Source organism: Arachis stenosperma, unplaced genomic scaffold (assembly GCF_014773155.1).
Source record: "Arachis stenosperma cultivar V10309 unplaced genomic scaffold, arast.V10309.gnm1.PFL2 arast.V10309.gnm1.Scaffold_100025, whole genome shotgun sequence".
NCBI lineage: Eukaryota > Viridiplantae > Streptophyta > Magnoliopsida > Fabales > Fabaceae > Arachis > Arachis stenosperma.
In genome coordinates, this window is record NW_026651369.1 from 1,200,280 (window position 1) to 1,252,813 (window position 52,534).

Consider the following 52,534-nt stretch of genomic DNA (forward strand, 5'->3'; position numbering starts at 1 on the left):
AAGTATGGAAAATAAAAACAAGAATTATAAGGCTATAGTATTCAAGTTTGACAAGAGTAAGACAATTTACATAGAAATAGTTCTAATAGATGATAAGATTAGTTGATTCATTTACTAAATTTTTTCAATTAATGCTAAATTCAATTTATAAATAGAGTTTAATTTTGATGCACTAATAGTATAAAGTATTTTACACCGTCGAGCAATCACATCCATTCTTTTGGATGACCATTTACGTGGTCAATGTGAAAGGTATTTATTTTTATTGATGTGTCATTACGGATGCACGTAGAACTATTTACACTGTCAATGCATCAAAATTAAATTCTTATAAATATTTGTAGTTCATATTTTAAGTTAATTTTATAAGTACACCATTTCACAAGTCAAAGACAATTCTTTTTAATAGTTTTGTAAATGCTAATAGCTTTTACATTTAATTTATTTTGCAATACGATAAAAGTCATTGTTCAATCAAGAATTATTTGACAAAAATATTTGAGAATGAATTGGTAGAAAGGAAGGTTTATGTCTTCTCAAATTTTGAGATTCAGAAATCAAGCGGAATATATATTCTGGTTATACACACGTGCAAAATATCTTTTAAGATGGAGTTACGTATAGTACATACGGTTGATGATCGTAAAATTCTGGATAATCATTTTAATTTGCTTGCCCATGCTGATATATTGAAACAAACAAATGAACGATTCTACTTATTTGGTATGTAATTAATTTATATTAACCCACACAAAATTATTTTTCTTTTGATTTTAAGTTTTGCCAAAAGATTGTATAATAGCATCATTTTATCGAAAACAAAAATTTTAACAGTTTATTTATGAAAATATTTGAAATCGTATTGTGACTTTTTTTTAAAGGTATATCCTTTTATTAATATACTATTGTTAGTTTTATCGTTTAACATAAAATAAATCAGTAAATTCTCTTTATTTTATACACGTACGAAGTTATAATTTCTTATATTATTCACTCATTTGTCCTTAATTTGGTACTTTTAATTTAATTTTTTTTGTTCAATTAGATGTTATTTGATTCTTGACAAGAATAAAAAAACTTATATTATGGTCAAAAATAGAGAGAAGTGAGCAGTACATTGTGATTGATCTTCATGATTTGCAGTATGTAAAATTTTAATATGAATATTTCTTTTGGTAATAATTATGTGTTGTGGTGCAATTTTTTTTCTTTATGTATTACTTCTTACTCTCTGAATTCCTGCTTTCATTCAAAAATGAGAAAAAAAATAAGATGTGCACTATAAGATCAATTTATACAATCCAATTACTTGATTATCTATGTCATCACCAAACAACCGAATACATAATTTATTCTTTAATTTATAAAATTTAACAAAGACATTGGTAAATATATTGGTTTCGCATTTATTTATATATTTTATTGATTCATGTTATATTTGTAATTATATTATATCTATTTTTATCAATATATTTTTTAAAAAATACCGTTAGTGTTAGCACATGGTGTATTAAATAATTAAACGATAGAAACACGTAACTATTTTCTTTTTCAGTCAAGATTCAGTAAAATACTGTAATTTAGACTTGCAATATCAATATATTAATAGTAAAGTGGAGAAAAAATATAATATTATATCAAACGGATTTTTTTAAATTGAAATTATAATTGTAATTTATGATTGAAATTATAATTTAAATATTTTAAAGTGGATACTTTTATTTAGAGAACTCATAATTCAAACATAATTTTTAAACATTTAATAGCTACATTTGAGTTGATACATTTAATATTATATATAAAAAACACGAACAATGTACATTATATTATTTATTTATTTATTAAATTATTATAATTTAAATTAATTTTAATAGAATAATTTAAAATTATAATTTTAATTTTATCACGTGCATGGCACGGGTTATTACACTTGTTTATTTTATTTATATAACTTAATAACATTTTAATTTTTTATCTCACTCTCCTATTAATCCACTTATCATATTTTTATCAGTTTCACTTAATAATAATATTAATTATAATATCATATCCCTAACTATTAGGCATTCTTGTAATCACTACTTAATATTTTCTTTTATAATTTGAATGGTATATTTAAGAATACAATAAGGACTAATAGTAAAAAATGATATAATAATAAAAATACCCATTAAATAATTTTAATTGTAATTAATTTTTATTTTCTTTAATTCGTTTATTATCATTGCAGGAATTGGCAAATGTGAAAGTTTTGTTTATTAGGTTTTTCATTGTTAGAAGGATCATGAAGGCTGTTTACTCCCTCAGGCCAAAAATCACAATTCTAGTTCAATCACAAACACAATTGGGATTGACCAAGGAAATTTATAAGAAGTCACTGTTATCATTGCAAATAGTATGTGACGAACTGATTTCTTCCGGTAAAGAATTTTCACAAATAAATTCTCGTTGTAAGTATAGTTTCTAAACCAACAAAAATCCTTTCGTACAAAAGTTTTGTTTGTCACTTAAGCAAACCCAATAAAAATAAATAACCGAAGTATTCAAACCTCGGGTCGTCTTCTCAAGAAATTGCAGGGATGTGTGTTTTATTATTGGTTATGGAAAACAGTGTTTTTGGGTTTTTGAAAGGTTTGAACAAGAGAAATAAATTGCAGGAGTTAATAAATCAATAGCTAAGAAAACTCTTGGCAAGGTATGAGAATTGGAAGTCCTATCCTAGTTATCCTTATCAATTGTGATGAGAATTGGCTTTTGCTCCAACTTAGTCAACCTCTAACTACGAAGGTAAGTCAGGTGGATAAATCAATATGAATCCTCAAGTCTTAGTCTTTCCCTTGGAAAGGTGGTGCACGAAATTGTGATACACAATGGCGCCAACAACTTGGTACGCACAATTGTAATCTCAACTCTTTTTCACAACTTCGCACAACTAACCAGCAAGTGCACTGGGTCGTCCAAGTAATAAACCTTACGTGAGTAAGGGTCGATCCCACGGAGATTGTCGGCTTGAAGCAAGCTATGGTCACCTTCTAAATCTCAGTCAGGCAGATTAAAATGGTTATGGAGTTTTGATAATTAAAAGATAAATAAACATAAAATAAAGATAGAGATATTTATATAATTCATTGGTGGAAATTTCAGATAAGTGTATGGAGATGCCTCATTCCTTTTGAATCTCTGCTTTCCTACTGCCTTCATCGAATCCTTCAGACTCCTTTCCAGGGTAAGCTGTTTGTAGGGGAATCACCGTTGTCAATGGCTACCATCTATCCTCTCAGTGAAAATGGTCCAGTTACGGGTTACATAGGGCTAATCATCTGTCGGTTCTCGATCGTGTAGGAATAGGATTTACTATCCTTTTGCGTCTGTCACCACGTCCTACAGTCACGAGTTTGAAGCTCGTCACAGTCATCCCATCCCAGATCCTACTCGAAATACCACAGACAAGGTTTAGACTTTTCGGATCTCAAGAATGCTGCTAATTGATTCTAGCTTATACCACGAAGGTTCCAATCTCAGATTCAGATGCCCCATTGTCAGAGGGGAGTCAATGTGAATCGTTGATTAGAAACCCAAGAGATATACATTTAAGCTTGTTTTCATGTAGAACGGAAGTGGTTATCAATCACGCGTTCATGAGTGAGAATGGTGATGAGTATCACATAATCATCACATTCATCATGTTGAACGGAACTGGTTATCAATCACGCGTTCATGAGTGAGAATGGTGATGAGTGTCACATAATCATCACATTCATCATGTTCTTGTGTGCGAATGAATATCTTAAAATAAGAATAAACATGAATTAAATAGAAGAACAATAGTACTTTACTTTAATACTCGAGGAACAGCAGAGCTCCACACCTTAATCTATGATGTGTAGAAACTCCACCGTTGAAAATACATAAGTGATAATAAGGTAGGCATGGCCGTGAGGCCAGCCCCCAAAATGTGATTGATAAACCACTATTTTATGGTTTATCTTGTGCTTAATTGAGTGGATTTTATCGATTTTTCATACACTTATTCATACTAAATGCATGGGTTTACATTCTCCTTCATGATTTTTTGCTATGATTGAAAATATGCTTCTTTGGCTTTATATTTGCTAATATTAATCCTCTCTTATTACCATTAGATGCCTTGATATGTGTGTTAAGTGATTTCAGGAATTACAGGGCAGGAATGGCTTAGAGGATGGAAAGGAAGCATGCAAAAGTGGAAGGAATACTCTAGTTGAAGGAACTGCAAAGCTGTCAGCCTGACCCTCTCGCACTAAAACGACCATAACTTGAGTTACAGAGGTCCAAATGATGCGGTTCCAGTTGCGTTGGAAAGCTAACGTCCGGGGCTTCGATTTGATATATAATTTGGATGCGTTGCATCTGCGAATCTCATTCCATGCAAACGCGTGGATGACGCCTCCACGTCACTTTGCCGCGACCTGTACGGACCAGATTTCACAATTAGTGACTTCTTGACTGTTTTTGACCCAGTTCTCGGCCCAGAAAATACAGATTAGAGGCTGGGAGTGGAGCAGAATCAGATCATTCAATCATTACTCAATTTTAGGTTTTAGAATCAGATCATTCAATCATTACTCAATTTTAGGTTTTAGATGTAGTTTTTAGAGAGAGGCTCTCTCCTCTCTCTTAGGATTTAGGATTAGGATTCCTCTTAAAGGATTTAGGATTTATTATTATTTCAACTTACAATTTTTCTGAGCTCCAGGTTTAATATTCCTTTATTTTGACTTCTCTTATTTTTAATTATATATGTTTAATATAATTTAAGGTATTTCAGACTTATGATTGTTTTCTCTAATAATTTATGTTATTGATGCTTGGGCTCTATCCAAATTATTTCATTCAAGTAGATTTTATTCCCTTTTGGCTTTGGTTGATTAATTGGTAACTCTTGAGTTGTCAAACTCAGCAGTGGTTGAAATTGGCAGATTCTAATTGATCTAGATCGCTCTAAAGCTAGTCTTCCCACAGGGATTGACTAGAACATGAGGATCAAACTAATTAGTCCACTTGACTTTTTTTTTAATAATTTTCTTTCTCGAATTCAATTATTTTTTACCAATAGTATTTAATCAATAAAAAAAGAATGTATAATTTAATATCATTATATATTTTTTATATTAAAAATATTAATAATCACTAATTAATTATTATAAATTACAAAATATATTAACCCCTTAGCAATGCTGGTTGTGTAATTCGAATCACTCATTTCATTTGCTATACATAAAAGTTACTAATTTGATTGTGTTGTGTTGTGTTTCCTTTTCCGTTATTGCCTCCCTTCATTTCTCTCTACATTATCGTTTCAGAATTCACACCATTTTGATCTCTCCACAATATTCGGATTCGGTTCTCTTTCTCTTTCTCTTTCTCTCCCTTTTTGGTTCATTCGTCCCTTTCCACTTTCAATAAATCATCCATTATTAAACCTAACCCATCACAACCTCTTTCATCAGTTACCTTATATTATTTATCATATATCTATTTACTTCGTTTGTTAACAAGAACAAACCTCTCCATTCTCATTATATCTTTCACTTTTACTTTTCCAAGTGGGAGGCCGAGGCAGTGGCGGTGGCCTCGGCGGCTATTATTGTAGCCCCCACATTAAACAAATATTTTTTTATCATCGCTAAAACAGAGATGCCGGCCTTGGCGTGTTGTGTTGATGCGGCACCTCTACCATGTCCCGCCTTTGCATTCACCGGGGGCCTCTCTTTTCCAGCACCGATCACCTTTCCAGCTGCCGCACCTCCCTTCACAACCGGCGAGATCAATTCCCATTGGTCTCCATCCATGTCGGCGGAGCTCTATAACATCAACGGGTGGGGTGCTCCGTATTTTACGGTGAACTCCTCCGGGAACGTGGCGGTGTGCCCCCACGGCTCCGCAACGCTGGGTCACCAGGAGATTGATCTGCTCAAGATCGTGAAGAAAGCCACCGACTCCATCTCATGTGGCGGTCTCGGCCTACAGCTGCCTCTCATGGTTCGCTTCCCTGATATCCTCAAGCACCGCCTCGAATCCCTTCAATCGGCCTTCGACTACGCGATCCAGTCTGGCGGATACGGCTCTCACTATCAGGGGGTCTACCCGGTGAAGTGCAATCAGGACCGGTTCATCGTGGAGGACATCGTGAAATTCGGTTCATCGTTCCGGTTCGGTTTGGAGGCTGGGTCGAAGCCAGAGCTGCTGTTGGCTATGAGCTGTTTGTGCAAAGGCAGCGCAGAAGGTCTTCTTGTTTGCAACGGATTCAAAGACGCAGAGTACATTTCCCTTGCGTTGGTTGCAAGGAAGCTTGCCTTGAACACCGTGATTGTTCTGGAGCAAGAGGAAGAGCTTGACATGATCATCGATCTCAGCAAAAAGCTATGCATCAGACCAGTGATTGGCTTCCGGGCCAAGCTGAGGACCAAGCATTCGGGGCACTTTGGGTCCACTTCGGGAGAGAAGGGCAAGTTTGGGTTAACCACCGCTCAGATTGTGAGGGTTGTGAAGAAGCTTCAAATCTTGGGCATGCTTGATTGCCTGCAGTTGTTGCACTTTCACATTGGCTCTATGATCCCATCCACTTCACTCCTTGCCGATGGAGTTTCGGAGGCTGCACAGATATACTGTGAGCTGGTTCGTATGGGAGCTAACATGAGAGTCATAGACATCGGAGGAGGCCTTGGCATTGATTATAATGGCTCCAAATCCAGCGACTCAGACGTGTCTGTTGGGTACGGCCTTGAAGAGTACGCCGCAGCGGTTGTTGAAGCAGTTCAGCGTGTGTGCGACAAAAGGTCCGTTAAGCACCCTGTAATCTGCAGCGAGAGTGGGAGGGCCATTGTGTCCCATCAATCCGTATTGGTTTTTGAAGCATTTGGTTGCAACAGCAGCAATGCAGCAACCACCAATGCGCTGTCTTCCCTGCTCGGACTACAGTACTTGCTGGAGGGTCTATCAGAGGGCGTTCATGCCGATTACCGCAACCTCTGCGCTACCGCCATTAGAGGCGAGCATGACGCTTGCCTGCTCTACATTGAAGAAATGAAGAAGCGATGCCTGGATGAGTTCAAGGAAGGCTCATTGGGTATGGAGGAACTAGCGGGCATTGACGGGTTATATGATGTGGTGAGGAAGGCCGTAGCGACGGCGGAGGAATCGGAATCAGTGAGAACATACCACGTGAACATGTCGGTGTTTACTTCCATTCCCGACTTCTGGGGTATCCAACAGGTGTTCCCCATACTACCCATCCACCGGCTCGACGAGAAGCCCGCCGTGAAGGGGGTGCTCTCGGACTTGACATGCGACAGCGACGGCAAGGTTGACAGGTTTATCAACGGCGAGTCGAGCCTGCCGCTGCATGAAATCGGTGATGGACATAAGTACTACCTGGGAATGTTCTTGGGAGGGGCTTACCAGGAGGCGCTAGGAGGACTCCACAACTTGTTTGGTGGGCCCAGCGTTGTTAGGGTCTCACAGAGCGACGGTCCCCAGGGCTTTGCTGTCACCAGTGCCGAGTCGGGGCCATCGTGCAGAGACGTCCTCCGAGCCATGCAGCACCAGCCCGAGCTCATGTTCGAGACTCTCAAGCACCGGGCCTTCGAGCACTTGCGGGAAGATAGCTTCTTGACCGCTGAGGCGGTTACCAGTGGCCTCGCCCACTCCTTCAACAACACGCCTTATTTGGTGGTAGCGTCGTCTCAGTCATAGTGTGCCTTAACCAGAACAATAATGGCTTATGTTACTGTTACTGTAGCAGTGATGGTGGAGAATCGTCTCAGCACTTCTGTGCTTAGAAGAGGTTGTCTCTTTCTCTTAGTTTGCTATTTTTAGTTTAGCACAAGAAGGACATGGACAAGATTCAAGGTCCTCTATCTGGATTTTGACGGAAGCCGTTCTCTCTTGATATCTAACATACGACATTCAAGTTTCTCGCTTAGTTGCTTGCCTTGATTTTAATATTTAGAATAAAAAGCGAGAAATACCTTGTAATAAGATCTGTATGTAGTGTACAGACATCATATAAACATTACGTAGGATGAATGTAGTTTACATGTGAGTGTAAATGCATGAAAATTAATGATGAATAGTTGTTTTATTTTTTCGTTCGATCGTTCGTTTATATTACTATGGTATGACTTTATCACATTTTAATTTGATATTTTACTCCAAATTAATTTATGTTGAGGAATCAATTCATTAATTTGTTTAAGCAAAAAATCAGATACCAAGTAGATTAATTCAGATTAAGAATATTATAAAAAATTCATTATTTTGTTCCGTTCCCTGCTAATTATTAGAATATGATATACGAAGCAAGGTATTTTAATTTGGTGGAATGAAGTTGCTTCTGGATAGTTGACATGTGTTATTGTATGGTTTAAAAAAAATTAATTTATTTTATACAAATAGTTTATTTAAAAAAATCGGTTTGAATAGATCAAATAACTACTTTTAAAATAATTTAAATTCTTTTTGCGTGTTATTCCTAAATTCCTAACAGATGAATTTGATATGTTCTTTTTCTTCATTTATATTGACCAATTTTTTTTTTAAATTTATCTGAAACTTTTTTTTATTTAATTTTTGTCAAATATATGTATACAAATTGTTTGAAAAAGTAAAATTTAGTATTCTGAAAAAAAAAAAACAAAATTTACGGTTTTTTATAGGAATGGCATAAATGATATCATCTGTCCTTTTTTTATCTCTATTTTATTTTTTTGATGAGTTTTGTTTTGTTTCCCATAACTTACATTTTCAGTTGCTTTTAAATTAAGTTGTAAACAGATTTTAAATTAAGCTGTAAAAATATGTTCAATTGCAAATTTATCGTTAAATTAAATTTTATGGTAATCAATCAATTAACTTTTATTTTACTAATAAACTATTTTCATGCAAATTATTGTTAATTTTCAATATTATTCTATAAATAAATTATTTTTTAAGATAATAAGACTATATTTTTTGTCTAGAAATTATAATTTCACTGTCATGCACGTTTTTGTGTTTTTACTTATCAACTAGAATTTATTTTTTAATGAAATTAGAATTTATTTTCAATAAAACAAAAGTATCTAATCAAAATATTAATTTGGTCTCCTTAAATAATTGAACATAATATTATTAATTTTGTCTACAACAAAAATTTTTAATAAATTTTTTTAAAATAAAATTGATTCAAAAATAGAGAAAAAAAATAACTAATGAAAATATTTATTTTGGCATTGCCATCAAGAATAGGATAGCCATAGAAAAAATTTAACCAAATAAAAAGGACCTAACTCATACAATTAAACTACCATCATATCATTACAATAAACTATAACATCACCAACTAAAGAGACATATAACAAATATGAAAAAGGTCATGCCAAAATTTTAACAATGTTCATGCTATCAACTAGTCTGCGTTATACCATAATTACATTTTTGTCTTCTATCACATAAAATTGCCATGAATTATCTTGGCATTTATGATATCTATCTTAGACTTGTAAAGAATCTCTATTTTTATTTTTTTTTTTTATCTTCATATTAACCAACTATGTTAAACACCATTCCCACAAAATCATTGACACCAAATTTCAAAGCTAATATTTTCTACGTATTCCATTTGCTAGTACAATTATTTCTTTAAAAAAAAATAAATACATTCTACACATATCTTTTAGACTTTTATTTAAATAAAATAAAAAAGAATTAATTTTATTTGATTCTCTTAGATTAAATTCAAAAATGTGAATCTTCTAAATCTATTAACACATTAATCGTGCTAGAATAATGTGTATTAAATATTATATTAAACACCACAATCTAAGATAATTTATGCATCAAACTCCTTCAAAAAATGCTCATAAATCGTTACACGGCATCAAACATCCTAAATTATATATATAATTTATCCTAAGATAGTTTTTTTTCCCACCTAAACCACTATGGGATAGCACGATTCACGTGCAACGAGCTATCCCACACTCTCTAGCACGATTAACGTGCAATAACCTATCCCACACTATCCTAACACGATTAAAAGAACATGCCTACATTTATTTAAATACATTTATATTATTTTTAAATTAAAAAATATATTTATTTAAAATAATAAAAATATATTTATTTAAAATTCTAAAATTTTGTATCAATCTACTGGCATTAATTTTAAAATGATTTAAAATACTATGGGTACGTTTATTTAAATTTTATTTAAAATAATACGAATATGTTTATTTAAATAAAATATTAAAATAATAAAAATATATTTATTTAATAAATTTTAATTTAAAAATAATACAAGTGTATTTATTTTTTAGTTAAGAATTAATGATTTCAAATCGTTATTTTTTTAAATTAAAAAATACAATTAATTATATGAGTACAATAATACAAATACATATAATTTTATAAATTTAAATTTAATTATTAATTTAAATTATATCTATTTAAATTTTAAATAATAAAAATTTTATAATTTAAAATTCAAATTATTTAAATAAAATTAAATTAATTGAAAATAAAAATATACTAATACAATTTAAATTTTAATAAATTGTATTAAAATGTAAGTAAGTTTGCTGAATTTATAAAAAAAAAATTTATCCCTCAATATACCCCTATCTTCTAGGTCTAAATCCATATCTCTCTGATAGAGGTTTAATGCATGAGTTTCTTATCTTCTTTTCTAGAAGAATCAGGACTCCAAAATTTTCTACTGCATTCATTCAAACAAATAGAGATTAATATAAGTTATTTATTATTGGAAAAAAAAATTAGGAAACAACCTATAAATGTCGTTGTAAAAAATGTATGAGTGGTTATGTTGTATTATCCCAACATTATAAGAAATTATTAATTTTTTGTTTTTCATTTTTTGATAGGTTAAGTATGTTTTCTTATAAAGATATACGCTTTTCATTAATTTAAATAATTTTTATCTTGATGTCAATGTTATGTATGAACTAATATATTTGTACATTTTTTTTATCAATGAAATAGTATATTTTTCATTATTAAGGACAATAAGCAAAAAATTTTGAAAATAGTCCTCGCCTTAACTAAAGTTTAATAAAAACTTATTTGTATACATTTCTCTCAAAGGTCATAGTTATCTTTCTTATTATACTATATTTAACTTCTTCTTTATTGTTAAGTGTGTAATCACTTAATTTTCATGAGTAGTTCTATTCTTATACTCTAATTTTGTACTCTAGTTATGTACTTTTAATTGCAAAATATAATATTTTTGTTTAATATCATCTTTGTCAATATTGATATATTTTCACTTTCGTTTATTCTAGAGTAATACTATAATTATGAATAAAGAAGATAAAGGTAAGCAAAAGGTAAAAATCTAAAATTAAGTACTTCAAGAAGTTCAAAAGTAAATATTAAGAAGAGTTAATAAATAATAAAAAATTACCTATACTATAAGTATTAAAAAATTATTTTGACAGCTATCTTATAATAATCATAATTTAGAAGAATAAATTAAAGAGTGTTATGTATCTATCTAAACTTACCCTTATTATTATTATTATTATTATTATTATTATTATTATTATTATTATTATTATTATTTGTTTTCATTCATCGTATAGTTATGTTAAATAAAAAAAAGTATTTTAGGAGCTTGAGTATAGATAATTTTCCATTTGAGTATAGATTATTTTCTATTTAATATAAACTATTTTACATTAAAATATACTTTCAAAGATCTAACTCTAATAATCAGCAACATATACGATCATAAATTATATATTTAACATATATCAAATTACATAAAGATTAATAAATTTTAAATGAAATAAAATAACAATTAAAAAAGACGAATAATATGAGCAAAAATAACAAAGAAAGAACATCATACTAATAGTAGACAAATAAATAATTGGAGATCTAATACTAATGCATCCTACTTTTTAACTAAAGTCCTATACTTGGCATTAATTTCCTTATAATTTTTTTCGGCAGCTTTGATGACAACATCCCTTTTCACATTGCACTGATACAATATGAGATCCAAAGCAAGTCTCATCCGAATTTCATCGTGAACCTGTGAAAAGAGACAAAAGATATTCATGCAATTTGAAATAAATACTTAATTTTTTATGTTATGCTATAACTACTTACATCAATAGAAGAATATTGATCGCACCAACCACATTCTCTCATCCATTGAGCCACCCAAACACCTCCATCATTTCTATAAAGTAAGTTACAGTCAATAAAAATGTTCAGTTGGATTGTAATATAATTTTTTGAGTAAACTATAAATAAAACAAATACTTTTCACATCTTCCGATTTCATGTGACATGACGACAACTTTTGGCATTACAGTACATTTGGAGTCATAAAATGTGGGATCCTGTAACATAACTTCTGTATACAAAGCCTGCATCCATTTTAACTATTTAACATTATTTACAAATATAATAGGAATTAGACAATTAAAATTATCAAACAAATACAATTACCAGTCTTTTAATGGTTAAATCCTTTGAGTCCTCTTTAGATAGATTAGGTGTTGGATCTAATAAAATAACTTCTTGCTTTCGAAAATCAAACACCACTAAGTACCAGTGATTATTGTCTTCCTTAACACTAACAAACATCTAATAATTTTTAACTGTGAGTAAACAGAAAATGAATAATACACAATTAAATAAATTTTTATAAAAATTAAATTGTAAATAATTCAATTACCTTTCTAAGGTAATCTACCTTTCCCATAAAATCTTCTTGATATTCTCTTCGCATATTTTTTGACGAGACCTCCTCATCTAGTATGTATTGCTGTAGAGGACAAGTAAAATAATAATTTAAGAATGAACTATATTTAAAAATTATTTTTTAAAAATATTTTTATATACTCACTGCGAAGGTTGATGGCATGTACTAATTCATATGCAATTCTGACATTGATCTTTCATCATATGTCAACATTGAAGCTAACACATTAAGTACTTGTTTAGTAAATTATAAATTTTAGTTTTTACTTAATATGGTAGAGTGCAAACATGGTTTATAAATGATAAGAGACCTTACATTTTCATCTATACAATTTTCTGGACACAGAGTCTTAAATGACGATATTTTGGCACTAAATTGGCTTGATTTTGCTAATATTTCATCTCTGCTCAAATAAATGTTAACACCAATTTAAACAAAAATTTGAAGTGTGAAAAATAGAGATAAATTTATACAAACCTATGAGTTTTTGTATCATTGGCTATGCCGTAAACATATGTTGCAACTAGTGTTTCTGTATGTGTTAATGTCATCCATGGAGGGGTCTAAACAAAATGGGTAGCCACTGCATTTATAAGAAGTTAAAATAAAAAATTGTGACTAAATGTTTAATAATACAATCTTGACCGAAATAACAACATATAATTCATTTGTATATATTGCCAAATGTCTAAGGCACTCACCAGGGGAATGTAGATGTCGGTCTCTGTTCCTTTGGCAAGGATGTCAATTGATACAGACAAATACTTTTCTATATTTTTTGTTGTATGAACTTTTTTCTCACAACCAGATTTCATACGTAATGCCTTCGACAAGAGCATCTCCGTCGACGATTTTATCTCTTTTTTGGAGCTGGTAGTGGTCATGACAAAAGTACTCCAATAACAAATAAAAGTACCTGTTATATTAAAGTATAAGAATGCATTGTGACTTATATAGCTCGTCATCAAGAAAATTATATTTGATTGGATTAAAAAAACCAGCAGAATTTGCATGAACATGATTGATCATGGAGTAGTGGAAGAACGGTTGACATATTTTAGTATTAGCCATAAAATTGGTGAGAGAAAAATGCCTTCTTTTACTTATTCGCTAAATTTTTTTAAAAGTGGTTGACATAAATTTTGTTTATCTTTTTTATATTTTAAAAAATAATATATATTTAATTATTCTTCATTTAAACATTAAAAGAATAACTAATATCCAAGATCATAATAACTTTTATGACTCCAATCTAAATAAAATAATTTTATCCCAAAAAAGAATAATCTCTTCGTATTCGTTTTTTTTTACAATACGTTGGCATATAAATTATAACATTTAAAAATTTAGTTTTAGACCATGAGAATGTAAAATTATAGTTTAGTTTTTAGTGTCCAAGTTTTTAAAATATATTTCTTTCAAGAAATTCGAATCATAAAAAAATATATCATAAAAATATTTTTTTTAAATAAATTCATTAACCCATTAATTAAAATAAAATGAATTTGTTATTGTCATATAAGGAATGGTCATTTAATTATGGGATGTTTCTATTTTTTTTAATTAAAAGTTAAACTTTCGAATGAGTACACATTTATTATTATAAAATAATTGTGAGAAGATAAAAATAAATAAAAAAGATATGATAATAAGGTTGTAATTAATTGTTATACAATCCTTTAAAAAGAGATTTAAGATATCATAACGTAATGTTTACTATATCTTTATTTTTAAATTTATTTTTTTTCTAATTAATATGTTTTTTTCCTCTTTTATAGTTTTCTTATTACAATTTTGTATGAATTAAAAGATAATATAAATTATTAACAAAAATACATTGTGTATACAAAAAGTTCTCACCAATTCACTAACAATGTACTTTATATGAATATATGTTTGTTTAACTTATTTTTTTAATGTGTATTTTATACTTCAATATATAATATTATAACTATAAATTTTTTGTGTTCAACATATAATATTCCACAAAATCATCAAATCTTATTCATAACAAACATTAAACAAAAATATTATGTATGTTACACATAGTTTTGTGAGGGCCAATATATATATATATAATTATATAATTATATAATTATATTTTATCTGAAAGTGATAGTTATAGTTTTATTTTTATAAAATATTTCGAGGACCATAATGAATTGTTTATCATATTGTAACAGACATTTTTGAATTACAAATATATTTTGACTCATAGTCATGATTATATTCTCGAGAAAAAGAATCAATTTTTGTTTTGTTTTGCGAATCTTGTTTCTGCTTTCGTTGAATCTTTGTAGAACAACGAATTTGGTTCTTCATAATATATGCTAATTGTTCCGAGGGTTACCTAAAACATTGATTTGTATCTGAACGTAAGGTCTACACTCCTTATGAGGCAATATCCGACTTGTTCTTGCGCCAATGTGCTACCATCCGAGTTCCACGTGAGGAGGTAAGGGCCAAGGGGTGGTACCTGCAAGAGACTCCGATGCTTAAGTTAGTAAGGGCTTTAAGCATGATTTTAGTAGAATAGAATGTGTGTATACCTGAGGGGGTATCAATGTATCTATAGTAGAGTTTGATGACCACCTTTTTTAGAGTAGTTCCACCTTTAATTGATGGATAATCGTTCCCTTTATCTTTGAGAGTTTGTTGTGGTCTATCTTTTAGGAGAGATAGAGATAGTAGAAGAGATTCGAGGAGACAGTTACATATTTGGATAAGTAATGCTAGTACTTGTCGCCATGTCCAACCTCTTTAAAGAGGTCGGGTAAATGATAGAAGCCACCCTTTTTGGGTGGGGTTTTTGTCCTTGTTGGGCCTGGATCTATGTTTTGGGTCAGAGTATGAATAGTGTCCCTACTTGAGTCCAAGCTTTCATGAGATTGGGTTCAAGCATTTCGCGGCTTCAGTTTACCTTGTCGTGTACGCCACCTTCAAGAGATCAGATTCTCAATGTGTTTTGAAATTTTGAATGTTACCACTTTAAATTAGGGGTGATCATTCCATGGCCATTTTGTTGGAATCTGCGCATAGCTCTAAAGAGGGGTGCAAAATACCCTTTTTCCCCCTTCGCTCTTATACAAGCTTCGCGCCTTTCTTCTTCTTCCTTATTCCATATCTGAAAAGCTCTCTGTGTTGCCATCTTTCCTTCTAGATGCAAAAAATTCTTCGCTTCACTTTTCCCTTTCGTTCCTTGTTCGTCGTTTCGACCCAAGATTTCTCTGTATTGGACTCTTTGAAGGTCTCTTTTCACCCTTCGGAGAAGAACGTTCGTGGTTGCTTGCTGTGAGACGTGCCTTTCCCTTTTTGCACCTTATCAACGTTGGAATTCTTGACTTCTTTTTGTGTAACTATTCTGGGCTCTTTCAATCTGTTCTTGTATTTTGGTGGGCATTTCAAGTAACAATGGAGATTCTTACATTGTTGATTTTGTTTGTGTCTTGAAACTTCTTTGGAAAAAGTTGTTCAATGCTGCTGCTTGTTTACTAAAAACCCTTTTTTGAAGCGTTTTCGTCGTCTGATGTTACTATTATGAACGTTTGGCTCTGTATTTGAAATTTTGGAGAAACTTGTTGCCGTTCATTGCTTGTAGAATATAATCGCATTGTCCCCCAATGGCGTCGCTGCTGATAGTGTAGGAGGGACGCCATTTATATTCGGTCTATTTTGAAAAATATCTTGTGAAATCGTGTATTATGTTTTGTTGCTTTTACCCGACTTCCTTTGGATTTGACCGAGTTCCTTTAGTGACGATGTTAATTTGTTGCATTTGTAGGTATAGCTGTATGTCTCGATCCATTGTTCATGATATGTCGACAAAAATCCCCCTTCTGTTTTAGCTTGGCTGGGCACTTTTATGCTGACTCCATTCCTGTAATTGATAAAGAATACACTGTAACTTTTTGTAGACACCATAGGCTATGTGAGAATCGGGAGGATGAATGGAATTATGAGATAGTAGTGGCTGATCCCGAAGAGTGGGTATGCTTCCCCCCTTTAGATGAGTCGGAGTGACCTTTTTTCTATGATTAGGACTGCTTTTTCTCGAAGTTAGATGTTAGGCTTCCTTTTTTCTGATTTCGAGAGCAATGTTATCTGGACCTGCAATGTTCCCCCTACCTAGCTACACCTGAACTCCTATTATTTTTGAAGATATACCAGCTCAAATGTTGGGCGCTGGATGTGATTAAAATATTCTTCCCCATAGGCATATTAGTATGGATGACGTGGCTATTCAAAACCACCTTCAAACCATTACACGAAATGGAAATTAGGCCGCTGGTGTGTGTACTATCTTGGCCAGGGAGTTGGAGAAGACTCATCTCAATGCTACTTCGAGTTCTTTAATGGTTTCCCGAGCTGAGGTGGACAGGCTTAAAGAGATTAAGAAATACTTGGAAGAGGAGAGGGACGTGTTGAGGTCTGACTGGAGAAGGCTCGGGCCAGGGCGAAAGAGGCAGAGGCAGCTACAACCAGTGGCGGATTCAAGGGGGGCCTAAGGTGGCCATGGTCCCCCATTTTTAAAAAAAATATTAGTATTATTAGTTTATTATTATATATATTTAATATATATATATATATATATATATATATATATATATATTATAGAATAAACATATTTTAGTATATTAACACATTAAAAAAAATTTATATGTTAGTATAATTATAATGTGAATTATAATATATTAGTAGCAATTAATAAATAAATTTAAAAAATAATAAAAACGTATAAATATATAAATAATTAAAAAGTTATTAAAAATATAGGTTTGGATTAATATAAAAAAGTAACAGCTAAAAAAAAATTATTTTGACTCTTTCTATAGTAACAATAATAATTGAATAGACTTTTTAAACAATAAAAATTATTAAAACAAGACTTTAAAACAAGATAAAAAATGAATTGTTAGTAGATATATGATTGTATATGTTGAAAAAGAGAATACTTCAAAATTTATTTCAGATGGATAATTGAAAATTTTAGTTATATGAAATGTCGTAAAACAATTTAAAAATACTAAAATCCTAAAGTATGTAGTTGAATGTTGATTTTTATATAATATAATTATTAATTTTGACTATATACTATAAATGATATTTTATTAATTTTTTGTTATCTTATTTTTAATTTATTTTGTATTTAATTTGACCCCCCTCTTATAAAATTTCTGGATCCGCCACTGGCTACAACTATGGTGGAGTGGTTGCATAATGGTTGATGGGAAGATCGTCCCAGCTCCTAAAGATGGTAAGGTGGACTGAATTATGTCAGAGGTCAAATTTTAGGGGCCATTTCAAAAATTAAATAATTTACAAATTGATATCTAGTAAGTTGAACATGAGATTTGCAAATAGATTCAATTTATCACAAGTTAATATGTGACACTTTTTTCATTATCGTGGGTCAAACCAATGACTTAAGCTAATTCCATATTTAACTCGATTCGCTTTTATGTTTGATTAAAGATCAAGTCTATTCTTGCAATCCTACAAACATAGTGTTATGAGACTAAGTCATGCCAACTCGCATCGAATAATATTTACAAAAATCATCGTCCGAAGATAAATATAAAAATTCAACACTCGGGAGAAATATATATTTTGCGTTTAAATTTTAACACAATAATATTTATAAATTTATATAGTTAAATTATATAAATAATGTAATAAAACTTATTGAAACCTATAATGAAATTTCACCATTAAAATCATGACATACATGAATATTGTGAGATTACTCTTGCCAGTCCTAAAGATAGTATGGGACTATAAGATTTTTTTTCAAAATATGTAATCCAGTTTCGTACCATTAGTTGTAACTAAAATATCATAAATTACATTCTTTTCATTTCTACTTTTTTCATTTTCAAGTGAATCATAATATTTATATGAGATTTAGTTATTAACTTACAATAGAAGTACTACTTGACATTAGGAGTAGATGTCGGGCTGAGTTGAGTATACCAAACTTAAGTTCGGGTCATGAAAATTGAACTTGACTATGACTTGACTCATTAACAATCGAGCCTATTTCTTAAACTCAAGCATGGCTCACCAAAAGCTCATGAGCTGGCTCAAATAACAATAACATAATTTATAATTCTATTTCAATTAATTATAACTTATGTATACAGTAAAAATTATTAAAAAAAGATAAATTTGACATATTGTCTATTATTTATTATCATGATTTTTCTATTGATGACCTACATCGAAAGTATAGCTTAAATGCATATAGGATACATGTATATGTATGTATGTATGTTTGTAATATATATATATAATCGAGCCATTTACGAGTTAATGAGCTGAACTTATCCAAGTTTAAGATCGGTTATTTAATTTATGAGTTCGATTCATTTTCAAGCTCGACTCACCAACTCACGAATTTAACTTATTGAGCTTTTAACGAGTCGGGTGGTGTGGACTTATGAACTGGATTGACTCACTTCCAACTCTACTTGATATGTACAGTTATCATTAAATTTTAATATATTAATCGAATATTTTAACTTGTAAAAAAATGCTAATAAGATAATTGAGTATTACAAAGTAATTTTATGAGATCAATTAAATTAACCCAATAATTCTTTAATTAATTTTTTTTATATTTGATATATAGAATTAAATCTAATACAATGATTTTTATGTAATCTAATAGAAGAGAATTATGTAATAAACAATGTCAAAATTAATAAACTATGGAGGATAAATAATAATTATTATATATATACGTAATCTTTTAAGTCTTAATAAAAACTGGCTGTACTGTTTCTAAAAAGGAAACAACATAAAAGAAATTATTAGAAAAAATACTTACAATATTTTGATTTGTTCTCTTGTAAAAGTGTACTCGTGGAGATATTTCAATTTTTAAAACTAATTCAAATATTTAATGATTAATAAAAGTAAATAATATTTATCTAATATGATATTTTAGTCTATCGTTACTCTAAAAAATCTAAATGAATAATTTTTAAAACTAAAATTCTAATTCATATTAAAATTAAATAAATTACCTCATTATGATAAAATTATATGTCTTTTAACATTAACATTGATGTTTTTGTTATTAAAAATTAATTAGTCAGTAAATTTAGTCTTTATAAAAATTAGTATCTAATTTTTAATTTCCAATAGATTCACGTAATCTTTATATAATTTATTATAATTTAGTACAAATAGTAAATTTATTATTATGAGTATAAATAATGTCTTTCAATTGTGAGTACTGAATAAAGATACTTCTTTTAATATTTTTAGGCAAGGTTAAAAAATTTAATTTTAATGTAACAAGTTTGTTATAGTCATAATTATATCTTAGAAAAATATTTTTATAGTTTATGTACTCTTTATCGCTTTTTCCATGAATGAAAAGAAAAAACATAGACACATAGTAGGTTAATGTTAAGTAAAAGTTTACATAATATAATTTATTTAATATTAAATTAAAATTGAAACCGACAATAAAAAATAACTAATTTTGTTTGCTCTCTAAATTAAATGAATGCTAGGAATAATTTTTTTGTATAAATCTAAGTATGTCAATTTTTTTTTCATATTTTTAGATAAGTAATAAATGCAACTAAATTTATTAAACAGCACATATGGTAATATTTATCTACAAGTATATATGAAAAGAAATATATATTGATGTGCATATGCATTACCTATTCTCTTGTAAATTTCTTTTTCATTATCACCGAATTTTAAGATAATGTTGAACGGTTTAGTTGTTCAAGATTTTTCTATAGATGAGGGAGTAGTGGGACATTTATGTAACCAACTTATGTTAAAAAAACACTATCTATATATACATGCTTTCTTTCACAACTAAATATAATATTCAGTACATTTTTATATTTTAAGTTCAAGATAGTTAATGGATTCTTTAAAGCTAAAGACTGAGTCCACAAGTATGGATTTGTTACACCCTTATGATATCAAGTGGACAGACACGAATTTCCAACTTATTTTTACAATGGTAATCATAAATCCTTTATCCTTTTCTTTATTAAGCAACTCGTTTCTATTCTTAATGATTTGATTGTTCTTTTTTGTGATAGGCTAGTGCTGAAGTAAGTATAATTCCAACAAATTTTTTAGAAGGATAGCTAAGCACCTACAACTGTTGACCAAAAAGGTAGATGAACTATCACCACGACTAAGTGTGTGTTTGGATTACAGTTTGCAAACTGAGTTGTATAAAATTGATTTTGTAAAATTGATTTTGATCAAAAGTGAGTTAGTGTTAACGTGATTTATGTTTGGCAATTTTTATTCAAATGGATTATAGTAAACTAAATATTGTTTGGATACATTATTCAAAATCACTTTTAGGTAAAAAATTACAGAAAGGAATTGAATTTAATAATTATTTTATGTATTTTATAATTTTATTTAAATATTTAAATAAATTTTAATATTTTTTTTAGTATTTTCAATATTCTTTGTACTCTAATAGGATTAATAGAATCATAATACAAGTAAAAAATATTTCATGTAAAAAAAATAACAATAACAATAAAAAAACTCATATAAATAAAAAAAACAGAAATTTTATAAAAAAATAATATGCATAAGAGAGTATTAAAAAAAATATTATAAAAAAACAACATATGAATAATGAAGGATATAATTGGTACATACAACATAATTTTAATCTAACGTGAAAAGTTAAACGGAAAAGCTAGAATTTATAGCTTCTAGTAAACGTTGGTTTAACATAGAAATCACTTCTACGTTTAGAGGATAAAATGTTGCCAAACATAAAGATGAAGCGTTCAAGAAGCTCAAACGCGCTTCTCTCTTCTCCAACGCAAATCCAAACACAGCCTAATTAACTCAATGGATACTACTACTCCTGTAAGTGGTCCAATTTACAGTGATATGAAAAACACTGTTAAGAAGAAAACTACGCCCAAAGAGACAACACCAACATCTTCAAGACAGAATGGTAAGACTGTAAAGGTTTTGCGCGCAAAAAAAAATCTTTATGGCAAAAAACTAGACAAAATAGAGTATGGAAAATCATCTAAGACTGATACTAAGGTATTATTATCTTTAAAACATTAGTTGCATAACTAATTTTATTTTGTTATTCATAAGTCTAACATGATTTGTACGTGTTTTTTTTTCACTTTAGCCCAATTTATTCTCGCACGAAGAAAATCAGATGTCTCAACCTTAGCGAATGAAGATAAAATTATCCAAAACTAATAAATTAATGAACAATATAAATGAATTTAGTTTAATCAAGTATATTATTTATTTTTTACAACACATTATACCGTGTTTCTCGGTTTCATTTCAGGCAATAAGGAATTCGAGGTTTAGAGAAGCAGATCTTACCCTTGCATCATATATTTTGGTTTTAATTATCCAAAGTACTATATATTTGTTAATATATTTTTAGAAGGTATATGGTAATTTTTTTAAAAGATGACACAAAGGAATGATTTGTTTTTATAGGGAAGAATTGGTTTCCAATGATCATGTTTAGGCACAAGAGAAGCTTTGATGACACTAAAATCTGGACAGCCTATTTTTGATGATGTACTATTTTTTGCTTTAATTTGTTATACATTTATCCAAGATGTACTCAAATTGACTTTATTTTGTAGCAAAATTTATTGAATTATTTGTTTTATATAATTTGGAACTTGTGATTTGATATAACTATAGGTCCTTATCATTGTTGCTTCTATACTAACTCATAATGATGGCCACAAGTGGTTTCTTCCCACAACATTTGCGGTATGTTTATTCTGTTTCTGCATTATAGGTATGTATGCTCGTTCTAATTGACATGTCTTTTACAGCAAATTGCAATGCATCTAGAAAATGTTTCCACCAGAACTTGGAATTACATTAAGACCAATTTTATGAGAGAAGCAGATAATCTTACTAAGGTATACATGTTTTAGAGAGGAATTTGTAATCAAAGTATGGTGCTAAAGGTGATTTATTATTGTAACAAATAATCTTATAATCTAATGTCATTTGTTAATGTAGATTTATATTCTAATTCACGTGGATTTTCACTGGTTCTTAATGATTGTTAACCTATCTGATCAAGAAATTGTGTATCTTGACTCTAAAAAATCTAAGATATAGAAAAAGTCAAGGATGACAGCAGTCAATAAAGTGGTGAGCCATTTAAACAAATCAGATTGTATTTAAAAAAAAATTCTTTCATCATATTTGGATTACCACTTATGATTGATAACTACCATTCAGGCGTCATTTCTTGAAAATATTTTGGGTGACGGAACATATAAATTGACTGTTGGGATATCACCTACAATTTCTACTTATAATTGGTAGATTCGGAAGTTACGCAGCAAGATGGCTCGTAGTAAATAAAATTTTAAATATTATTAAAATTTTAAAAACCTAGTGGTATCTTTTTTTTTTTATATTATGTGTTCTATTGCAGAAATGATTGTGGTATTTATGTTGCACAATGGATGATACTATCAGATCTTTGGGGATCATATGATGTTGGGTATTATCACAATTATTTAATTTATTAAATTCATAAGTTAATTTTTAATCTAATATAACATTTTAATTTTATTCTGTAACAGAGAGTGAATGATTTTACAAATGCGCCTTGCAATTGATCTGGTTAGTGGAGATCACAACATCAAGAAGAGGGAAATAGAAAATTGGCTATAAAAAATTGGAACAACAATTCAAGACCAATTTAATTTTAGAATAATTTAATTAGGAACAATTTTTTTTTTTTCACTGAAGAAAGTGTTTTGATTATCTTAGTTTATAGGGTAATCTAGTCTTAGTTATAATTCTATATTAGAATTATTAGTTAATTTCTTTAGAAAATTTTTTACTTTTTGTTTAGTAAATTATAAGTCTATGAAGTTTAAATTATTAAAAATTGAACTTATTATTTATAATGTATTTGCATAAGAATGATTATTATCTTATCTTTATTTTCTTAATACGTAATATTCTACTGCATTACATTCATATTAAAAGAAGACATGTACTATTATTAAATTAATGGGTATTTATAAAAGTATTGGAATACCTTAGATTTTACCTAATTAACGTAATATAATAAAAAGTGAATAAAAATTTATAATATCTATCTTAAAATAAATTTATTTTATTCTTTATTTTTATTGTTTACATAAATCGGATAGTAACAGTACATTGTCTTGTGTGGGTGTAACTTTAAAAAAATGTTAGAATAATTTATTTTTAAAGAATCTTACACTACAAGAAAAAAGGCCTATGGCCACGCTTTTTTTGCTACGCTTTAAAAGCGTGGCCAAAGTGGTCAATGGCCACGCTTTTGTAAGGGTGGCGACGGAATCGAGATTTAGCCACGTTTTTTCTTGCTACGCTTCAAAAGCGTAGCGAAAAGGGTCAATGGCCACGCTTTTATAAGGGTAGCATTGATGCGAGATTTGGCCACGCTTTTTTTTTCTACCCTTAAAAAGCGTAGCCATAGATAGAAATAGGCACGCTTTTAAAGCGTGGCGACAGAATTTTGTTATAGGGTCATTTTAAAAGCGTGGCCGTTTCCTCTAACTCTTTTGGCACGCTTCAAAAGCGTAGCCAGAAGGATTCCATAAAAAAAGAATTTCAGAGAACTCCCTTTAAAATTACTAAGTTACCATTGCAATACACCATCTACTCTTCCAAACTTTACTTTCTCCTTCTCACAATTGCCCTAACACATTCAGATCAAATAACCCTAAGCCCACACACGAAGCGACGATTGCTCTCTAAGCCCTCCAGATCTCGCCGTCGACCCTCTCTCTCCGGTTTCATGCTTCTCTCGCACACCGTTTTGGACTCAAGCTCGTCGCGCTCTATCACCACTGTCGCAAGCTCTGTCACCTCTGTCACCATTGCAAGCTCGTTTTCTTGCGTCGGCCGTCAATGCTTCCTTCGTCGTGAGTTGGTCCTGGGTAGGTGAGTTTCAGCTTCCTTTGGCCCTGTTAAGTCATCAGTATATCTTGTTGTTGAAAGTTGATATTGTTGCTGAAATAATGATTCTGCTAATTTTGTTTTGTAAATCATATTCCGAGAATTGAAGTATAAGTTTTTGTTGCTGAGAGTATTATACTTAAATTTGTTGTTAAAAAATGATCAATGGGCTGAATTTGTTGCTGCTATGTTGAATTGTTGTTGAACATATCGCTGAGCAATTTTGTTGTTGTTGGATAATGTCACTGTTCTTTAAAGTAGCAAGTAGATTTAAACTCTGCAATGAAACCAGTGGGATTTATTTTAAAAATTACAATTTTAATATATGAATATTTTAAAAGTGCATGAGTTGGTTGTGGCTTTGTTGTGTTGAATGTGTTAGTTAAATTGATTTTTATTGTTAAAAAATGAACTAAGTTGCTGTCTTCTTGTAAGGTTGGTAAATTAGGAAATGGGAGGATGAATTGAGTTAGATGGAGAAGTGATTGAATTGAGTTACCGCGGCTCGTATCCCTGGTGGCAATTGCTGAGAGGAAGTGTAGAGAGAAGCTCAGCCAGAGCTTCATTGCTTTATCTGCCCTTGTTCCTGGTATAAACGTTTCATTTCAAATAAATAAAATGAAGATAAAGGCTGCACCATGACAAAAATCAGTTTGGAATAGTATATTAATTCTCTTGGTCATTGTTTGCTCCTTGTCTGTACTTTCAAGATGGATTGCATCTTCTAAATATCACTTCTATTGTAATAGTTAATGTTCTATTATTGGTTTTGCAATGAAATATTGCCTCAAATTAATGATCTTTAAGCTGATATTTCTGTGTATGTTATATAGCATTCTAATAAAATGAGCTGGATATTTTGTATTTGCTAACAATGAAGATAAAGGCTGCACCATGACAAAAATCAGTTTGGAATAGTATATTAAATTCTCTTGGTCATTGTTTGCTCCTTTGTCTGTACTTTTCAAGATGGATTGCATCTTCTAAATTATCACTTCTATTGTAATAGTTAATGTTCTATTATTTGGTTTTGCAATGAAATATTGCCTCAAATTAATGATTCTTTAAGCTGATATTTCTGTGTATGTTATATAGCATTCTAATAAAATTGAGCTGGATATTTTGTATTTGCTAACTTGTTTACTCTGTTGTTTCAGGTGTTTCACTACTATGGCATTCATCTTGTTCGCTGAAGAGAATGTTGACATTGCTGTTGTTGAGGTAAATTATCTATTTTCTTCACTGGCAATTGCTTCAGGCAACCTGCTATTAAGTTATTGTTCTGATTTTGTTGTTTCTATGTTCCCCCCCAAAAAAAGTCTTGAGATAATATTGGCTTTGTCTAAGCCAACATAATGGATGGTTCTTGATAGTGTTTAATTGTTAATATTGTCTTTATTTTAAAAAAATTTAAGCCTAAAACTATGAGATGGCCAAAGTCATAATGCTGTATCTTCATTTAATTGGACAGGCTGGTTTAGGGGGTGCTCGGGATGCAACGAATGTTATATCCAGCTCTGGCCTTGCTATCTCAGTTTATAACCACCGTCAGGGAAGAACATTTAGCATCTCTTGGTGGTTCATTGGAAACTATTGCAGTGGCAAAGGCAGGAATCATAAAACAAAACCGCCCAGTTAGGTGTTTCTCTCCATGATCTTATTTTCTCAATAATAAGATATTTAAACTTGAAATAAAATGATATTTTTCTTGGAGACAAAATACGCTACAACTGCATAGATACTAAATTAAGGACTATTGACAAGGATACAATCCAAAATTAGCTAGATCCTTGCATTCTATACGTTTAAAAACTATCGTTGTTTAATCCTTGCATTCTATACGTAAAATAGAAATAGTTATTGATATGAAATATCCTTTCATTTATGTCTTAATTTAAAGCATAATAACATTTTTTGAGAGAAAAATACCCTAAAATGTCTGCAAAGTGGCAAAACAGGGATCTTATATTGCTGTGACAGCTAAATAGGATTTCCTTTTTCTCGGATGGATTGGACCTATCTTCTATGGATTTAGATTTGTGTTAATGTATAAATTCTAAAATTTTATTCTTCATACATAAACACTAAAGCGAAATAAAACTTTTCTCTATATCTTGGTACAGAGATATTTATCTTTTACAATTTTATTACCATTATGGACAATATTGTTTATTTTTCTCTATATTCATGGTATGCCAATGGCTGCACTAATTTACTAATGCACTAATTTACTAATTTACTAATTTCATGATATGGTGGTGTTCAGAACCTTTGTGATAAAGATTTTTAGAGTTTGATCATTTGCCCTAATCCTAAAATTGTATTTTAGCACAATATATGGGTAGACCTCTGTATTGTCTATGCAATAAGCCCAAGATAATTGGTTGCGAGGGGCATGCATATTAGATATAAAAGTATTTACATGCCTTTACTAAAACTTAAGTTTTTGGAAAAGTTGCTTCAATGATAAATTTTACTAGTTTGAATGAATTGATATAGGTATTTGATTATAGGCTTAATGTATCTAATGACGATGCTCTAATTTTGATAGATTGTAGGTGCAGAAAATCCAGTTTTAATGTCTGCAGCTGAGCAGATATTTAGCGCCGGTGAGAAGAGGATGAGACCAGCTCTGGTGTTCATGGTGTCACGGGCTACAGCAGAGCTACTTGGCTTGAAGTAAGCATAAATTGTCTCTCAATCGTGCACACACATTAGTTGCATGTTGTGGAAATTCTATTCATATGACACTAAAATAATTTTGATAAATCTCTTGAAGAAGAGATAATTTTATTTTTATCATGTATGCTGCTGCTTCCCTTGCATATGTTTCTTTTTGCGATTCATATTTGAATACTGTCAAAATTGTGGTTTCAGATAAGAGCTAACCTAAATGAGCATTTTGGTTCCTGCCGGGAGATCTCGAGGGTGTCAGTCCCAAAAGATTCGAGTCTGGAGGTCCTAAATGGTTTGTTTCTTCTTCAAATCCTTTTTCTTTTTTGTTTATTTTTAGCGTGAAAGATTTGCTATTTCATTTTTTGTGTATCCTTTTGTTTCTTAAGTTGGATGCTCAAAATGATTGTGTTACGTGTGCTTTGAGTTTTGCAAATTGACACCAGGTGTAATTTACAGTTTTGCCTACATCGACTTCAAGGATTCTTCTAGCATGAAGAGAGCTCTAGAACTCAAATGAAACTGAACTTGCTGGTGGTTATTACCTCTCAGTTGAAGACAGTATTTATTATTAATTTTGATAGTGTTTATTATTAATTTAACAGAGTGTGGCGTTGGCTTTGATTGATAATTAACTAAAAGTTTGATTTCTTTATCCATTTATTTATTATTAATTTTTATTACTTATAGCTTGAGAATGAGGACATGCTCTATCTACTTTCTATTGATGATGATGAAGAGCAGTGCATTCAAATACCATGTTGATTTTTGGTTATCATTGCTAGTATTTAACAGGTTATGGTGGTTGATGCTGAGGCATACACCTATGATGATGAGGTCATCAAGAAAGCTGAAGCAATGGGAAGCCCGAAAATCCTGAAGAAGAAGCTACTGTGGAAACTACTAGAGCCATAAAACATCATCAAGAAAGTTGAAGCAATGGGGAAGCCCGAAAATCCTGAAGAAGAAGCTACTGTGGAAACTACCAGAGCCATAAAAGCTTCTCAGTTGTTGCTAAATGCAATTGAAATCCTGAAGACGAAGCTGGATGCATGCTGTACGTCTATGAGCACATAGTGGAGGCTGATGATTAGTTGGTAAATTGGGTGCACATATGTGAGGAGGTTGATCAAAATTATTGTTAGATAGGATGGCAAAGTTATTGGAATTGTAATTTATGTATTAGGAATACATTGCGTAGTTATCATTTTATTTTTGATATTTGTTATACTGTCATGTGATTAAACATTTTTTTTGACAAGTTTATATATGTTGGATTAGTGGATTTAAAATTATTAGTCATCGTGAAAATTTTAAAATTATCTATTAATTTTGTAAGGTTTTATTACAAAGATTAAAAAAGATTAAAAAAAAACTATATGTTACTGAACAAAGTTTTTGCCACGCTTTAAAAGCGTAGCTATATTGTACAACAATCATCAATTGCCACGCTTTAAAAGCGTAGCTGTATCTCTCTCTATTGGCACGCTTTAAAAGCGTAGCCATATGTCTCTCTATTGGCACGCTTCAAAAGCGTAGCCATATCTTGCTATTGGCACGCTTTAAAAGCGTAGCGATATCTGGCACATATGGCCACGCTTTAAAAGCGTGGCAATCTTTAAAAGCGTGCCAAAAAATAAAGCGTGGTGATAGGTCACCAAAAGCGTGGCGATAGAGCAACCGGCACCCTTGCAGTTGTGACCCTTTCAAAAGCGTGCCGATAGCTCAAAAAGCGTGACGAAAAGCTATCGCCACGCTTTTTTGACTTTTTGCCACGCTTTAAAAGCGTAGCAAAAGACATGTTTTCTTGTAGTGTTATAAGAAATACAAGTAATTTAATATTTTAAAATATTACTCTTAAAAAAATAGTTTTACGTATGGTACTAGGATGTAAAAATATATTTTGTTTATTTATTATGTTTTATAAAAAATATTTTATATCTACTAAATATGTTTGAATATAATAATATAAAATATTATTTATTATTTATTATGTTTTTTTAAAGGTAATTTTTTTAATTCGGTATACAATAAAATTTGTTAAAAGAAGTAAACGTTAATTAAAAAATATTTTGCAAACAACATAATTACATATAAACATGCATTAAATTATCCTTAATTAAAATATCTACTTTCTATCTACGTATGATGTACTTTTAAAGGATTAATACATAAAAAATTATATTAATGGATAATAATAAAACCGTACTCTAAAATTTTTCATTACAAAATTTCTTAAAAAATGTTTAGAATTGCATAGGACCTGGTTAGAAATTCTTTTAAGCTTATATTATCGTTTATTTAATTATTTTATTATGTAATCATTATTTTTTATAAAAAAGTTAAATATTTTTTATTACTGTATTGGCTATGTATTATTGTATTTTAGTTTTTTTCTATAAAATTAATCATATATATAGAACATATGAGAAACATTAATTTCTGCTAAAACCTAAATTAAATAAATAATATTTTAGTTATTTATATACTTACATTTATCAAATTAAGTATTTTTATCCAATGTCAGATCGTTTTAAAAAATCTATTCAGTAAAATATTGCCCTTGATGTTACTTTTTCTTTTTTTAAATGAAGTACATTAATTATAAAAAAAGCCATACTAATGCCGAGTACTAATTAAGTTGTTAGTATTAATTATTTAATATAGTCCTAATTTATAATATTTATGTTTAATAATAATATGTGTTTTATTATGTATATAATGTGCTAAATAAAAAAATATGAAGCATAAAAATATAGATTTATTGGCCAAAATATAATAATAATAATAATAATAATAATAATAATAATAATAATAATAAATCGGATTAATTTAATAATATTCACGAACAGTTAGTTACAGATATAGACTTGCATTATTTTCTTTGATCAATGTCTCTAAATAAGAAGTTTCTTCAGCTAATATTCATAAAACATATTTGTATTTCTTTAATATCGATGTCTTTAGTCCCAAAAATACTTTTGCCATAGTACAAAGCTGTTTATTACATGATATTGATCTCAAAAATCACTCCTTATTTGACTGTGGTGTATTCTGCATGGCCTGGCAAAATAATAAACAAAATCATTCGCATGCTATTAAATCCCAAAAGATATAAATTCATGGGAAAATATTATTTGAAAACTAAACATAAGATAGATAAATGACAACAAATCTTAATTACCTGTAGCAACCATCTATGACTGGGAATGGGACCATATAAGGAAGTTTCATAGCTAGCAGAAGTATGGTTGCTATCTACTCCAAAAAATGTAGAACTTGAACCTTCACAAAGACATAGTCCATAATAGTATAATTCTAATGATTGAATTGAAAATATACTAAATTGAATAATTTGCATACCAGAATTATAGACTTTATTTATATCTTCTTGAGACAATTGTGGATTCTTTTTCTGACTCCAAAAGTGTATATTTTTAACATTCACCTCCACAGAAGAAGCTATTGGAGTTTGTTCATATAAAATTACAAAAAGTTGGTTCAAGATTTACAAAAGTATAAATTTCATATAAAAAACAAAGTTAAAACGTACATATTAAATCAAAATATCATGACATTAGTTGTTTAGTCTAGTGAGTAATAATAAATTCTGTGAGTAATAATAAATTCTCGTGGTACCTGATCATTCGGAATACTAACAGATTCAACACCATCTTCAAATTCATATTCGCTGAACATTCTATCATTATGTTGAACATCTTTTTCAGCAGTTCTCTCTATGCATTTCCTTTTTATGTGACCATGCAATTAGAACATTGTCGTCTTTTATTTTCATCTTTTCGAACTTTTGGTGCACCTTTGGATTTTACAACAGACGGATCACCAACTTTTTTGTTTTTTTCCGGTGAAATAGTCTGCTCCAATTTTGCTTCCAAGTCTTTCGTCACTTTACAAATTTCATTCATTGTGTAGCAAAAATGAGACAATTTTTTGCCTCCTAAGTATATCATATGAGAACTAGCAACTGATAATGCACCTATCCGCATTAGAATGCTCCTTTCTTCATCCTCTTTTCCATTTATGTTACCTTGATCATCGTCAATTTTTTTAACGTCTTTAGTCCATCTTTTCAATATAAGAGTTTCTGGCAATTTCTTGATTTGTTCCCGTTTCATCAGACAAAACATATGAGAACATGGAATGCCATAACTATCCCATATTTGACATTGACACACCATTTTTTGAGTATCTTGATCATATAAAACAATGTACTCATGATCAGATCTTCCATACTTGATGATCTTGTACTTTGTAGTTGTTGAACGACTACGCAGCATGACGCTCAAGAGAATGTAAACCTGTTATGGGCACATGTTCTCCATTTATTGTTTTGAATTCAGCAACAATTTCATTATTTCTGTAGTCCCTTAAAGCACGTTCTAGGTTTTGCACCAATGCAAGTATACTATCCCTTGAGTCAACAAAGCTTTTAATGAAAGAATTTATGCCTTCATATCTGGATGTAGTTCTAAATCCAGCGCAGAACTTGCTACTCAAATAAGCAGTAGCCCACTGTTCTTTCCTTCTATATTGTTTCTCTACCCAGTCGTTTCCCACAAGATTAAACCTTTCAACCATGTTATGCCAATACTCTTCGAATTCATCACATTCAAATTTGGCATACAAGCATTTCTTAAATTTCTCACGAAATTCTGGGTCCTTGATATGAGATACTGCATTTTTATACAGATGCCAAGCACACAATCTATGGGTAGCATTTGGAAAAACTTCTTTAATTGCACTCTTCATGGCATTATCACCATCTATTATGACAAGACTCGGATGCTTATTCATCATCGCCTCTGAAAAGTTATCTAGTAACCACTTGTATGATTTGTTTGTTCATCTGCTAGCAAACCGAAGCCAAAAATACAAGTTTGGCGATGATGGTTTGTGCCTGAAAAGATAACTAGCGGCCTATTATACTTATTTTTTCTGTCGGTAGAATCAAATGCTAGAACATCACCAAAATATTGATAGTCAAATCGACTTAAATCATCCGCCCAGAATAAATGCTCCAATTTATCGTCATCTGTTAAACTATGTCTCACAATCATCATAGGTTCATCCTCTGCTTTTCCATGCAAATAAGTAAGAGTTGCATTTACATCTCCTTCAATGATTTTTGAACGTAGATTTCTTTCAATATAGTTATCCAAATCTTTTTTTGTAAAACCAGCAAATTCATAACCACCGGCTTGTCCAGCAATAAGACCCATGATCTTCGAAGGTGGGAGGCCATGTCTATGCATGCTATCCACTTGTGCCTTGTCTGCATCTATCATTATACGATGATTTGGAATTCGGTGAACTAATTTAAGCGGTATCAAAGGATGGTTATGATCCTCCACAATCTTTCGGACTTTCCACATTGAACAACTCTTGTCAAGATAAATTGACAACATTGCATTACAATTTGTTCTGGTTTCAGGCTTCTACTTTCTTATCTTACTAGTAGTTGCATAGCATTTCTTCTCTCTCACACCTGCTCTGTTGCACACGAATTTACGTCAAACATAATTGCCAGTACTATCAGCAGCTGCATCCCCCTTTCGAACTCCAAACCCCACACACTTGGCATATCTTACATAACATTCGTAAGCTTCTTCATAACTTACAAATTGCTGATTCAAAAATCATTTACACTCAGAACAGTAGCTTCCTCCTTACCATCAGTAGTTTTATCATTGCCGTATTTATTTTCCTCCTCTTCTATATAACATTCATCCTCTTCAGAATGTGATATATTTTCCATATTTTTTCCTTATCCTACATTAGTATTAAAACAAAAAACTTATAAAATTGACGAATTACAACAATATAATCTCATGGTTTATTTTCTATTGTTTCTATATCCTTTCTACCAGTGACATAATTTTTTTAACAAATAGACTAGAAAAATAAATGAGCAGATATATAAATTTAGTTTTAAACATCTTTCTAGTCGTATACCTTACTAATATTATATAGGTCAAATTTTGTTATGATCAATGTTAAATTTTAAATTACTTTTAATAAATTATAAATAATTTAAAATGTGTTTCTATAAAGTTAATAATTCGCTCACATGATTCTTTTCAAGAAAAAATATACACAAGTTAAACATGTACTAAGATAAAAATCTAAATCGCAAAACACTATTTTATATTTATAAATATTGCTGTGGCAAAATTTAAAAAAATACTCAGACCTCGTACTACATTATAGTTATATTTAAAGTATTTGGGTTATATATGTTTTTTTTATTCTAGTACTCATGGTTGATACTAAAATTTTTAACCATATCAACTATATATATAAGAATTTCATTCAAATTCAAGTGACTATAATTAACCTCTTAAAATTAATTTTGCCAACTCCTTAAACATCTCAAATCATCACCAAACTAAATAAAGAGAATAAGATAGGTTTTATTCAATTAGTTAGGTATTCAATTGAAAAAAATAATAATTCACTGCTCTTTAATCAAATATAAATATTAAATTAGAGTACATAGTTTATTATTCCCTAATTCAATATCTTCTTTGTGAATTAATATATTTCTTAAAATATAACACAAGACTAAATCACATCTTTGTTAATATAAAATGCATTCATCAAAACTAGTTGAGTTTAAATAAGAATACAAAGAATACATACATTTTTAAATATTAAGCTTAAATGTATATATAGTTTTATTGAAAAATTATCTCTATTTTTATAATACAGTTAAATCTCATATAATTACCTATTATATTTAATTGGGTATTTGTATGGACAACACCAACAATGTTAATTTTTACATATTGTTGATATCAAACCAACACTTACTACAATTATATTTCACATATTATTTATATAAAAAAACATAACTCCAATAATTAAATACTTGCAGGATAAAAGTACTAACTTTACCTATAATGACTTGAATTTGAGAAGTAACGACAATCCAATCAATTTTTGTACTGACTCTAACGAAAGATGTGAACCAATAGAATTCCTAAAATTGTTGTTTAACGTCTAATCAATTTCATCCTGAACATCAAAATGGTGTGATGACATAAACATATACGTAATTATTAAATAATTTTCATCATTCACAGAGGAATGAATAAAAACATAAATTAAGAAATACATTTGAAATAATAAATTTGATTAAGAATCAAAACTAGTTGAGTTTAAATAAGGATACAAAGAATACATACATCTTTAAATATTAAGCTTAAATGTATATACAGTTTCATTCTCTATTCTTATAATACAGTTAAATCTCATACAATTACCTATTATATTTAATTGGGTATTTGTATACCAACAATATTAATTTCTACATATTATTGATATCAAATCAACACTTACTACAATTATATTTCACAAATTATTAATAAAAAAAGCATAACTCAATAATTCAATACTTGCTGGATAAAGGTACTAACTTTACCTATAATGACTTGAATCTGAGAAGTAACGACAATCCAATCAATTTTTATACTGTCTTGAGCCAAAGATGTGAACAGTAGAACTCCCAAAATTGTTGTCTAACATCCAATCAATTTCATCCTGAACATCAAAATGGTGTGATGACATAAATATGTACGTATTTATTAAATAATTTTCATCATTTATAGAGGAATGAATAAAAACATAAATTAAGAAATACATTTGAAATAATAAATTGATTAAGAAATATAAATAAAAGGAACATACCTATTTGAAAGTTTCATATTAGTTCTGAAAAAGGGATTGAAAGAGAACGAATTTTACGTGCGAAACGAAGAAGAAGGGAATAAAAGTAACTGCTTAGTCCAATTCAAACCGATTTTTTAAATAAACCATTTATATAAATAAACCGATTTTTTAAACCATATAGTAACACGTGTCAGCCATCCAGAAACAACTTCACCTGCAGTCAACTGCAGGTGAGTTTCTGCCTTTTAATTTTGAGGAATGTTAGATTAGCAACTTTTGGAATTTGTAGTCATCAAATAACCATTAATGATAATTTTATTAATAGTGTGAGATTATTGTTAGATTTCATTCAATGTCTCACTTTTCTTTACTGGTTAGATGCTGGTCAAAATTTAATAAAGTTGCTAATCCTTAGATTTTTCCTTTAATTTTTATAATACTTTAATATATGATTTTTGTGTAAATTTCTCTTTCTGAATGTTTTTACTATTAAAAGTAATTAATAAAAAGGAGAAAAATTAAAAAATATCTTATAAAAAATATAAATATAATTTATTTTATTTTTTAATATCTTATATTTTTTATTATTTATTTAAAGAAACTAAGTAAAATTTAGTCATTTTTCCATGTATTTAAAGTTTGAATAACACTGCTCATTAATATATAATAGTGTTTGGAGCCATTTCTTTTTTTTTTTTTCATTTCATATTGATTAATTATTACTATAGGCATACTAAAATGAATCTAAAAATATATGATGATACGACCGTTGGTTATAAATTATAATTCGGCTATGAACGTTAGTAACAACTGCACCAAAACATTAGATATGTTATTACTCTCCGATCAAAATATTATTACTCAAAATATAGCCATTATTTCTCACTTTCTGATATAAAGGGAATGATAAGAAAATTCATTACATTTTGCAAACTTTATTACTCACGTACTTGAGTATCAGAATATTTTTTGTAGGCCGATATCCACTCCCTTATTCTCACTGCTGACATATAACTCATCCCGACAAAAAACTCGAAGATATTCAATAGTGGACGAGATATACACCGGCCAAACTTCAGCAAGAACAATTGCCGTCCACCGTGGTGCCTCGAAATAAAAACCCTTCTTATTATACGTCCCAAAACTCCTTTCCCTGATCATGGCTGACTTACCTCCTCCCACACCGTTCGAGCTTCTTCGGATGGTAAGAGAGTTACAACTGGCCAATCAGCGCATGGTAGAAGAGAATCAACAAATGACAAACCAAATAATCCGAGCTAACCATTGGTCGGATTGAAAATAGTAACAATGAACAACCGGAAGATGATGAGGAAAACTTGACCCAACCCACATCTCGAAAACTCAACAACCAAGAGGTGTAACTAATTGTATTTCTGGGGGCTTTGCCCATGCGGGAGCATCAAGCTTTGCAAGCAAACTCACTTATCGAGCTATGCTCGCTATAGAAAGTACCATCAACAGTCATCAAACTGTGCCGACTTTTCCTAAAATGACTTTCTAGCCATTGGATCTCAATTCAATCGAGCTTAATTTAGATGACCCAGTTGTTATCTCTATCCAAATGGAAAACCTAATAGTTCGGAAGGTCTTGCTGGACCCCGGAAGCAGCGCGGATGTTCTATTCTACTCCACATTTTAGAAGATGAAATTGAGTGACAACATACTCCAGCCACAACCAGAGACTTCATTGGATTTTCAGGTAAATGAGCACCTGTATTAGGTTCAGTATGGTTACAAACCGCACTCAGTGAGAATCCTCCATCCAAAACTTTAGATTTTCAATATCTTGTGGTTGATTGTTTCAGTCCATATAATTTAATACTTGGCCGAACTTTCTTGAATAAGTTCGGCGCAATTGATGAGCGGATAATTTATACACTTTTTGGCATTGTTTTTAGGTAATTTTTAGTAGGATCTAGCTACTTTTAGGGATGTTTTCATTAGTTTTTATGCTAAATTCACATTTCTGGACTTTCTATGAGTTTGTGTATTTTTCTGTGATTTCAGGTAATTTCTGGCTGAAATTGAGGGACCTGAGCAAAACTCTGATAGAATGCTGACAAAAGACTGCTGATGCGGTTGGATTCTGACCTCCCTACACTCGAAATAGATTTTCTGGAGTTAAAGAAATCCAAATGGCGCGCTCTCAATGGCATTGGAAGGTAGACATCAAGAGCTTTCCAGCAATATATAATAGTCCATACTTTGTTTGAGATAAGACGACGCAAACGGGCGCTCAACGCCAGTTCCATGCTGCATTCTGGAGCCAAACGCCAGAAATACGTCACAAACCAGAGTTAAACGCCAAAAACACGTTACAACTTGGCGTTTAACTCCGAAAGAAGCCTCTGCACGTGTAAAGCTCAAGCTCAGCCCAAGCACACACCAAGCGGGCCCCGAAAGTAGACTTTTGCATCAATTACTTACTTATGTAAACCTTAGTAGCTAGTTTAGTATAAATAGGACATTTTACTATTGTATTAGACATCTGGATTTTACATCTTTGATAATATATGGGGACTGGCCATTCGGCCATGCCTGGACCATCACTTATGTATTTTCAACGGTGGAGTTTCTACACACCATAGATTAAGGGTGTGGAGCTCTGCTGTACCTCAAATTTTAATGCAATTACTACTACTTTCTATTCAATTCAGCTTATTCTTGTTCTAAGATATTCGTTTCACTTCACCATGATGAATGTGATGATCCGTGACACTCATCATTATTCTCACCTATGAACACGTGACTGACAACCACTTCCGTTCTACCTTAGACCGGGCGCATATCTCTTGGATTCCTTAATCAGAATCTTCGTGGTATAAGCTAGAATTGTTGGCGGCATTCATGAGAATCCGGAAAGTCTAAACCTTGTCTGTAGTATTTCGAGTAGGATTCAGGGATTAAATGGCTGTGACGAGCTTCAAACTCGCGATTGTTGGGCGTGATGACAAACGCAAAAGAATCAATGAATTCTATTCCGACATGATCGAGAACTGACAGATGATTAGCCGTGCTGTGACAGAGCATTTGGACCATTTTCACTAAGAGGATGGGATGTAGCCATTGACAACGGTGATGCCCTACATACAGCTTGCCATGGAAAGGAGTAAGAAGGATTGAAGGAAGACAGTAGGAAAGCAGAGATCCAATAGGGACAAAGCATCTCCATACACTTATCTGAAATTCTCACCATTGATCTACATAAGTATTTCTATCTTTATTTTCTGTTTATTTATTATTATTATTCGAAAACTCCATAACCATTTATTATCCGCCTAACTGAGATTTACAAGATGACCATAGCTTGCTTCATACCAACAATCTCCGTGGGATCGACCCTTACTCACATAAGGTTTATTACTTGGACGACCCAGTGCACTTGCTGGTTAGTTGTGCGATGTTGTGAAGAAAGTTCTGAGTTAGTTGATGCGCATACCAAGTTGAATGCCATTATTAGAGATCACAATTTCGTGCACCAAGTTTTTGGCGCCGTTGCCGGGGATTGTTCGAGTTTGCACAATTGACGATTCATCTTGTTGCTCAGATTAGGTAATTTTCTTTTAAAAAATTTTTCAAAAATCTTTCAAAAAATTTTTTTTTATTTGTTTTTGTTTTTCAAAAAAAAAAGAAATTTTTTTTTATAATTTTCGATAATAATAAAAAACCAAAAAAAATTAGAAAATCATAAAATAAAAAATATTTTGTGTTTCTTGTTTGAGTCTTGAGTCAATTTTTAAAATTTGGTGTCAATTGCATGTTTGAAAAATGTTTTACATTTTTTCGAAAACTTCATGCATGGTGTTCTTCATGATCTTCAAGTTGTTCTTGATAAGTCTTCTTGTTTGATCTTGATATTTTTTGTTTTATGTCTTTGATGTTTTTCATGTGCATTTTTGCATTCATAGTGTCTAAGCATTGAAAATATCTAAGTTTGGTGTCTTGCATATTTTTCTTTTCTTGAAAATTTTTCAAAAATAAGTCTTGGTGTTCATCTTGATCTTCAAAGTGTTCTTGGTATTCATCTTGACATTCATAGTGTTCTTACATGCATCATGTATTTTGATTCATAATTTTCATGTTGTGAGTCATTTTTATGTTTTTTTCTATCATCATTCAAAAATAAAAAATATATCTTTTTCTTGTTTTACTCATAATTTTCGAAATTTTGGGCTGACTTAGTAAAAAATTTTTAAAATTTGTTATTTCTTGTTAGTCAAGTCAAAATTTCAATTTTAAAAATCTTATCTTTTCAAAACTTTTTCAAAAATCAAATCTTTTTCATTTTTTTACTATTTTTCGAAAATTTTAAAAATTAATTTTCAAAATTTTTTTCTTAATTTTATTTCATAATTTTTGAAACTTTACTAACAATTAATGTGATTGATTCAAAAATTTGAAGTTTGTTACTTTCTTGTTAAGAAAGGTTCAATCTTTAAATTCTAGAGTCATATCTTTTAATTTCTTGTTAGTCAAGTAATTAATTTTAAATTTTAAAATTCAATTCTTTTTCAACTATATCTTTTTAATCATATCTTTTTCAAAGATTTGATTTCAAAATATCCCTTCTAACTTCTTATCTTCTTATCTTTTCAAAATTGATTTTCAAATCTTTTTCAACTAACTAATAGACTTTTTGTTTGTTTCTTATCTTTTTCAAAACCATCTAACTACTTTTCCCTCTCTAATTTTCGAAAATTTCTCCCTCCTTTTTAAAATTCTTTTTAAATTAATTAATTGTTTTAAATTTTAATTTTAATTTTATTTCCCCCTTTAATTTTCGAAAATCACTAACTCTTTTTCAAAATATATTTTCGAATTTCTCCTTCTCTCATCCTATTCTATTTATTTATTCATTTACTAACACTTCTCCTCATCTCAAGAATTCGAACCTATCCTCCCCCTTGTGTTTGGATTCTTAACTCTTCTCCTTCTTCTATTCCTTTCTTCTTCTACTAACATAAAGGAATCTCTATACTATTACATAAAGGATTCCTCTTCCTTTTCTGTTCTCTTCTTTCTCATATGAGCAGGAACAAGGATAAGAATATTCTTGTTGAAGCAGATCCTGAACTTAAAAGGACTCTGAAGAGGAAACTAAGAGAAGCTAAATTACAACAATCCAGAGACAATCTTACAGAAATTTTCAAAAAGGAAGAGGAGATGGCAGCCGAAAATAATAATGCAAGGAGGATGCTTGGTGATTATACTACACCTACTTCCAAGTTTGATGGAAGAAGCATCTCAATTCCTGCCATTGGAGCAAACAATTTTAGCTGAAACCTCAACTAGTTGCTCTAATGCAACAGAACTGCAAGTTCCATGGACTTCCATCAGAAGATCCCTACCAGTTTTTAACTGAGTTCTTGCAGATCTGTGAGACTGTTAAGACTAATGGAGTAGATCCTGAAGTCTACAGGCTCATGCTTTTCCTTTTTGCTGTAAGAGACAGAGCTAGAACATGGTTGGACATACAACCTAAAGATAGCCTGAACTTATGGGATAAGCTGGTCACAACCTTCTTGGCTAAGTTCTTTCCTCCTCAAAAACTAAGAAAGCTTAGAGTGGATGTTCAGACCTTCAAACAAAAAGATGGTGAATCCCTCTATGAAGCTTGGGAAAGATACAAGTAGATGACCGAAAGGTGTCCTTCTGACATGCTTTCAGAATGGACCATTCTGGATATATTCTATTATGGTCTATCTGAGTTCTCTAAGATGTCACTAGACCATTCTGGAGGTGGATCCATTCACCTAAAGAAAATGCCTACAGAAGCTCAAGAACTTATTGACATAGTTGCTAATAACCAATTCATGTTCACTTCTGAGAGGAATTCTGCGAATAATGGGACGCCTCAGAGGAAGGGAGTTCTTGAAATTGATGCTCTGAATGCCATATTGGCTCAACAAGTCAACATGATTTCTCAAAGTTTGAATGGATGGCAAAATGCATCCAACAATACTAAAGAGGCATCTTCTGAAGAAGAAGCTTATGATCCTGAGAACCCTGCAATGGCAGAGGTAAATTACATGGGTGAACCGTATGGAAACACCTTTAATTCATTATGGAAAAATCATCCAAATTTCTCATGGAAGGATCAACAAAAGCCTCAACAAGGCTTTAATAATGGTGGAAAGAAATAGGCTTAACAATAGCAAGCCTTTTGCATCATCTTTTCAGCAACAGATAGAGAATTCTGAGCAGAGCACCTCTAACTTAGCAAACATAGTCTCTGATCTGTCTAAGGCCACTTTAAGTTTCATGAGTGAAACAAGGTCCTCCATCAGAAATTTGGAGGCACAAGTGGGCCAGCTGAGTAAGATAGTCACTGAAACTCCTTTTAGTACTTTCCCAAGCAATACTGAAGAGAATCCAAAAAGAGAGTGCAAGGTCATTGACATAATCAACATGGCCGAACCTAGAGAGGAAGGAGAGGACGTGAATCCCAATGTGGAAGACCTCATGGGACGTCTCTCAAGCAAGAAGGAGTTTTCTATTGAGGACCCAAAGGAATCTGAAGGTCATATAGAGACCATAGAGATCCCATTAAACCTCCTTCTGCCATTCATGAGCTCTGAAGACTATTCTTCCTCTGAAGAGGATGAAGATGTAACTGGAGAGCAAGTTGCTCAATATCTAGGAGCCACCATGAAGCTGAATGCCAAGCTGTTTGGTAATGAGACTTGGGAAGGTGAACTTCCCTTGCTCATTAGTGAACTAGATACATGAGTTAAGCAAACTTTACCTCAAAAGAAATAGGATCCTGGTAAATTCTTAATACCCTGTACCATAGGCACCATGATCTTTGAAAAGGCTCTGTGTAACCTAGGGTCAGGCATAAATCTTATGCCACTTTCTGTAATGGAAAAGCTGGGGATCATTGAGGTACAGCTTGCCATATTCTCATTACAGATGGCAGACAAGTCAGTAAGACAAGCTTATGGATTAGTAGAGGACGTGTTAGTGAAGGTTGAAGGCCTTTATATCCCTGCTGATTTCATAATCTTAGACATTAGGAAGGAGGAGGATGAATGCATCATCCTTGGAAGACCTTTCCTAGTCACAGCAGGAGCTGTGATAGATGTTAACAGAGGAGAATTAGTCCTTCAATTCAATGGGGACTACCTTGTGTTTAAGACCCAAGGGTGTTCTTCTGTATACATAGAAAGGAAGCATGAAAAGCTTCTCTCAAGACAGAGTCAAACAAAGCTCCCACAATCAAACTCTAAGTTTGGTGTTGGGAGGCCACAGCCAAACTCTAAGTTTGGTGTTGAATCCCCACATCCAAACTCTAAGTTTGGTGTTGGGAGTCTACAACATTGACTTGATCACCTGTGAGGCTCCATGAGAGCCCACTGTCAAGCTATTGACATTAAAAAAACGCTTATTGGAAGGCAACCCAAATTTTATTTATCTAATTTTATTTTTATTTATTGTTCCTTTGTGTTTTATTAGGTTCATGATCATGTGGAGTCACAAAATAAATACTAAAATTAAAAACAAAATAAAAAATAGCAGAAGAAAAATCACACCTTGGAGGAAAGGCTCACTAGCGTTTAAACGCCAATAAGGAGCATCTGGCTGGCGTTCAACGCCAAAACAGAGCATGGATCTGGCGTTGAACGCCAGAAACAAGCAGCATCCTAGCGTTTAAACGCCAGGAATACACCCTGAGGAGAGCTGGCGCTGAACGCCAAAAACAAGCATGGAACTGGCGTTCAACGCCAGAAACATGCTGCAGTTGGGCGTTGAACGCCCAAAACAAGCATAGAGCTGGCGTTTAATGCCAAAAACAAGCATCAATCTGGCGTTAAATGCTAGGATTACATAGAGATGGCATTTTACATGCCTAATTGGTGCAGGGATGTTAAATCCTTGACATCTCAGGATCTGTGGACCCCACAGGATCACCCCAAGATCTGTGGACCCCACAGGATCCCTACCTACCTCAACTCACCCTCTCTCTTTTTCACACAATCCAATAAACACTCTTCTCCAAAACCCTTCACCAATCACCTCAATCTCTCTTCCCCATCACCTCTTCACCACTCACATCCATCCACTCTTCCCCTTAAACCCCACCTACCTTCAAATTCAAATTCCTTTCCCATCCAAACCCACCCAATATGGCCGAAACACAACCCTCTCTCCCTCTCCTCCAGATCTTCTTCTTCTTCATCTATTCTTTCTTTTCTTGCTCGAGGGCGAGCAATATTATAAGTTTGGTGTGGTAAAAGCATATATTTTTTGTTTTTCCATAACCACCTATGGCACCTAAGGCCGGAGAAACCTCTAGAAAAGGGAAAGGGAAGACAAAAGCTTCCACCTCCGAGTCATGGGAGATGGAGAGATTCATCTCCAAAGCCCATCAAGACCACTTCTATGAAGTTGTGGCCAAGAAGAAGGTGATCCCCGAGGTCCCTTTCAAACTCAAGAAAAATGAGTATCCAGAGATCCGACATGAGATCCAAAGAAGAGGTTGGGAAGTTCTAACCAACCTCATTCAACAAGTCAGAATCCTAATGATTCAAGAGTTTTATGCCAATGCATGGATCACTAGGAACCATGATCAAAGTATGAACCTGAACCCAAAGAATTATCTTACAATGGTTCGGGGGAAATACTTAGATTTTAGTCCGGAAAATGTGAGGTTGGCGTTCAACTTTCCCATGATGCAAGGAGATGCACGCTCCTACACTAGAAGGGTCAACTTTGATCAAAGGTTGGACTAAGTCCTTATGGACATATGTGTGGAAGGGGCTCAATGGAAAAGAGACTCCAAAGGCAAGTCGGTTCAATTAAGAAGACTGGACCTCAAGCTTGTGGCTAGAAGATGGTTGGAGTTCATCCAACGCTCCATCATCCCCACTAGCAACCGATCCGAAGTTACTGTGGATCGGGCCATCATAATCCATAGCATCATGATTGGAGAGGAAGTAGAAGTTCATGAAGTCATCTCCCTTGAATTCTACAAAATAGCCGAAAAGCCCTCTACCTTGGCAAGGCTAGCTTTTCCTCATCTTATTTGCCATCTATGCTACTCAGCTGGAGTCATCATAGAAGGAGATATCCTCATTGAGGAGGACAAGCCCATCACTAAGAAAAGGATGGAGCAAACAAGAGAGCCCACTCATGGATCCAAAGAGACGCATGAGGAAGCTCATCACCAAGGAATCCCGGAGATGCCTCAAGGGATGCACTTTCCTCCCAACAACTATTGGGAACAACTCAACACTTCTCTAGAAGACTTGAGTTACAATATGGATCAATTAAGTGTGGAATATCAAGAGCATTCCATCATTCTTCATGAAATTAGAGAAGATCAAAGAGCAATGAGGGAGGAGCAACAAAGGCAAGGAAGAGACATAGAAGAGCTCAAGGACATCATTGGTTCTTCAAGAAGAAAGCGCCACCATCACTAAGGTGGATTCATTCCTTGTTCTTATTTCTCTATTTTTCGATTTTTATGTTATATGTTTGTCTATGTTTGTGTCTTCATTACATGATCATTAGTATTTAGTAACTATGTCTGAAGGGCTATGAATAATTCCATGAATCCTTCACCTCTCTTAAATGAAAAATGTTTTAATACAAAAGAACAAGAAGTACATGAGTTTCGAATTTATCCTTGAATTTAGTTTAATTATATTGATGTGGTGACAACACTTTTTGTTTTCTGAATGAATGCTTAAATAGTGCATATTTTTGATCTTGTTATTTATGAATGTTAAAATTGTTAGCTCTTAAAAGAATGATGAACAAAGAGAAATGTTACTGATAATTTGAAAAATCATAAACTTGATTCTTGAAGCAAGAAAAAGCAGTGAATAGCAAAAGCTTGCGAAAAAAATATTTGGCGAAAAAAAATAGACAGAAAAGAAAAGCAAGCAGAAAAAGCCAATCGCCCTTAAAACCAAAAGGCAAGGGTAAAAAGGATCCAAGGCTTTGAGCATCAATGGATAGGAGGGCCCAAGAAAATAAAATCCAGGCCTAAGCGGTTAATTTAAGCTGTCCCTAACTATGTGCTTGTGGCATGCAGGTCCAAGTGAAAAGCTTGAGACTGAGTGGTTAAAGTCGTGATCCAAAGCAAAAAGAGTGTGCTTAAGAACTCTGGACACCTCTAACTGGGGACTTTAGCAAAGCTGAGTCATAATCTGAAAAGGTTCACCCAGTTATGTGTTTGTGGCATTTATGTATCTGGTGGTAATACTGGAAAACAAAGTGCTTAGGGCGACGACCAAGACTCATAAAAGTAGCTGTGTTCAAGAATCAACAAACTTAACTAGGAGAATCAATAACACTATCTGAAATTCTAAGTTCCTATAGATGCCAATCATTCTAAACTTCAAAGGAAAAGTGAGATACCAAAACTGTTTAGAAGCAAAAAGCTACAAGTCTCGCTCATCTAATTAGAACTAATATTCATTGATATTCTGAGATTTAAAGTATGTTCTCTTCTTTTTATCCTATGTGATTTTTAGTTGCTTGGGGACAAGCAACAATTTAAGTTTGGTGTTGTCATGAACGGATAATTTATACGCTTTTTGGCATTGTTTTTAGGTAATTTTTAGTAGGATCTAGCTACTTTTAGGGATGTTTTCATTAGTTTTTATGCTAAATTCACATTTCTGGACTTTACTATGAGTTTGTGTTTTTTTCTGTAATTTCAGGTAATTTCTGGCTGAAATTGAGGGATCTGAGCTAAACTCTGATAGAAGGTTGACAAAGGACTACTGATACTGTTGGATTCTGACCTCCCTGCACTCGAAATGGATTTTCTAGAGCTACAGAACTTCAAATGGCGCGCTCTTAACAGTGTTGGAAGGTAGACATCCAGAGCTTTCCAGCAATATATAATAGTCCATACTTTGTTTGAGATAAGACGACGCAAACTGGCGCTCAACACCAGTTCCATGTTGCAGTCTGGAGTCAAACGCCAGAAACACGTCACAAACCAGAGTTAAACGCCAAAAACACGTTACAACTTGGCGTTTAACTCCAAAAGAAGCCTCTGCACGTGTAAAGCTCAAGCTCAGCCCAAGCACACACCAAGTGGTCCCCGGAAGTGGATTTCTGCATCAATTACTTACTTTTGTTAATTCTAGTAGCTAGTTTAGTATGAATAGGACATTTTACTATTGTATTAGACATCTAGATTTTACATCTTTGATCATATTTGGAGGCTGGCCATTCGGCCATGCCTGGACCATCACTTATGTATTTTCAACGGTGGAGTTTCTACACACTATAGATTAAGGGTGTGGAGCTCTGCTGTACCTCGAATTTTAATGCAATTACTACTACTTTCTATTCAATTCAGCTTATTCTTGTTCTAAGATATTCGTTGCACTTCACCATGATGAATGTGATGATCCGTGACACTCATCATCATTCTCACCTATGAACGTGTGACTGCCAACCACTTCCGTTCTACCTTAGACCGGGCGCATATCTCTTGGATTCCTTAATCAGAATCTTCATGGTATAAGCTAGAATTGTTGGTGGTATTCATGAGAATCCGGAAAATCTAAACCTTGTCTGTGATATTCTGAGTAGGATTCATGGATTTAATGGCTGTGATGAGCTTCAAACTCACGTTTGTTAGGCGTGATGACAAACGCAAAAGAATCAATGGATTCTATTCCGACATGATCGAGAACCGACAGATGATTAGTCGTGCTGTGACAGAGCATTTGGACCATTTTCACTAAGAGGATGAGATGTAGCCATTGACAATGGTGATGCCCTACATACAGCTTGCCATGGAAAGGAGTAAGAAGGATTGAAGGAAGGCAGTAGGAAAGCAGAGATCCAACAAGGACAAAGCATCTCCATACACTTATCTGAAATTCTCACCAATGATCTACATAAGTATTTCTATCTTTATTTTCTGTTTATTTATTATTATTATTCGAAAACTCCATAACCATTTATTATCTGCCTAACTGAGATTTACAAGATGACCATAGCTTGCTTCATACCAACAATCTCTGTGGGATCGACCCTTACTCACGTAAGGTTTATTACTTGGACGACCCAGTGCACTTGCTAGTTAGTTGTGTGAAGTTGTGAAAATAGTGCGGAGTTAGTAGATGCGCATACCAAGTTGAATGGCATTATTAGAGATCACAATTTCCTGCACCAGTAATTATATATACAATTCATTTTTGTGTGAAGTTTTATGTGTAGGACAACCTTGTTGCCACAATTTACAATGACTATCGTGACGCTCGACATTGTTATAACATCAGTCTAAAACTGCCCAACTGAGCTATAAGTGTACAAGTAAACACCGTCCACAACTCGCCCGAGCTTCCTTCTCTGGCCGAGTTGGACCCACGTGCCAAGCTTCAAGAACGTCCTACCCTCAATGGAGGAATTACAGAAAATTCCTTTAACTAACGATCCAACAAGTTCAGTTTTGTAGGTTCAACTATGCAGGCTGACGAAAGGGAGCAGCTCATCCTTTCTCATCCAACAAAACATCAACCTCTTTGCTAGGACCCCTGCTGACATACCAGGCATTGGTCTTTCTATAATATCTCACAAATTGGCAATTAATTCATCAGTTTGACCTATAGCGCAGAAAAAACGTAACCTTGGGTTTGAGAAGAAAGAAGCATCACTGGAGGAGACCAGAAAACTCATTGATGGGAACTTCATTCGAGAAATCCGGTTCACAACATAGCTAGCTAATGTTGTCATGGTAAAGAAGCATGTAATGGTAAATAGCACATGTGCGTTGATTTTACAGATCTAAACAAAGCATGTCCTAAAGATGCATATCCTTTATCATCTATTGATACTTTAGTAGATAATTAATCAGGTTATGGCACTTTAAATTTTATGGATGCATATTTTGGTTATAACCAGATCCTTATGCACTCATTCGACCAAGAAAAAACTGATTTTATAACTGAATATGATAAATTTTAATTTGTTATAAAGTTATGCCCTTTGACCTTAAGTATAACACTCTGAGTTTTTGAAAAATTAAATAATGAGTTATTCATGATTTATTATTTTATTTAAAAAATATTTTTTAAAAATAATTAAATTAAATTTTATGATACTTTGAGTTTAAAATTTATTAGAATTTTTAAATAATTTTTAATATAATAAGTAATTTAAAAAAAATAATAATAAATAAAAGAAATATTATTATTATTATTATTATTATTATTATTATTATTATTATATCAGTACCAATAGTTCTTTTTCCAAATGGCCGGAGGCCATAAGAAAAAGAAAGAGCCAAAGCCAAACAAGGAATATATATATATATATATATATATATATATATATATATATATATATATATATATACCTTGGGTCACTTTTATTAGCAATAACTTAAATCATCACTTTCTAATCACAATGCTAAGTTTCTTTCTTTTTTACCAAAGGCATTAAGGGAAATAAAAAGAAAGAAAGCAACGTGGCTTGCATGTATTCATATATATACATATAGTTAATCACATTATCATCCTTACTTCACTTGGTTTCTTTCATCACCGAAACAAAAATCAAGGAAATAAAGGAAAGAAAGAGTGATCGAGAGTGAGGGAGAGAAGCCGTAGAACCTCCAAGTTTCCGATTCCGATTACTTTGGATAAAAATTTAATCCGATAAAAGTGTTTTTATTTCTTTTTCTAAACATTGGTGTTATTTTATTCGGTAGAAGTTGATAGTAATATAGCTCCTCTTCTCTTTGAGTTTGACCAACTAGAATTTTAGAAAACACAGACGATTTCTGACATTTTCCTCTTCAACAGCTCGATCATAAAATTTCTCTAGAATTTTTGTTGATTTTGAATCCGTACGGACACTACAACATTTTCAGACTGATGTAACATTTAAAAAGTGTTGTCTAAAATCTAACAAATGGTTGCCTTTAATCTAACGCAACACTTTTAGACTTAAAGCAACACTTTTGAATCCCTTGCAGATACAGCCGTTGCTTTAGATTATAGGAAACACCTTTTTTACTCAAAAGCAACGCTTTTAAAGGCAATATCTGATAAGTATTGCCTTTGGTTGAAAAATAACAACACTTCAGAGGTGTGTTTGAGACAACACTTTTGCAGTGTTATCTTTTCTCTCATATTTTGGCCACTACTAGAAAGTGTTGCCTATTTGCCATAAAATGTAACCCTTTTACGCGTTGCTTATAAGTTTGAATTTGCAATCCTTTGAAGTATTGCCTATTAGTTTTGAATATGAAACCTTGAAAAGCCTTACCTTTTCTTTTGGATATGCAACTAATAGAAAGGTTGCTTTTTTGCAAAAATAAAAGTTACTTTTGTAATAAAAATACGAAAAAATTAAAATTTACAATAAAATTGTTTGTTCGTACATGTGTTATTATTTTAATTAATAAATAAATTTGTGCACAATAAAAAAAGGAAAAGACGTAGCAATTTGTAGATCATGGCTCCACGTTAGAGGTAAGTTTTGGTAATAGCCTCTTCAAGTTCTTGGAAGTCCCAACATCATCTGCTGAATATTGCCCTGAAGAAAAGTGAGGAGAACCATGCGAAATTCATCAACAACTTTACACAAATAACAACACATTCACAACTTTGGAAGATCAGAGACACTCACCAATTGAATCTCTTTATAGAGCAGTTAAATGGGCACAACTGCAAAATTGCAGTAAATAATAATTCTTCTTAATATTGGTAGGCAAATATCAAATCATAAACTTCTCATAGAAGTAACATGCCGAGTTACATAAACAGATAAAATATCTATCAGGGACATGTAAAAAATCCAAACAAGTAGTGACAAGCCTACAATCATTGACTATAACATTGGAACTATCGAACACAGATAAAAGTTACAACTTATAATAGTTACAATATAGCAACAAAGTGCAGAACAAACTAATAAAAATAACACCTAAAATTAATTTTAATTAAAATCAAACAATTCATGAAGCAAGGCCTAATCTCAATTTGCTCAACAAAACAACAACTAAGTAAGAAATACCTAGTGATAGATAGACCATATTAGACACAGCTCTTTAGCATACATATAACAAAACCTAAATACAAAAAGTAAGCACTAAATTTACAAAACACAGCTCCTATTTAGTTTCTAGTTTTCTCTTTTTGTTTTAACTTTTAGTTTCTTTTAGTGTTTCAGAAGCAATGCAAGCTTGAACTATGTTTGGTACTAATGAACATGACAGTGATGTAACTCCTTGTTATTCCTAAAATAATGCAGAGATTTTCTAGAATAAAAATTATACACAAAATAAAATATCTGAAGATTACCATCTGCACTGCCTCTTTGTTCCATTTTGATGATGGCTTGCTGCAATCCCACTTTCCTTTCCTAATATGCATAAAAGAATGGTTGAGCGATGCAGTGAAATGTCATATTTGCAGAAAAATATGGACAAGGCATAGCAATTAACCCTACCTTTAACTATTTGTCAAATAATAATACAAATTTCTAATTACCTATCTATCATAAAATTTAGCTTCTTCAACAATCAATTAAAAAAGAAATGAACGGAATAAATTAGTATTTACTCAATCGACAATAACCATGATGCCATATCAGGAGCCTGCTTTTGAAATTGTTCCTCTAGCTTCTTTAGGTTTTCCAAGTTATCTGGTCCTGCATATTATGACCAAAATGTTTAGTATGGAGTAGGGAAAGATGGAAAAATTAAAAAGACAAAATGTGAAAGAAAAAAATTATTGAAGTGCGTAATACCGAATTGGTGGATAATGTTAGGGAGTATATCTTGCAACTCTGTAAAAGGAAGGATTACATGTCAATAATAAAACAGTTAAAAATAAAGAGTAACTTAAAGTATAGCAGAGCAATAAACTGTTTAAACGATAAAATACACATAACAGAAATGTTATTTTTCCAATATGATACAGAGAACAATGAGCAACATATGGTATTCAATTTCATGTCTTTGATGCCATTAAAGACTAACTTAGAACATGTGCAAGAGCAACAAGTTAATAGCTTACCTATTCACCATGGCACATGTATAAATAATTTAAAAATACTTTATAATTTAATACAAAGCTCATTTTGACTATAAGACAGTGTGAAATTGGAAAAAAAGATGAGAGTTGCTTACTCTTTTATTTGTGGAGCACTATTAACAACCCAAGTATTGGCAGCAATGGATGCTTGAACTAGAGGAGAGGGGCGAAATCCAACTAGTCAATAAACTTTAAAACAAAATTTGAGTATACGACATTACACAAATACAAGATTTCTACACAATATCGGAATGCATGTTTCTTTTGGAGTTTAGAAACTGGATAACAACTTCATCCTTTTTTACATCCTGAACTTATATCACATGAGCACCCTCATTATCTTCAATCATTCCTTTTTTATTCAATTCCTCCAAAACCCCATGGATATATGGATTATAGAACCTCTCTCCCTGTCACCAAATATATCACCATTTAGTAGAATACTAAAAAAAGATATTTGCTAAAATAAAAAAATCTCTAATTAGTTCAACACAATATATTATTGATTCATTGCTACACTTTGTGCAATAAATAGTGGCATAATGACATCACAATGCTATCCTTTCTCCTTGTTTAAAAAGCAGAACAAAGCAAGGCATAATTCAACATCCTCTAAGAAAGTAAAGAAATAATAAAATTCAGTTTCATCTATTGATTTTCCCCAAGACAAAAGATCTAAGATGAGCATATTCATAATTAAACAACGGAGTATGCAAGAACTTCCATACACATGTCAAAATATAGGGGAAAAAACACAATTAGTGAAAAGAGAAAAAAGCTTTGTGACATATAGGAATTGCAGATTAGTCAAAATTTCAAATGCAGTTTTTTCTGTTGAACAAGTATCACTATGTGGTCCAATATATTTTTTCTTTATATTTTAGTTAAAAAACCATGTATATACTGAAAGAAATCCCTCAAACTAATTGACTACAACTACTACTATACTCCAACATAAGTAGCTACTTTATAATTTAGTGTGATTTTACTTGGAACACTCGAACTAGTTTTGTTATTTCAACAATTCAACCAAATTAAACCATTGGTATGTAAGATATGAGAATTTTTTTGTCATACTTGAGAGATATATACAAGCCTTCCAGGACAACGACAGAGGAAGAAAAGCATAAAGACCGAGGCTGAGGCAAGCATATGGCGGAGCAAAGCAGATGTTTTAGAATGGCATGAGAAAAATATTGAACGCAGTAGAGCGGAGTAGAACACAACACGAGCAGAAGATTGAGCACGGTAGAGTAAAGCAAAACACGACTGAGTAGAAGATCGAACACCGCGGAGCACGCAGAACACGATGCGAGCAGATCTAACACCACGCTAGCAGAAGAACATGGCGCGACCAGAAGATCAAATACGGTGGAGCAAGCAGAACACAACGCGACCAAAAGAACACAACACAGCA

At 31.8% G+C, this 52,534-nt stretch overlaps 3 protein-coding genes and 1 non-coding gene across 4 annotated transcripts; 1 reads left to right on the top strand and 3 right to left on the bottom strand.

The window, feature by feature from the left end:
- Positions 1 to 5,676: 5,676 nt before the first annotated feature.
- On the top strand, positions 5,677 to 7,734 carry LOC130959874 (arginine decarboxylase-like). Its single transcript, XM_057885337.1, has one exon. The coding sequence runs from the start codon at positions 5,677 to 5,679 to the stop codon at positions 7,732 to 7,734; it is 2,058 nt and encodes a 685-aa protein (XP_057741320.1).
- Positions 7,735 to 31,681: 23,947 nt separating this feature from the next.
- LOC130959866 (protein FAR1-RELATED SEQUENCE 5-like) lies at positions 31,682 to 32,209 on the bottom strand. The gene has a single exon (XM_057885330.1). It carries the CDS (start codon positions 32,207 to 32,209, stop codon positions 31,682 to 31,684), a length of 528 nt encoding a protein of 175 aa, XP_057741313.1.
- A 20-nt stretch (positions 32,210 to 32,229) lies between these two features.
- On the bottom strand, positions 32,230 to 32,820 carry LOC130959867 (protein FAR1-RELATED SEQUENCE 5-like). The gene has a single exon (XM_057885331.1). It carries the CDS (start codon positions 32,818 to 32,820, stop codon positions 32,230 to 32,232), a length of 591 nt encoding a protein of 196 aa, XP_057741314.1.
- A 7,839-nt stretch (positions 32,821 to 40,659) lies between these two features.
- On the bottom strand, positions 40,660 to 40,767 carry LOC130959939 (small nucleolar RNA R71). The gene has a single exon (XR_009078927.1). It is a non-coding gene; the product is annotated as a small nucleolar RNA R71 (small nucleolar RNA).
- Positions 40,768 to 52,534: the final 11,767 nt, after the last annotated feature.

Coding starts and splice junctions, on each gene's coding strand:
- LOC130959874 (XM_057885337.1), top strand. CDS start 5,677: ATGCCGGCCTTGGCGTGTTGTGTTGATGCGGCACCTCTACCATGTCCC.
- LOC130959867 (XM_057885331.1), bottom strand. CDS start 32,820: ATGTTGTCAATTTATCTTGACAAGAGTTGTTCAATGTGGAAAGTCCGA.
- LOC130959866 (XM_057885330.1), bottom strand. CDS start 32,209: ATGAATAAGCATCCGAGTCTTGTCATAATAGATGGTGATAATGCCATG.